This window comes from Hordeum vulgare, chromosome 3H (assembly GCF_904849725.1).
Source record: "Hordeum vulgare subsp. vulgare chromosome 3H, MorexV3_pseudomolecules_assembly, whole genome shotgun sequence".
Taxonomy (NCBI): domain Eukaryota; kingdom Viridiplantae; phylum Streptophyta; class Magnoliopsida; order Poales; family Poaceae; genus Hordeum; species Hordeum vulgare.
The window spans coordinates 511,417,507-511,488,541 of record NC_058520.1 but is presented as its reverse complement, the minus strand read 5'-3'; the positions used below and the strand labels follow the sequence as shown (position 1 = coordinate 511,488,541).

General features: G+C 46.0%; 5 protein-coding genes across 5 annotated transcripts; 3 read left to right on the top strand and 2 right to left on the bottom strand.

Moving 5' to 3' along the window:
- Positions 1-39,894: 39,894 nt before the first annotated feature.
- Positions 39,895-44,641, top strand: LOC123444577 (universal stress protein PHOS32-like). The gene is made up of 2 exons (XM_045121352.1): positions 39,895-40,913; positions 44,223-44,641. Exons 1-2 carry the CDS (start codon positions 40,124-40,126, stop codon positions 44,228-44,230), a joined length of 798 nt encoding a protein of 265 aa, XP_044977287.1. The 5' UTR covers positions 39,895-40,123; the 3' UTR covers positions 44,231-44,641.
- Positions 44,642-47,355: 2,714 nt separating this feature from the next.
- On the top strand, positions 47,356-50,599 carry LOC123444576 (5' exonuclease Apollo). The gene is made up of 4 exons (XM_045121351.1): positions 47,356-47,780; positions 47,871-48,079; positions 48,937-49,044; positions 49,312-50,599. Exons 1-4 carry the CDS (start codon positions 47,483-47,485, stop codon positions 50,194-50,196), a joined length of 1,500 nt encoding a protein of 499 aa, XP_044977286.1. The 5' UTR covers positions 47,356-47,482; the 3' UTR covers positions 50,197-50,599.
- Positions 50,600-50,956: 357 nt separating this feature from the next.
- On the bottom strand, positions 50,957-53,040 carry LOC123444575 (putative B3 domain-containing protein Os03g0621600). The gene has a single exon (XM_045121349.1). It carries the CDS (start codon positions 51,624-51,626, stop codon positions 50,970-50,972), a length of 657 nt encoding a protein of 218 aa, XP_044977284.1. The 5' UTR covers positions 51,627-53,040; the 3' UTR covers positions 50,957-50,969.
- Positions 53,041-54,700: 1,660 nt separating this feature from the next.
- LOC123444574 (diacylglycerol kinase 5-like) lies at positions 54,701-60,989 on the top strand. The gene is made up of 13 exons (XM_045121348.1): positions 54,701-54,980; positions 56,350-56,560; positions 56,745-56,867; positions 56,985-57,113; positions 57,505-57,590; positions 57,678-57,798; positions 58,329-58,377; positions 58,736-58,818; positions 58,920-58,987; positions 59,153-59,227; positions 60,009-60,096; positions 60,186-60,305; positions 60,538-60,989. The coding sequence occupies exons 2-13, from the start codon at positions 56,363-56,365 to the stop codon at positions 60,862-60,864; spliced, it is 1,467 nt and encodes a 488-aa protein (XP_044977283.1). The 5' UTR covers positions 54,701-54,980; positions 56,350-56,362; the 3' UTR covers positions 60,865-60,989.
- Positions 60,990-62,419: 1,430 nt separating this feature from the next.
- Positions 62,420-65,278, bottom strand: LOC123444573 (pentatricopeptide repeat-containing protein At1g09900-like). Its single transcript, XM_045121347.1, has 2 exons — positions 63,030-65,278; positions 62,420-62,668 (listed from the first exon to the last, which is right to left on the bottom strand). Exon 1 carries the CDS (start codon positions 65,229-65,231, stop codon positions 63,222-63,224), a length of 2,010 nt encoding a protein of 669 aa, XP_044977282.1. The 5' UTR covers positions 65,232-65,278; the 3' UTR covers positions 62,420-62,668; positions 63,030-63,221.
- Between the last annotated feature and the right edge of the window lie 5,757 nt (positions 65,279-71,035).

Here is a 71,035-nt window from a genome sequence, read left to right as displayed (position 1 = left end):
ATTATTATGCCTTTTTTCTCTTATTTTGCAAGGTTTACATGAAGAGGGAGAATGCCGGCAACTGGAATTCTGGCCTGAAAGTGGAGCAAAGTTGAGATACCTATTCCGCGCAACTCCAAACACCGTAAAAATCAACGAGGTTTTTTTTCCGGGCTTATAAAAAATACTGGGCCGAAGAAGCGCCAGAGGGGCGCCAAGGGTTGGTCGCGCCGTGCAGGCTTGTGGGCAGCCTACTGGCCCACTTGCCCCCCTCTTCTCCTATATGAAGGGTTTCGTCCAGGAAAAAAAATCAAGGAAGAGCTTTTTCATCGTTTCACCGCCGCCACGAGGCGGAACTTGAGGAGAACCAATCTAGAGCTCCGGCAGGACGATCCTGCCGGGGAAACTTTCCTCCTGGAGGGGGAAATCGTCGCCATCGTCATCACCAACACTCCTCTCATCGGAGGGGAATTGTCACCATCAATATCTTCATCAGCACCATCTCATCTCCAAACCCTAGTTCATCACTTGTAACCAATCTCCGTCTCGCGACTCCGATTGGTACTTGTAAGGTTGCTAGTAGTGTTGATTACTCTTTGTAGTTGATGCTAGTTGGATTATTTGGTGGAAGAGTTTATGTTCAGATCCTTGATGCTACTCATTACCTCTCTGGTCATGAATATGATTATGCTTTGTGAGTAGTTACTTTTGTTCCTGAGGACATGGGATAAGTCATGCTAATAGTAGTCATGTGAATTTGGTATTCGTTCGGTAATTTGATATGTTGTATGTTGTTTTTCCTCTAGTGGTGTTATGTGAACGTCGACTACATAACACTTCACCATTATTTGGGCCTAGAGGAAGGCATTGGAAAGTAGTAAGTAGATGATGGGTTGCTAGAGTGATAGAAGCTTAAACCCTAGTTTATGTGTTACTTCGTAAGGGGCTGATTTGGATCCACTAGTTCAATGCTATGGTTAGACTTTGTCTTAATTCTTCTTTCGTAGTTGCGGATGCTTGTGAGAGGGGTTAATCATAAGTGGGATGCTTGTCCAAGTAAGGGCAGTACCCAAGCGTCAGTCCACCCACATATCAAACTATCAAAGTAAGGAACGTGAATCATATGAACATGATGAAAACTAGTATGATAGAAATTCTCGTGTGTCCTCGGGAGCATTTTTCCTACTATAAGACTTTGTCCAGTCTTGTCCCTTGCTACAAAAGGGATTGGGCCACTTTGCTGCACCGTTGCTACTTTTGTTACTTGTTGCTTGCTACGAATCATCTCACCACACAATCACTTGTTACCGACAATTTCAGTGCGTGCAGATTTTTCCTTGCTGAAAACCACTTGTCAGATCCTTCTGCTCCTCGTTGGGTTCGACAGTCTTACTTATCGAAAGGACTACGATTGATCCCCTATACTTGTGGGTCATCAATACTTGACACGCAAAAAACAATAGCAATAAAATGACATGATCACATGCTACGTTCATAGTTTGGGTCTAGTCCATCACATGATTCTCCTAATGATGTGATCCAGTTATCAAGCGACAACACTTGCATATGGTCAGAAAACCTTGACCATCCTTGATCAACTGGCTAGCCAACTAGAGGCTTGCTAGAGACATTGTTTTGTCTATGTATCCACACATGTATCTATATTTTCATTCAATACAATTATAGCATGGATAATAAACGATTATCTTGAAACAAGAAATATAATAAAAACTATTTTATCATTGCCTCTAGGGCATATTTCCAACACATATCCGTCTCCAACGCCCGGGCAGACCGCCCGGTCACAAAAACCTACCCAATCGGAGCTCTCAAACCGTGGACTAACGCGTGGGCTGACTGACACCCCTCATATCCAGCCTAAATATAGGACGGATATGAGGCGGCACGGGCACGCCCGGCCGCATTTGCCACGTCAGCCCGACCCATCGCTCGCCCACCTCGACTCCGTAAAAACCCCCTTCCGAAGAAAACCCTAGCTCATTCCACTCCGCTCCACTCACCGACTTCCCTCCTTCCCCCTTCCCCAATCCTTCCAATCTGTAGCATCGGCGAGCATGTCCAACACCGATAGCTACTCCAATAATAGCTTCGGAGACGAGGAGGAGTTGTCGCTTTGTATCGCGCTCGAGCGTTCGCAACGCGATATGGGCGGCAGCTCCCAGTCCGGCATTCAGCAATCCAGGCGGGAGGCGGAAGAGGCGACAAGGGTGGCCAAGCTCAAGTGCAAGAAAGACTGCATCATCCGACGCTTGCAAGACTACATCTCATCTCTGATTCCTCCTCGTCCGACGGGGCTGACTCCAACGTAGACTCACCTCCTTCTGCGGACGCCTACAATATCGCTCGCGATAGGAAGGAAAAGGCCCTACGAAGAAGTGGTGAAGCTCTCCCTCTCCTCCTACATAATCTAGTATTAGTATGTAGTTAGAATGTGTCGGGTCATTGAAATGTGTGAGTTATGCCCTTTTGGTGTTGTTTGTCTGAATTATGCCCGTTTGGTATTGGTTTATATGTCTATTTTCTGTCGATTTTGATCGTTTGATGATCTACGTATTATGTTGCATGAATTTATATGGATATAGGGTGTTGGATATAAGATACATGGTGTGGAGTGATGGATTTAAAGAATACTCGGTTAATGTCTACGGACGCGTGTGCACACGTCCACTGATGTTTGAGGGGTTTGATTTAAGGCCAACTCCAACGCTAGACCCCATTCTGTACGCAGACATCTGTTTGGGGTAAAAGTAAACCCAACAGGAAGACCCAAACGGACATCTTAGTCCGTTGGTGTCCCTTTTTGTCCCGCCTGACTCCAAACCTCGCCCAAATTTGAGCCACAAATGCTCCCGCGCGTACAGAAAATAGACGCTCTCGTTGCCCGTTTCGACCACGCTTGTCCGCCGTGGACCCACAAAAATGCAACACAAGATGATGCCTTCGCGACCATGTGACCACGAGGCCATCGATGCAGGGCTCCGATGGGGGCGCCGGCGCAAGACGTCGCCGTGTGCTCCGTCATGGCCACCGACGTAAGTCTTCGCTAGGTGGGGTGACAAGGGCAGCACGAGGTGGACGAGCACTACACGACGGGGCCAAGCAGGGCAGTGCGTGCGGCGGCCGGGCGAGCAAAGGTGGTGGTGGGTGATAACCCACAAGTATATGAGATCGTGATAGTTTTCGAGGGTAGAGTATTCAAGCCAAATTTATAGATTCGACACAAGGGAAGTCAGAGAATATTTGCACGTATTAGCAGTTGAGTTGTGAATTCGACCATACTTGGAGATTTAGTATATGTAGCACAGTAATATGATAGTTTTGATAATAGTGGTAAGAGTAGCAGTAGTAGCAGTAACAATAGCAGCAGTAACAGTAACAATGATGCAATTTTGCAGCAGTTGTAACAGTAGTAGCAACAATACTAACTTGGTGATACGTCCATTTTGCATCATGCTTTTATATCAATATTTATTGCATTATGGGCTGTTAATACACACTATGGTACGATATTTATGCCTTATATCTCTTATTTTACAAGGTTTACATGAAGAGGGAGAATGCTTGCAGCTGGAATTCTGGACCGAAAAAGGAGAAAATCTGAGAAACCTATTTTGCACAGCTCCAAAAGTCCTGAAAAGTTACAGAGAATTGCTTTGGAATATACAAAAAATATTGGGCGAAAGAAATACAGAGGGGACCCACCAGGAGGTCACAAGCCAGGGGGCGCGACCTACCCCCATGGTCGCGCCCTACAGGCTTGTTGGCCCCCTGGCAGGCCTCCAGTGCCCATCTTCTGCTATATGAAGGATTTTGACCTGGAAAAAATCATATCACAGCTTTCGGGACGAAGTGTCGCCGTCTCGAGGTGGAACTTCGACAGAACCAATCTAGAGCTCCGGCGGATCTATTCCGCCTCGAAAACTTCCCTCCCGGAGGGGCAAATCGAAGCCATCGTCATCACCAATGATCCTCTCATCGATAGGGGGTCAGTATCCATCAACATCTTCATCAGCACCATCTTCTCTCCAAACCCTACTTCATCTCTTGTATCTGATCTTTGTCTCAAAACCTCAGATTGGTACCTCTCGGTTGCTAGTAATGTTGATTACTCCTTATAGTTGATGCTAGTTGGTTTATTTGGTGGAAGATTATATGTTCGGATCCTTAATGATTATTAATACTCCTTTGATTATGAACAAGAATATGCTTTGTGAGTAGTTACATTTTTTCCTGAGGGCATGGGATAAGTCTTGTTATAAGTAATCATGTGAATTTGGTATTCGTTCGATATTTCGATAAGATGTATGTTGTATCTCCTCTAGTGGTGTCATGTGAACATCGACTACATGAAACTTCACCATTATTTGGTCCTAGGGGAAGGCATTGGGAAGTAATAAGTAGATGATGGGTTGCTAGAGTGACAGAAGCTTAAACCCTAGTTTATGCGTTGCTTCGTAAGGGGCTGATTTGGATCCATATGTTTCATGCTATGGTTAGATTTATCTTAATTATTCTTTCGTAATTGCGGATGCTTGCGAGAGAGGTTAATCATAAGTGGGATGTTTGTCCAAGTAAGGGCAGCACCCAAGCACCGGTCCACCCTGCTGCTGGCTACGCCTATAGGGATTTCCTTGGCAAATATGCAAAGGATTCCCCCGCGGCCTTGGAGCCTTGCGTTGGTGTTCCCTTGAAGAGGAAAGGGTGATGTAGCACAGCGGCGGTAAGTATTTCCCTCAGTTTGAGAACCAAGGTATCAATCCAGTAGGAGGATCGCGTCAAGTCACAAGTACCTGCACAATCACAAAGAGCTTGCACCCAACGCTATGAAGGGGTTGTCAATCCCTTATAGATTGTTTGCAAAGTGAGAATTTAAAGCAAAAAAGCAAAGCAAAGTAAAAGTAAAAGTTGAGATGATAGTTGTGAATAGACCCGGGGGCCGTAGTGTTCACTAGTGGCTTCTCTCATGAAAGCAAGTAGACGGTGGGTGAACGAATTACTATCGAGCAATTGATAGAACCGCGCAAAGTCATGACGTTATCTATGGCAATGATCATACATATAGGCATCACGTCCAAAACAAGTAGACCGATACTTTCTGCATCTACTACTATTACTCCACACGTCGACCGCTATCCAGCATGCATCTAGTGTATTGAGTTCATAAGAATAGAGTAACGCCTTAAGCAAGATGACATGATGTAGATGGACAATCTCAAATCTATGATGAAAGCCCATCTTGTTACCCTTGATGGCAACAACACGATGCGTGCCTTGCTGCCCCTTCTGTCACTGGGAAAGGTCACCGCATGGTATGAACCCAAAACTAAGCACTTCTCCCATTCCAAGAATCATAGATCTAGTTGGACAAACAAAACCCAAGACTCGGAGAGACTTACAAGGATATCAAATCATGCATATAAGAAATCAGCAAAGACTCAAATATAATTCATAGATAATCTGATCACAAATCCACAATTCATCGGATCTCGACAAACACACCGCCAAAGAGAATTACATCGGATAGATCGCCATGAAGATCATGGAGAACTTTGTACTGAAGATCCAAGAGAGAGAGAAGAAGTCATCTAGCTACTAACTACGGACTCGTAGGTCTGAAGTAGACTACTCACGAGTCATTGGAGAGGCAATGACGTTGATGTAGAAGCTCTCCAGCTCCAAAGTCCCCTCCGGCAGGGCACCGGAAGGGTATCCAAATGAGATCTCTCGGAAACGGAAACTTGCGGCGGTGGAACAATGGTTTCGTGGACGCCCCTATTTTTTCTGGGATTTTAGGGAATATATATGCCAAAGAGCTAGGGCAGGGGAGCTCCAGGGGGGCCACAAGCCTGGTAGCCGCGGGCCCCCCTGGTCACGGCTACAGGGCTTGTGGGCCCCCTGTGGGCCTCCTGCCTTGGCCCTCAAGTCCCCCGATCTTCTTCTATTCTGGAAAAATTCATTCTGGGGATTTTATTCCGTTTGGACTCCGTTCCAAAATTTGATCTGAAAAGAGTCAAAAACACAGAAAAAACAGGAACTCGCACTTGGCACTGAATTAATAAGTTAGTCCCAAAAAAGATACAAAAGGTATATAAAACATCCAAAGTTGACAAGATAACAACATGAAACCATAAAAAATTATAGATACGTTTGAGACGTATCACACCCACATATCAAATTATCAAAGTAACGAACGCGGAACATATGAGCATGATGAAAACTAGCTTGACATAAATTCCCATGTGTCCTCGGGAGCGTTTTTCTTTATATAAGAGTTTCTTCAGGCTTGCCCTTTGCTACAAAAAGGATTGGAGCGTTTTGCTGCACCATTGTTACATTTGTTACTTGCTACCTGTTACGAATTACCTTATCAAAAAACTATTTGTTACCGATAATTTCACTGCTTGCACAGAATACCTTACTGAAAACCGCTTGGCATTTCCTTCTGCTCCTTGTTGGGTTTGACACTCTTACTTATCAAAAGGACTACGATAGATCCCCTATACTTGTGGGTCATAAAGACTCTTTTCTGGTGCCATTGCCGGGGAGTGAAGCGCCTTTGGTGAGTGCAACTTGGTAAGGAAAAAATTATATATTGTGCTGAAATTTAGTGTCACTTGTCACTATGGAAAATAATCCTTTGAGGGGCTTGTTCAGGGTATCTTCACCCTGACCGGAAGCACAAAGATATTCTCCTCAACCTTATGCACCTACTTAAAATATTTATTAAGAAATTCCTTTGGGTATGATAGAAAACTGCTAGCTAATCCTTATGCATGAGATGGAACACTACATCCCGATTTGCATCTAATCTATGTGGATGAAGTTTGTGGATTATTTCAGCTTGCAGGTCTCCCCGAGGATGATGTCAAGAAGAAGGTATTTCCTTTATCTTTGAAGGAAAAGGTGTTGACATGGTATAGGCTATGTGATGATATTGGATCATGGAATTACAACCGATTGAAATTGGAATTTCATCAGAAGTTTATCCTATGCATCTGGTTCATCATGATCGGAATTCTATTTATAATTTTTGGCCTCGTGAAGGATAAAGAATCACTCAAGCTTGCGGGAGGCTTAAGTCAATGTTGTATTCATGCCCCAATCATGAGCTCCCAAGAGAAATTATTATTCAAAAAATTTATGCTCGACTCTCTCATAATGATCAATCCATGCTCGACACTTCTTGTGTGATTCCTTTATGAAGAAAGATACTGAATTCAAATGGTACTTATTGGAAAGAATTAAATGCAACTCTGAAGATTGGAAACTCGACAAAGTTAATGAGTCAGGTATAAGCCTTAAGTTTGATTGTGTTAAATCCTTTATAGACACCGATGCTTTTCGTGATTTTAGCACTAAATATAGACTTGACTCTGAGGTAGAAGCTTCATTCTGTGAATCTTTTGCTACTCATGTTGATCTCCCCAAGGAAAAGTGGTTTAAATATCATCCTCCCGTTGAAGTTAAGTGGTTGAACCTATTAAATTTGAAGAAGAAACTATTATTTATAATGCTGATCCTGTTATTCCTACTGCTTATATTGGGAAAGCACCCTTTCCTTTTCGGATAAAGGAACATGCTAAAGCTTCAACTATGGTTCGTAAGAATTGTACTAGAACACCTATACCTCCTAAAAAAATTAAAGTTGAACCTAATATTGCTATGATTAAAGATCTCTTGGTTGATAATATTGATGGGCTTGTCATTCATTTCTGTGATGAAGCTGCTAGAATTGCTAGACCTGATACTAAAGGTAAACATAGACCTATTGTTGGCTTGCATGTTGTTTCTGTTAAAACAGGAGATCATTGTTATCATGGTTTATGTGATGTGGGTGCTAGTGTGAGTGCAATTCCCTTTAACTTATACCAAGAAATTATGAATGATATTGCACCAGCCGAATTAGAGGAAATTGATGTTACCATTAAGCTTGCTAATAGAGATACTATTGCACCAATTGGGATTGTTAGAGATGTAGAAGTGTTGTGTGGGAAAATAAAGTATCCTACTGATTTTCTTGTTCTTGGTTCCCCACAAGACGATTTTTGTCCCATTATATTCGGTAGACCCTTCTTGAATACAGTTAATGCTAAGATTGATTGTGGAAAAGAAACGGTAACTCTAAGTTTTGGGGATGCATCTCATGAGTTCAATTTCTCTAAATTTTGTAGACAACCCGATGACAAAGAATTGCCTAGTAAAGATGAAATTATTGGTCTCGCTTCTATCGCCGTGCCTCCTACCAATCCCTACCAGATTGAGTTTCAGCATGAGAGGTGGAGATATCAATAGGTGAATCCTCACTACCAGATTGAGTTTCAGCATGAGAGGTGGAGATATCGTTAGCATTATCATAAGGTTTCTCTACTTCAGGTTCACTAGAAGTATGCAAGGTCCTATCATTTTTATTTTTATTTTTATTCCTAGAAGGACTAGGTGCATCAATATTAATTCTTTATAAATCTTGTTCAGATCTTTTACGATTACCTTCTAGATATAGTGGATCTTGAGTCATAGTTCCTCCTCTAGTCATTACTCTAACAACATGACCATTCATATGATTAGTCATCTCATGAAGTAACTTACTTTGAGATTTAGCAACTTGTTCTAAATTGGGTTTGAACCATAGAAGCATGTTTTCCTACACCTCTTACATCATTGGTGATTGTAAATAACAAGTCACTTAAGCGAGCAATCATATTAGAGTTTTGTTTCATGACATAGGAATTGAATTGATCTTGCTTCATAATATAATTATCAAACTCATATAAGCATTTACTAGGAGGTTTATTTTAAGGTATGTAACATCATCAAACTTTAAATAAGAATTTACCTCCACCACCTGTGGTGGTGTTTGGAGACCATGGATTTCTTCGATACGTGGTAAATTCTTGACATCTTCACCTTTAATGCTTGTTTCCTTCATACATTTCTTTGGCTCTTGTATAGTTTTAGGACTAAGGAATAAGATACCTCTCTTCTTTAGAGTAGTCTTAGGTGGTGGTTCAGCAAGTATCCATTCATCATAATTCTTCAATATATTAGTCAATAATTCCTCAGCTTGTTCGACAATTCGTTCCCTGAAAACACAACTAGCACAACTATCTAGGTGGTCCCTAGAACCATGAGTTAGTCCATTATGAAATATATAAAGTATCTCATTTTTCTTAAGAGGATGATAAGGCAAAGCATTAAGTAACCGAAGAAGACTCCCCGAAGCTTGCCGAAGACTCTCTTCTTCAATTTGCATAAAGTTAAACATTTCCTATAAGCCAGCTTGTTTCTTATGAGCATGAAAATATTTTCAGAGAAGTGGTAAATCATATCTTGGGGACTACGCACACTACAAGGAGCAAGAGTATTGTACCAAATCTTAGCATACCCTTTAATGAGAATGGAAAAAATTTGAGGATATAGTAGTAGCAAATTTTCTCATCATTAGTAAATAGGGTGGCTATATTATTTAGCTTAGTGAAATGTGCCACAACAATTTCATTTTCATAGCCTTGAAAAGGATAAGATTCAACCAAAGTAATTATCTCTGGGTCGACAAAGAAATCATAATCCTTAGTGGTAACAAATATAGGTGAAGTAGCAAACTTAGGATCATATTTCATTCTAGCATTCAACGATTTTTCTTTCAACTTGCATAGTACTTTCTTAAGATCTTCTCTATCCTCACAAGAAAGAAAGTCTCTAGCAATTTCTTCATCCATAAAATAACATTCAGGTATTTTAGGCATTTCAGTTCTAGGATAATCATGGCTAAAAGGTACTTCAATATTTTCAGTAGCAAGGACTTCATGAGTTTTAGTAGTATCATCAATTTCACCATGCTCACTTTCTTTAGCTCTAGCAAGTTGTTCATCAAGAAATTCACCTAGTGGCACAATATCATCAAGCAAAGTACTAGCATCTCATAAGCATAATTCATAGCAGAGGTAGCATCATTAGTTACTTACAACATATTTGGATTAATAGCATGTCGTGGTGGTGTTGCAAGTCTATTCAACACAGAGGGTAAATCAAGCGCAGAGCTAGATAACAATTCCTTACCTCCATATACGTCTCCAACGTATCTATAATTTTTTATGGTTCCATGTTATTATCTTGTCAAACTTTGGATGTTTTGTATGCCTTTTATATCTTTTTTGGGACTAACTTATTAACGCAGTGCCAAGTGCCAGTTCCTGTTTTTTCCATGTTTTTGACCCTTTTCAGAGGAGAATATTAAACGGAGTCCAAATGGAATAAAACCTCCAAAAAGATTTTTTTCCGGAACAGAAGATACGCAGGAAGCTTGAGAACCAAGGCAGAGGGCACCGGGGGAGTCCACAAGCGCCCTAGGCGCGGCCAGGGGGGCCGCGCCTAGCAGGCTTGTGGGCCCCCTGGGGCTCTCTGCCCTACTTCTTCTGCCTATAAATCCCCAAAAAATCCAAAACCATGGGAGAGATCCACGAAAATACTTTTCCTCCACCGCAAGCTTCTGTCTCTGGAAGATCCCATCTGGGGCACGTTCTGGTGCCCTGTCGGAGGGGGGATTCAGATACGGAGGGCTTCTTAATCAACACCATGACCTCTCCGATGATGCATGAGTAGTTCACCATAGACCTTCGGGTCCATAGCTAGTAGCTAGATGGCTTCTTCTCACTCTTGGATCTTCAATACAAAGTTCTCTGTGATCTTCATGGAGATCTATCCGATGTAATCTTCTTTTGCGGTGTGTTTGTCGAGATCCAATGAATTGTGGATTTATGATCAGATTATCTATGAATCTTATTTGAGTTTCTTCGGATCTCTTATATGCATGATTTCATATCCTTCTAATTATCTTCGAGTTGTGGGTTTTGTTTGGCCAACTTGATCTATGATTCTTGCAATAGGAGAAGTGCTTGGTTTTGGGTTCATACCGTGCGGTGACCTCACCCAGTGACAGAAGGGGTAGCGAGGCACGCATCGTGTTATTGCCATCAAGGGTAAAAAGATGGGGTTCATATCTATTGCATGAATTTATCCCTCTACCTCATGTCATCTTGCTTAAGGCGTTACTCTGTTTGTCATGAACTCAATACACTAGATGCATGTTGGATAGCGCTTGCTGTGTGGAGTAATAGTAGTAGATGCAGAAAGTATCGGTCTACTTGTCTCGGACGTGATGCCTATATGTATGATCATTGCCTTAGATATCGTCATGACTTTGCGCGGTTCTATCAATTGCTCGACGGTAATTCGTTCACCCACTGTAATATTTGCTATCTTGAGAGAAGCCTCTAGTGAACACTATGGCCCCCGGGTCTACTTCACATCATATTTGCAGCCTTACACTTTTACTTTGTTGCACTTTCCGCCTTGAGATCTCACCTTGCAATCAATTGTGAAGGGATTGACAACCCCTTTGTAGCGTTGGGTGCAAGTTCGCTATTTTTGCGCAGGTACATTGGCGCTTCGTCTTGATACTCCTACTGGATTGATACCTTGGTTCTCAAACTGATGGAAATACTTACTGCTACTGTGCTGCATCACCCTTTCCTCTTCAAGGGAAAAAACCAACGCAAGCTCAAGAGGTAGCAAGAAGAATTTATGGCGCCGTTGCCGGGGAGTATTCAAGTCAAGATACTTTCCCGTCAACGTGCCAATTTCTGGCGCCGTTGCCAGGGAGCATCAAGTGAAGTTTATCCAAGTAAGTGTCGCAAAGTCATCTCTTGCATTTACTTTTTGCCTCTCGTTTTCCTCTATCCCACTTCTGAAAAACTAAAATTTACAAAAATATTTGCCTTTTTCGTTCGCCCTTTTCTTTCGCTTGCTTTCTGTTCGCTTGTGTGCTTGTCTGCTTGCTGAAGTCACCATGACTGAAAACACCAAACTTTGTGACTTCTCGAGTACTAATAATAATGATTTTCTTAATACTCCGATTGCTCCCGCCACTAGTGCGGAATCATATGAAATCAATGCTGTTTTGCTAAATCTTGTTATGAAAGAGCAATTCTCCGGCCTTCCTAGTGAAGATGTCGCATCCCATCTTAATACCTTCATTGAGTTATGCGATATGCAAAAGAATAAAGATGTGGATAATGATGTGATTAAATTGAAGCTATTACCGTTCTCACTGTGAGATCGAGCAAAAACTTGGTTTTCATCTTTGCCCAAAAATAGTATTGATTCTTGGAACAAGTGCAAAGATGCTTATATATCCAAGTATTTTCTGCCGGCTAAGATTATCTCTCTCCATAATGATATCATGAATTTTAAGCAACTTGATCATGAATATGTTGCACAATCTTGGGAGAGAATGAAATTGATGATTAGAAATTGTCCCGCTCATGGCTTGAGTCTTTGGATGATTATACAAATCTTCTACGCTGGTTTGAATTTTTCTTCGAGAAATATCTTGGACTCCGCCTCCGGTGGAACTTTCATGGAAATCACATTAGGAGAAGCCACAAAACTCCTAGAAAATATCATGACTAACTATTCTCAGTGGCACACTGAAAGGTCACCTACTAGTAAGAAGGTACACGCCATAGAAGAAATTAACTCGTTGAGTGCTAAGATGGATGAGTTAATGAAATTGTTTGCTAGTAAAGGTGCTCCTTTAGATCCAAATGATATGCCCTTGTCTTCCTTGATTGAGAGTAGCAATGAAAGCTTGGACGTTAATTTTGTTGGTAGGAATAATTTTGGTAACAACCATGCTTTTAGAGGAAACTATATTCCTAGGCCTTTTCCTAGTAATCCCTCTAATAACTTTGGCAACTCCTACAACAATACTCATGGAAATTACAATAAATTACCCTCTGATCTAGAGAGTAATATTAAAGAGTTTATCAACTCGCAAAAGATTTTCAATGCGTCCATAGAGGAAAAACTACTCAAAATTGATGACTTGGCTAGGAGCGTTGATAGAATGTCTCTTGATATTGATGCTTTGAAAGTTAGATGTGCTCCTCCCAAGATCAATATGGATGAAACTTTGAAAGCTATGCGTGTTTCCATGAATGAGAGTAAAGAAAGAACCGCCCAAATTTGTGCTAGACATGAATGGCTTAAAAAGGCGTGTTCTCGTGATGAGAATCATGAAGATCTTAAAGTGCTTGGTGTGACTCCCATTGAATCCTTGTTTTCTAGTGTCAAATCTAATGATGATGGGGTTGGATATGAATCCACCTTGGTTGAAAAACGCCCCAATGATTCAGAGTCTATCTATCTTGATGCTAAAAGCATTGAAAGTGGAGTAGAGGATATCAAAACTTTGAGTAGTAATGAAACTACTACTTTGGATTTCAAGGAATTCAATTATGATAGTTGCTCTTTGATTGAATGTATTTCCTTGATGCAATCCATGTTAAACTCTCCACACGCTTATAGCCAAAACAAAGCCTTTACCGATCATATCGTCGATGCTATGATGAAATCTCATGAAGAGAAACTTGAATTGGAAGTTTCTATTCCTAGAAAACTTCATGATGAGTGCGAACCTACTATCAAAATCAAGATCAAAAACTATGAATGCAATGCTCTGTGTGATTTGGGTGCTAGTGTTTCCGCGATTCCAAAGTCTTTATGTGATGTTCTAGGCTTTAATGAGATTGATGAGTGCTCTCTTAATTTGCATCTTGCGGATTCTACTGTTAAGAAACCTATGGGAAGGATCAATGATGTTCTTATTATTACAAATAGGAACTATGTACCCGTAGATTTCATTATGCTTGATATTGATTGCAATCCTACATGTCCTGTCATTCTTGGTAGACCTTTCCTTAGGACTATTGGTGTTGTCATCGATATGAAGGAAGGGAATATTAGATTTCAATTTCCTTTAAAGAAGGGCATGGAACATTTTCCTAGAAAGAAAATAAGATTGCCTTATGAATCCATGATGAGGGCTACTTATGGTTTGAGTACCAAAGACGATGATACATGATTCTATCGCCTTATGCCTAGCTAAGGGCGTTAAACAATAGCGCTTGTTGGGAGGCAACCCAATGAATTTATCTTTGCTTTTTGCTTTCTGTTTTATTGCATCCACACCATCATAATTCTGTTATGATTGTGTCTTTTGTGTTTCTTTTTGTGTTTGAGCCAAGTAAAACCTTTATGACTAGTTTGGTGATGGTTGTTTGATCTTGCTGGAAAAAGACAAAAACTTTTCACTCACGACATTATTTTTCATTTTTATCCAGAAAGAGCTTTTGAGTTGATTCTTTTTGCTGCTGGTTGATATGCCAATTTACCAAACTGTCGTAAGTTTTCAGAATTTTTGAGATAACACAAGTATACGAAGTATACAGATTGCTACAGACTGGTCTATTTTTGACAGATTCTGTTTTTGTTGTGTTGATTGCTTATTTTGATAAAAATATGGATAGTATCGGGGGTACTAGCCATGGAAAATTGAGAATACAGTAATCTAAAACCAATATAAATATAAATCAAGTTTTCTATAGTACTTTAAGAGGTGGTAGTTTGTTTTCTTGTGCTAATGATATCACGAGCTTCTGTTTAAGTTTTGTGTTGTGAAGTTTTCAAGTTTTGGATGATGTTCTCATGGACAAATGGATAAAGAGTGGAAAGAGCTCAAGCTTGGGGATGCCCAAGGCATCCCAAGCCAAATTCAAGGACACCAAAAAGCCTAAGCTTTGGGATGCACCGGGAAGGCATCCCCTCTTTCGTCTTCAATCCATCGGTAACATTACTTGGAGATGTATTTGTATTCACCACATGATATGTGTTTTGCTTGGAGCGTCATGTATTATAGGAGTATTTTCTTTTTTTTGTGTCACAATCATCCTTGTTGCACACCTTTTGAGATAGACATGCACTCATCGTGAATTTGCTAGAATACTAGTTGAGCTTCGCTTATATCTTTTGAGTTAGGCAATTTAGCTCACATGTGCTTCACTTCTATCTTTTGAGCTAGATATCTTTGCTCTGTGTGCTTCACTTAGATATTTAAGAGCACAACGGTGTCATATTTTGGAGAAATAAGAACTCTCGATCTTCACTTATATCATTTTGAGAGTGCTCTCTCTGAGTAACTTGGTAGTTGGCTTGTGCTATGAAAGTAGTCCCAAAGATGATAGGCGCCCAAAGAGGATGCAATAAAACTTCCATATTCTTGTGCATTGATTAGAAAGAGAAGTTTGATTCCTCTCAATTAGTTTTGAGACATGGCTTTGGTAATATTAAGAGTTATGTTAGTAGGGTGTTGTGAATCTAGAAATACTTGTGTTGAAGTTAGTGATTCCCGTAACATGCAGGTATGGTGAACTGCTATGTTAGGAAGTCGGAGCATAATTGATTTATTGATTGTCATCCTTTGTGTTGCGGTCGGGATCGCGCAATGGTTAACACCTACCAACCCTTCCCCTAGGACTATGCGTTTAGCACTTTGTTTTGATTACTAATAAAAACTCTCGCAATAAGTATGTGAGTTCTTCATGACTAATGTGAGTCCATGGTATAGATGCACTTTCACCTTCCACCATTGCTAGCCTCTCTAGTGCCGCACAACTTTCGTCGGTACACAAAACCACCATAGATCTTCCTCAAAACAGCCACCATACCTACCTATCATGGCCTTTTCATAGCCATTCCGACATATATTGCCATGCAACTCCGACCATTCCGTCTCATGACTTGTGCCATCACTTTCATGCCGGAGGCATTTCCTATAGAGTCATCATTGTTCTAAGCATTGAGTTGTGAGTAAATAATGTTGGAATTATGCCCTAGAGGCAATAATAAATATAGTTATTATTATAATTCCTGTATCAAGATAATCGTTTATTATCCATGCTATAATTGTATTGAATGAAGACTCATTTACATGTGTGGATACATAGACAAAAAACTGTCCCTAGCAAGCCTCTAGTTGGCTAGCCAGTTGATCAAAGATAGTCAGTGTCTTCTGATTATGAACAAGGTGTTGTTGCTTGATAACTGTATCACGTCATTAGGAGAATCACGTGATGGACTAGACCCAAACTAATAGACGTAGCATGTTGATCGTGTCATTTTGTTGCTATTGTTTTCTGCGTGTCAAGTATTTGTTCCTATGACCATGAGATCATATAACTCACTAACACCGGAGGAATACTTTGTGTGTATCAAACGTCGCAACATAACTGGGTGACTATAAAGATGCTCTACAGGTATCTCCAAAGGTGTTCGTTGAGTTAGTATGGATCGAGAGTGGGATTTGTCACTCCGTGTGACGGAGAGGTATCTCGGGGCCCACTCGGTAATACAACATCACACACAAGCCTTGCAAGCAATGTGACTTAGTGTAAGTTGCGGGATCTTGTATTACAGAATGAGTAAAGAGACTTGCCGGTAAACGAGATTGAAATAGGTATACAGATACTGACAATCGAATCTCGGGCAAGTAACATACCGAAGGACAAAGGGAATGACATACGGGATTATATGAATCCTTGGCACTGAGGTTCAAACGATAAGATCTTCGTAGAATATGTAGGATCCAATATGGGCATCCAGGTCCCGCTATTGGATATTGACCGAGGAGTCTCTCGGGTCATGTCTACATAGTTCTCGAGCCCGCAGGGTCTGCACACTTAAGGTTCGACGTTGTTTTATGCGTATTTGAGTTATATGGTTGGTTACCGAATGTTGTTTGGAGTCCTAGATGAGATCACGGACATCAAGAAGGTTTCCGGAATGATCCGGAAACGAAGATTGATATATAGGATGACCTCATTTGATTACCGGAAGGTTTTCAGAGTTACCGGGAATGACGAATGGGTTTCGGGAGTTCACCGGGGGGGAAACCCACCCCGGGGAAGCCCATAGGCATTGGGGATGGCGCACCAGCCCTTAGTGGACTGGTGGGACAGCCCAAAAGAGCCCTATGCGCCATAGGAAGAAAAAATCAAAGAGAAAAAAAAGAGGAGGTGGGAAAAGGAGGAAGGACTCCTCCTTCCAAACCTAGTTGGACTCGGTTTGGAAGGGGAGAGCTACCCCCCTTGGCTTGGCTGAAACCCTTAGGGGTCCTTGGACCCCAAGGCAAGGCTCCCCCTCTTCCCCTTATATATACGGAGGTTTTAGGGCTGATTTGAGATAACTTTGCCACGGCAGCCCGACCACATATCTCCACGGTTTTACCTCTAGATCGCGTTTCTGCAGAGCTCGGGCGGAGCCCTACTGAGACGAGATCATCACCAACCTCCGGAGCGCCGTCACGCTACCGGAGAACTCTTCTACCTCTCCGTCTCTCTTGCTGGATCAAGAAGGCCGAGATCATCGTCGAGCTGTACGTGTGTTGAACGCGGAGGTGCCGTCCGTTCGGCACTAGATCGTGGGACTGATCGCGGGACGGTTCGCGGGGCGGATCGAGGGACGTGAAGATGTTCCACTACATCAACCGCGTTCACTAACGCTTCTGCTGTACGGTCTACAAGGGTACGTAGATCACACATCCCCTCTCGTAGATGGACATCACCATGATAGGTCTTCGTGCGCGTAGGAAATTTTTTGTTTCCCATGCGACGTTCCCCAACAAATAAAAGTGTGATGATCATCATTATTAGAGCATTGTCCCATGTGAGGAAATAAAAAAAAAGGAAAGAGGCCAAAGTTTCCCAAAAAATATGGAAAGAGGCCAAAGAGCCCAAACAAAAAAAAGAGAGAAAAAGAGAGAAGGGACAATGCTACTATCTTTTTCACACTTGTGCTTCATAATAGCACCATGTACTTCATGATTGAGAGTCTCTTGTTTTGTCACCACCATATGCTAGTGGGAATCTTCATTATATAACTTGGCTTGTATATTCCAATGATGGGCTTCCTCAAAATTGCCCTAGGTCTTCGTGAGCAAGTAGGTTCGATGCACACCCACTAGTTCTCCTTTTGAGCTTTCACATACTTATAGCTATAAGTGCATCCATTGCATGGTAATCCTAATTTCACATTGATATCCATTGATGGGCATCTCCATAGCCCTTTGACACGCCGAGTCGATGTGACCATCTCCTCCTTTTTGTCTCACATCCTCCACCACACTCTATTCCACCTATAGTGCTATATCCATGGCTCACGCTCATGTATTACATGAGAGTTGAAAAAGGTTTGAGAAAGTAAGAGTGTGAAAACAATTACTTGGCCAATACCGGGGTTGTGCATGATTTAAATTAGTTGTGTGGGGATCATGGAGCATAGCCAGACTATATGATTTTGTAGGGATAATTTTCTTTGGCCTTGTTATTTCGAAAGTTCATGATTACCTTGCTAGTTTGCTTGAAGTATTATTGTTTTCATGTCAATAGCAAACTATTGTTTTGAATCTTACGGATCTGAACATTCATGTCACATGAAAGAAGTTACAAAGGACAACTATGCTAGGTAGCATTCCACATCAAAAATTCAGTCTTTATCACTTCCCTACTCGAGGACGAGCAGGAGTTAAGCTTGGGGATGCTTGATACGTCTCCAACGTATCTATAATTGTTTATGGTTCCATGCTATTATCTTGTCAAAATTTGGATGTTTTGTATGCCTTTTATATCTTTTTTGGGACTAATTTATTAACTCAGTGCCAAGTGTCAGTTCCTGTTTTTTTCGTGTTTTTGACCCTTTTCAGAGAAGAATATTAAACGGAGGCCAAACGGAATAAAACCTCCGAAAAGATTTTTTCCGGAACAGAAGATACGCAGGAAGCTTGAGAACCAAGGCAGAGGGCACCAGGGGAGGTCACAAGCCCCCTAGGCGCGGCCAGGGGGGCCGCGCCTAGCAGGCTTGTGGGCCCCCTTGGGCTCCTCTGCCCTACTTCTTCTGCCTATAAATCCTCGAAAAATCCAAAACCACGGGAGAGATCCACGAAAATACTTTTCCGCCGCCGCAAGCTTTTGTCTCCGCAAGATCCCATCTGGGGCACGTTCTGGTGCCCTGCCGGAGGGGGATTCGGATACGGAGGGCTTCTTCATCAACACCATTGCCTCTCTAATGATGCGTGAGTAGTTCACCATAGACCTTCGGGTCCATAGCTAGTAGCTAGATGGCTTCTTCTCTCTCTTGGATCTTCAATACAAAGTTCTCCATGATCTTCATGGAGATCTATCCGATGTAATCTTCTTTTGCGGTGTGTTTGTCGAGATCCGATGAATTGTGGATTTATGATCAGATTATCTATGAAACTTATTTGAGTTTCTTCTAATCTCTTATATGCATGATTTCATATCCTTGTAATTCTCTTCAAGTTGTGAGTTTTGTTTGGCCAACTTGATCTATGATTCTTGCAATGGAGAAGTGCTTGGTTTTGGGTTCATACCGTGCGGTGACCTCACCGAGTGACAGAAGGGGTAGCGAGGCAAGCATCGTGTTGTTGCCATCAAGGGTAAAAAGATGGGGTTTATATCTATTGCATGAATTTATCCCTCTACATCATGTCATCTTGCTTAAGGCGTTACTCTGTTTGTCATGAACTCAATACACTAGATGCATGCTGGATAGCGGTCGATGTGTGGAGTAATAGTAGTAGATGCAGAAAGTATCGGTCTACTTGTCTTGGACGTGATGCCTATATGTATGATCATTGCCTTAGATATCGTCATGACTTTGCGCGGTTCTATCAATTGCTAGATAGTAATTCATTCACCCACCGTAATATTTGCTATCTTCAGAGAAGCCTCTAGTGAACACTATGGCCCCCGGGTCTACTTCACATCATATTTTCAGCCTTACACTTTTACTTTATTGCACTTTCCGCCTTCAGATCTCACTTTGAAATCAATCGTGAAGGGATTGACAACCCCTTTGTAGCGTTGGGTGCAAGTTCGCTGTTTTTGCGCAGGTACATTGGCGCTTCGTCTTGATACTCCTACTGGATTGATGCCTTGGTTCTCAAACTGAGGGAAATACTTACTGCTACTGTGCTGCATCACCCTTTCCTCTTCAAGGGAAAAAACCAACGCAAGCTCAAGAGGTAACACCTCCCCTCGTCGTAAAGGGAACAATGTTGGTTCTTGGATCTTTCAAATTCTTCATAGTGATCAATAAATAGATATCCCAAGTGACTCAGCAAATATAGCTATGCTCCCCTGCAACGACGCTAGAAAACGTTCTTGATAACCCACAAGTATATGGGATCGCGATAGTTTTCGAGGGTAGAGTAATGAACCCAAAATTATTGATTCGGCACAAGGGGAGCCAAACAATATTTGCAGGTATTAGAAGTTGAGTTGTGAATTCAACCACACTTGGAGATTTAGTATGTGTAGCACAGTAATATGATAGTTTTGATAGTAGTGATAACAGTAGCAGCAGCAACGGTAACAGTAGCAGAAGTAACAGTAACAGTGATAGCAATTTTGTAGCAGTTGTAACAGTAGTAGCAAAAGTAGTAACTTAGCAAGCACAATATGTGGAAAACTCGTAGGCACTGGATCGGTGATATTGTTGGATAATATTCATCATATATCAGTCACGAGATAGGGCAACACAGAACTAGCTCCCGTTCATCGATATAATGTAGGCATGTATTCCGTAAATAGTCATACGTGCTTACGAAAAAGAACTTGCATGACATCTTTTTCCTACCCTCCCGTGGCAGCGGAGTCCATAAGGAAACTAAGCGATATTAAGACTTCCTTTTAATACAGAACCAGAACAAAGCATTAACACATAGTGAATACATGAACTCCTCAAACTAAGGTAATCACCATAAAGAATCCCAATTATTGTCACTTTGGGGTATGTGGATCCTAACACGTAGCGGGTGCATATAACTTGCAGGATCGGATCAGGAACGTAGATATAATAGTGAAAACATAAACGGTTCAGATGTGAAATCAGGGCACTTGTGCCCTAGTGACAAGCATTAAGCATAGCAAAGTCATAGCAACATCTATCTCTGAACATAGTGGATACTAGGGATCAAGCCCTAACAAAACTAACTCGATTACATGATGAATCTCATCCAACTGTTCATCGACCAGCAAGCATACGAAGGGATCACTCACTCCCGGTGGAGAGCATCATGGAATTGGCGATGGAGGAGGATTGGTGATGACGAAGACCGAAGATTCCCCTGTGTGGAGCGCCAAACGGACTCCACATTAGGCCTCCCGATGAACAATAGGAGGTGGTGGCGGCTCCGTATCATGAAACATGATGAAACTTCCTCTCTTATTTTTTTTCTCCAAAAATAGGAATTTATAGCACTGGAATTAGGGTCAGTGGAGCCATGTGGGCCCCACTACACTCCAGGCCATGCGAGGGGGCCTGACGCGCCCTGATGTCTAGTGGGTTGTTGTGGCACCCCTCTGGTGGATCTTGGTTCCAATATTTTTTACATATTCCAGAAAAAATCTCCAAAAAGTTTCGTTCCATTCCTAGAACTTTTATTTCTCCACAAAACAACACCATGGTAGTTGTGCTAAAAACAAGGCCAGTTTGGGTTAGTTTCATTCAAATCATGCAAAGTAGAGTCCAAAACAAGAGCAAAAGTGTTAGAAAAGTAGATACGTCGGAGACGTATCAGTGGGTGAGGACCATGGCGGTCGGGTGACCAGCCCGGGTGGGCGCGGGCTCGACGAGCGGCGGGTGATCAATGCAACGCGGGGTGGGCGGGCAGAGCAACATGCATGGCGCAAGCGAGCAGGACAGGGTGGCACGGCGCGGGCGAGCTGGGCAACGCACGCGGGGCGGGCGAGCAGGGCAGAGGATGGTGGGTGCAACAAGCTGCGGGCGAGCGCCGGCCGAGGCGAGGCGAGATCAGCGTGGCGGCAGGCGAGCTGCGGGCCGGGGCGGCCTGGGATCGGCATGGCGTGAGGCGAGCTGCGAGCGTGGCCGGGGCGGCGCGAGATCGGCATGGTGGCAGGTGAGCTGCGGGCGTGGTCGGGCGGCGCGGGATCGGTGTGGCGGCACGCGAACTACGGGCATGGCAGAGGCACGGAGGGCGGGTGCAGTAGAGCGCAGCGCGGTAGCGAGCTCGGGCGGGCAGGTCGCGACGCGGTGGCGAGCTTGGGCAGGCAGCGCTTGGCGCACGCACGGGCAGAGCACGGGCAAGGGCAGGGTGACGTTGTGGCGGGGCGAGGCAATCTGTCGCGCGGGCGGGCATAGTTGCACGGCGAGACGGGACTGCTGCTATGGCGAGGTGACACTGGGTGGGCGGACGGGACGGGTGCTACGGCGAGGCGAGGCAAGCTGGGCGGACCGTTTGGGGTCACGGTTGCTCGAGCCGTTGAAGCGCAGATGCGTTAAACGTTTGTCTGCCACTCGAACGATCGTCTAAATCGACCCCAAACGGACAAAAGCGGGCGTTCATTTGGGGTCACGCGTTGGAGTTGGCCTAAAAGATTCGGTTGTAGATGCTCTTAGAGCAACTCCAACGGGGCGACCCATTTCGTGTGCCGCCGTCCGTTTGGATCCGTGCGGACAAAAGTAATGGCCCAACGCGCGGACCAATTGCCAAAACGCGTCCCCGCCGACCCATTTCCGGCCAATATTTGGGACTGAAATGCATCGGCGTGGACGCGAAGCGGACGCATGCGCCCTCTCGGTGTCCGCCCCATCCACATCCGCCGGTCGTCCAACTACCCGCGGTCAACTTAATTAATGACGGCCACCCTCCACGGGTCCACGCATCAGCAACCACGGTCGGCCTTTTTTAATCCGAACGTGCGGAGGGGTTCGACTTCATGTACTTTCACACCCCCGTCCACATCACGACACCTCGTTGGCGACCAAACCCTAGCCAGCAACCATGGTCGGCTCCGCCCAAAACAACGGCAAGTCCGTCGTCGTCTATCCCCGCGCGTTGCGTCCGGAGGAGGTGGCTTACCTCCAGCATAGGAGGGCGCTGCACCAGGCGGAGGAGCGCGCCCGTCCTGCGCTACCAGCAGCCATGGTCGGCTTCACCCAAAACAACGGGAAGCCCCCGGTCGTCTAGGCCCACGCGCTGCGCACGAAGGAGGTCGCCTACCTCCAGCATAGGAGGGCCCTTTGCCTGGCGGAGGAGCGCGCACGTGCCGCGCCACCAGCACTGCTCACGCCGGCACAGCGCGACCTTACCGGCCCCGACGCCACGGACGAGGACGCCTAGGATAGCGCACAATTTACTTTTTTTTAAATGCAATTATAATATAATGGGACTCGTGGAATCTCGTCGGCCCCGGTTTTAATGTTTAATTTATGTTTTTCTTTTAAAAATGTCTATTATATTATTTTACGCGTCGTCATAAAATGGATCGAACCAATGTTGGATGCATGCGCCAATTCAAACACCGAAATAGACGTTGGTGTCCGACCGACCGACCAAACGGACAAATGTGTCGTCCTTTTGTGTCGATCGGTTGGAGTTGCTCTTACCTGCTATTCAAAGAATATCCCGTTGAACCTTCGGAGGAAGTTGCTTGGAACCAACAGCACGACCGGCGAAGCCAGCAGAGGCACCAAATACCGTTCACGTCGGTTCTCGTAAAGCGCACAGCTCGCGCAACGCAACAAACGGCGGGCAACCGACGGTGATGTGATGTTTCAGATCAGAGACCCCGGTAGCTATCTTGTGCGGAGAGGTGGCAGTCAACGGCCCCATCCAGTGCTATCCCGTTCAGCGAACGCGTACACGGGATGTATGCAGGTAGGTTCATGAACTGGCAGCAACCAGAAATGAGGGGAAACGGTCAGTGCGCTCTGCGTTCCTTGACCAAAATCGCCGTATACTCGGTCGGACTGACATCCCACTAACTCTGCGGCCACGATCATGCACATAAGCTGTAAATAATTATATTTTATTAGAAGCTGTAATCCGCTAGTATGGTCCACATTTTTCCTTTGCGGGGATGTCCTCTTGTAGTACTAAGGGCATGTTATATTGTCATGATTTTGTTAATTTTAATATGCGATGTCAGTCCGATATCTGCGTACGTTTATGAGGGTATATGCATGCATCTGGACATGGAGTTTTTCTCTCTAGCTTAAATGCTTTCTTATAAACAGTACAAATTTAAAAATAACAAAAATTCAAAATTTTCAGATTTTTTCACGATAAACTTTGATAAATGTTTTGTATACTTGTAAAATTCAGTACGAAATAACATTCGTAAAAGTTATGGTAAAAAGAACAAAATCGATGCTTCAAAAATGCTAGTTATGAAAACATCTTGGATTGCTGGTTTTGTTTGTTCGGCACGACTTTCACGAATGTTATTTTGTGCTGAATTTTTGTAAATGGATAAAACAATTGTCAAAGTTTACCATAAAAAGGTTTTATACTTCCTTTGTCTTGATTCATAAGTCATATTACAAAAACCAAATAATCCCAAAACACTTAGGCGCGATGCATTAACTTTCATCTCGTTTCTTGTTTTTTTGACATGAATAAAGGAATCAACCAATAAGAGACGTGGGGTGTGTATGTTTTTTAATGACTTGAGACTTAGTAGCACGACATGCGGTGATCAACTCATTGCACACAATGGTATTAATTAGCAAATTAACATTTATTTTTCTCATTTTTCTTTCTGTCTTGATCGTGGTGCACAACCTAAGGCATGTGTCAATGCATCGCCTCTTAGCACGTAATCATATGCGTAATAAAAACATAAGAAACAACTACTTCCTCCGTTCCGGTGAATAAGAGCAAGTACAATAAGGTACAGTCAGCAGGCTGTAAGATTTAAAATACTACATTTTTGTTGAGTTGGATGAGAGAGAAGGGAAGCGGGCTCTTCGTGAAGAGCCAGCTCTAACACGTGCTCCTAGGTGCTTTGTGAGAATGAAAGGTGGGTCATATATGATAAAAGTATTACTCTTTTATAGATAACTATTGTACAAGCTAGCTATAAGATGAGCTATAAGATGTCTTATAGCCAACAGTTGGCTATACTATTAACCATGCTCTAAGTCACCTTAGGAGTAGCAGTGCGACCTACGTGGAAAACGATTGGGCGAGGAGAAGCACCGCGAGCAGCTGAACTTCCAATCACAGCCTGTTACAAACTATAGTAGCATTTAATCCCTAGTTACTCCATGCGGACCCACGTATTTGATGACATGCAAAACTGGCTTTTTAGCTTTCCATGCGGACCACGTATTCGATTGCATGCAAAACTGGCTTCATTCTCTTGCCTAATCAACGCCCACCCGCTGATACATGCAGTGGTTGTTCTCATGCGGACGTCTCCTCTTCCTCCCCGTGCGTCTTCTTCCTCCCCGTGCTGTCTTTGGACCAATTTTTTCAGCCAAATCTTCCTCGTGTGTATCTTCTTCCTCTTCGCGCCTCCTCTAGCTCCATTTTTTGTTTTGGATCAGCGGCGCGAAATTGTGACATACATCTATAAATAGGCTACCTAATGGTTGGGTTGTTGCATCTTCTCGCATTCATCTTCCTCCTCCTATCAATGGCGATGTTTGATCTCAACGACCAACCACCAGTAGAGGAAACAGTGGAGGATGGAGCAGGCCGTGGTGGAGAGGAAGCAGGCAGCCATGGTGGAGAGGGTGGAGGAACCAGGCCGCTGCCACGAGATGCGCTCGTCGTTGGTGCTCGAGCTTGAGGTACAACAAACACTTCTCGTATAGTGCAAGAATCATGGAAGATACATCACATGGATGTAAAAATCCACGTTTTTTAACGAAGGAGATGTGTATGTGAATCAACCATCGATTTTCATCAAAGAGGGAGAAGGACATGAGGTATTGAAGCTACACAAAGTCTTGTATGGGCGACGGCAAGCCCTTCGGGCGTGGAACATCAAACTTGATCAGACTATGATTTCTCTTGGATTTGAGAAAGCCCCACTCGAGCATGCAATGTACAAGAGAGGTGAAGGAAGGGATCGTCTACTAGTTGGCATCTACGACGATGATCTATTGATTACTGGAGCAGATGAAGAGGTGATTGCAAAGTTCAAGCTACAAATGAAGGAGCTTATCAAGATGGATGATCTAGGTCTTTTGAGTTGCTACCTCGGGCCAGAGGTACATCAAAATCCGGAAGGGATCACACTATGCGAGGAGGCATACACAAGGAAAGTACTTGAAAGCTGCGGCATGAAAGATTGCAATCCAATCAATGCTTCGATGGAACCTCGTCTTAAGTTGAGCAAGAAGGAGATGGTGAAACTACTCGGCTACAGTGGTAGTGATAAGGAAGGAATTGTTGACGACCATAAGAGTACCTCGGACGTGGCATATTTCCTTGGTGGAAGCATAGTAAGCTGGCTATCACGAAAGCAGAAAGTGATGACATCGACTTCAACTGAAGCAGAGTGTCAAGATGTGTGGCTAAGGCTACACGGTGATCTCATGGATCGAGATCCGGAACAAGTGGTGCTCAAAGTTGACAGCGCTATGTTTTTTCTACGTGAGGATCCACTGCGGCGTGACAGGAGCAAGCACATTTATATGATGTATCACTACATGAAGGACGACGTGAAAAAGGTAAAATGAAGGTCAACTACATCTGCACCGAAGATCAGCTGGCGGACTTGCTGACCCAGGCTTTGGATCGAGAGAAGTTCTTCGAGATGCGAAGGAGGATCGATGTCGGAGCTGTGACGTAACGGCATCGTGTTTAGGGGGTGATTGTTGGAGTTAAACACGACGGCGTGTCCGTATACTCAGCAATCAACGTAGCAGACTAGGATTGGAATACGTTACCGAATAGGATTAGTATTGACTATGTTAATCGGTCCGGTACTACTAGCCTAGCTGTTATATGTACTTCTAAGACCCCCTGTAAACAATCAATTGAAAGCAATACAAAGATATTGACGGGAGCGACACGCTCCCGTGGCGATCAACTCGGCGTGTCTTCATGCAATTCTCGGGTGTGTTGTTCCGACGAATCGGATCGATCAAATAAGTGGTTGTTGTACGTCCATGTTCGCTAGTACGTAGAAGCTAGCTTTCCAGGATCCATCCACCAGCTTGTGTGCCTACCTGTGTTCAAGTACGTGTGCATCCAGATCAACTTTATGTGGTGCGGTGCAGCTCGGCTTAAAGTATCTCAACGAGATTGCATCGGCAGGGAGTGGTTCAAGTCAGCGTTGTTTTGCTTCGTCGTCGTTCATTGTCGGTCGTCGCGTGTCGTGGGAAAGTACTCCGCGACAGGGTCTGGGCCAACAATGTCGTCGTCCTAGGTGTTCGTCGACTGCGACTCTAGGAATGGCAGGTCGTCTGCGTGGCGGCTTCTTCTGTACCAACGGTGAGACATCACAGGGGCTCCCACCGCTGGGCCTGGTTCGTCGTCCTTGGGCCATCTACACTTCAAGTATCGGCGATGCAGCATCGGACACGCTGCCATCCGACCTCCTTGGAAGAACCATGCCTAGTTTGACGATAGGCACGACAAGAAGTGACCCAGTTGTCCCCGTGTGCCGCGTTGGACTATCCCGACGGTCTCGCGGCGGCGGTATGAGTGAGGCGGGATACAGTCGTGGCGGCGCGAGCAATCGCGCACGAGGTGCAGCCTGTGTTGGGCGTCCTCGCGGTGCATGTAGTGGGCCAGATATTGGCAGCAGCACTGCAGGACCTTCCGTCCAAGGTCTGGAGCAGCAGCCCGTCCACGACGGTGGTACGTGATGTGGCAGCATGATCAATCGGGGACGAGGTGCAGCCCGTCCTCGGCGGGGTCGAGGTTCAGGAAAAGGTAATCCATGTGTGCAAGAAAATGGCGAGGGTATTGGATACGTCGGTGGCTTCAATAGAAATTGCACGAGCACTAAACAGAAAACTTTTGTGTACAACTTTGGCAACTTTCAATCCACTCATGATGCTGGTGTCTTTGAGCACATCGATGCTTGCCCACCTCTACCAGAATTTCTGCTAGCCCCAAAGAAGATACTCGCCCTAAGTAAGTCATGCATCATTTGAAATGCATCATGTGAAATGTAACATGTGTAATGCAGATTGTCTTCTTGACTAGATTTACTTGTCAACAAGAAGAATATGAAATACCATGACATCGACCAAAGGACACACATCTATGGCATGCTCTTGGCCAGGAGTCGTCTTGGTAGAAGGAAGAGGGGAGTAAGTAAAGAGGTTGCCCGTCTATGTGAATGTCAAGTGAGGGTTGTGCAAAGGATATGGAAGCAAGGGAGAGAAGGTGGTTCTGTTAACGCCGTCATGGATATGAGAAAGGTAAAGTGTGGTAGGTCAAAAGCTAAGCTCAACGCCGATGCCATTGAAGCTATACCACATGAAGAACGTACAACATTACGGTGCCTAGTTGTTGCACTTAACATGAAGAGGAGCATTGTGCATCATAGGCTTAAAGAAAAAGAATTTCGTCGTCATACTAGTGACTTGAAGCCCTCTTTGAATGTAGACAATATGAAGGCTCGTGTGTTGTACTTTCTTATGCACCTTGATCATCAAGCTTGCCACATAAGCCTACTTTCAAGGTTGGGTACAATGTTGTCCATATAGATGAGAAGTGGTTTTATCGGACGAGGAAGAACCAAAAACTTTATTTGAGCATCAAGGAACCAAACCCTCAAAGGTAAACAAAGAACAAAGGGCACATAGAAAAAATAATGTTCCTTGCTTCCATGGCTAGGCCTAGGTACAATAGTGCAGGTGAGTCACATTCGACGACAAGATAAGGGTATGGCCTTATGTGGAATGGGTACCAACAAATAAGGAGAGAAAAAATAGGAAAAGGGGAACCATGGAACTGAAGCCATGCACAAGTGTTGGTAAGATATTTTCATTCTATTATTGTGATGTCTTGAAAGAATACAAGATGGGAGTATGTTAATGTTTCCATCATTTTTTTGCTCGGTGTGTAGGCGAGGAAAAGAGCGGTGAATACCTAATTAAGTATGTTTTGCCGGCGATCAAGGAGAAGTGGTGAGAAGAAGACCGTTGGAATACATTTTTTATTCAACAAGATAATGCGAAGACACATGTTGATGTGAATGACCCCGATGTTCTTCATGAAGCGAGAAGAGGTGGTTGGGACATTAGGATGATTTTTCTATTGGGGAACCTCGCGTGGGAAACAAAAAATTTCCTACACGCACGAAGACATATCATGGTGATGTCCATCTACGAGAGGGGATGAGTGATCTATGTACCCTTGTAGACCGTACAGCAGAAGCGTTAGTGAACGCGGTTGATGTAGTGGAACGTCCTCACGTCCCTCGATCCGCCCCGCGAACAATCCCGCGATCAGTCCCACGATCTAGTACCGAACGGACGGCACCTCCGCGTTCAGCACACGTACAGCTCGACGATGATCTCGGCCTTCTTGATCCAGCAAGAGAGACGGAGAGGTAGAAGAGTTCTCCGGCAGCGTGACGGCGCTCCGGAGGTTGGTGATGATCTCGTCTCAGCAGGGCTCCGCCCGAGCTCCGCAGAAACACGATCTAGAGGAAAAACCGTGGAGGTATGTGGTCGGGCTGCCGTGGAAAAGTCGTCTCAAATCAGCCCTAAAACCTCCGTATATATAGGTGGGAGAGGGGGGGCCTTGCCTTGGGGCTCAAGGAGCCCCAAGGGGGTCGGCCGAGCCAAGGGGGGAAGGTCTCCCCCCCAAACCGAGTTGGACTTGGTTTGGTGGGTGGGAGTCCTTCCTTCCCTTCCCACCTCCTTTTTTTTCTTTCTCTTTGATTTTTCTTCCAATGCGCATAGGGCCCTTTTGGGCTGTCCCACCAGCCCACTAAGGGCTTGTGCGCCACCCTCAACGCCTATGGGCTTCCCCGGGGTGGGTCCCCCCCCCCCCCCCCCGGTGAACTCTCGGAACCCATTCGTCATTCCCGATACATTCCCGGTAACTCCGAAAACCTTCCGGTAATCAAATGAGGTCATCCTATATATCAATCTTCGTTTCCGGACCATTCCGGAAACCCTCGTGACGTCCGTGATCTCATCCGGGACTCCGAACAACATTCGGTAACCAACCATATAACTCAAATACGCATAAAACAACGTCGAACCTTAAGTGTGCAGACCCTGCGGGTTCGAGAACTATGTAGACATGACCCGAGAGACTTCTCGGTCAATATCCAATAGCGGGACCTGGATGCCCATATTGGATCCTACATATTCTACGAAGATCTTATCGTTTGAACCTCAGTGCCAAGGATTCATATAATCCCGTATGTCATTCCCTTTGTCCTTCGGTATGTTACTTGCCCGAGATTCGATCGTCAGTATCCACATACCTATTTCAATCTCGTTTACCGGCAAGTCTCTTTACTCGTTCCGTAATACAAGATCCCGCAACTTACACTAAGTCACATTGCTTGCAAGGCTTGTGTGTGATGTTGTATTACCGAGTGGGCCCCGAGATACCTCTCCGTCACACGGAGTGAAAAATGCCAGTCTTGATCCATACTAACTCAACTAACACCTTCGGAGATACCCGTAGAGCATCTTTATAGTCACCCAGTTACGTTGCGACGTTTGATACACACAAAGTATTCCTCCGGTGTCAGTGAGTTATATGATCTCATGGTCATAGGAACAAATACTTGACACGCAGAAAACAGTAGCAACAAAATGACACGATCAACATGCTACGTCTATTAGTTTGGGTCTAGTCCATCACGTGATTCTCCTAATGACATGATCCAGTTATAACGCAACAACACCTTGTTCATAATCAGAAGACACTGACTATCTTTGATCAACTGGCTAGCCAACTAGAGGCTTGCTAGGGACAGTGTTTTGTCTATGTATCCACACATGTAAATGAGTCTTCATTCAATACAATTATAGCATGGATAATAAACGATTATCTTGATACAGGAATTATAATAATAACTATATTTATTATTGCCTCTAGGGCATAATTCCAACAGTCTCCCACTTGCACTAGAGTCAATAATCTTGCCCTCACATCATCATGCGAATTACATTGTAATAAATCTAACACCCATACAGTTCTGGTGTTGATCATGCTTTGGCCGTGGAAGAGGTTTAGTCAGCGGGTCTGCTACATTCAGATCCGTGTGCACTTTGCATATATTTACGTCCTCCCCTTCGACGTAGTCGCGGATGAGGTTGAAGCGTCGTTTGATGTGTCTGGACTTCTTGTGAAACTCTGGTTCCTTTACTAAGGCAATGGCACCCGTGTTGTCACAGAACAAGGTTATTGGATTCAGTGCGCTTGGCACCACTCCAAGATCCGTCATGAACTGCTTCATCCAGGCACCCTCCTTAGCCGCCTTCGAGGCAGCCATGTACTCCGTTTCACATGTAGAATCTGCTACGACGCTTTGCTTGGAACTGCACCAGCTTACCGCACCCCCATTAAGAATAAATATGTATCCGGTTTGCGACTTAGAGTCGTCCGGATCTGTGTCAAAGCTTGCATCGACGTAACCTTTTACGGCGAGCTCTTCGTCACCTCCATACACGAGAAGCATCTCCTTAGTCCTTTTTAGGTACTTCAGGATATTCTTGACCGTTGTCCAGTGATCCACTCCTGGATTACTCTGGAACCTACCTGCCATACTTATGGCCAGGCTAACGTCCGGTCTAGTGCACACCATTGCATACATGATAGAGCCTATGGCTGAAGCATAGGGGACGGAGCGCATATGCTCTCTATCCTCATCAGTTGCTGGGCACTGAGTCTTACTCAATCTCGTACCTTGTAAAACTGGCAAGAACCCCTTCTTTGACTGTTCCATTTTGGACCTCTTCAAAAACTTTATCAAGGTATGTGCTTTGTGAAAGTCCTATCAGGCGTTTTGATCTATCCCTATAGATCTTAATGCCTAGAATGTAAGTAGCTTCTCCTAGGTCCTTCATAGAGAAACTTTTATTCAAGTAATCATTTATGCTCTCCAAAAACTCCACGTTGTTTCCAATCAGCAATATGTCATCCACATATAATATTAGAAACGCCACAGAGGTCCCACTCACTTTCTTGTAAATACAAGATTCTCCAACCACTTGTATAAACCCAAATGCTTTGATCACCTCATCAAAGCGTTTGTTCCAACTCCGAGATGCTTGCACCAGTCCATAAATGGATCGCTGGAGCTTGCACACCTTGTTAGCATTCTTAGGATCAACAAAACCTTCAGGTTGCATCATATACAATTCTTCCTTAAGGAAACCGTTAAGGAACGCCGTTTTGACATCCATCTGCCAGATTTCATAATCGAAAAATGCAGCTATTGCTAACATGATTCTGACGGACTTAAGCATCGCTACGGGTGAGAATGTCTCGTCGTAGTCAACTCCTTGAACTTGTGAAAAACCCTTTGCCACAAGTCGAGCTTTATAAACGGTCACATTGCCGTCAGCGTCCGTCTTCCTCTTAAAGATCCATTTGTTCTGAATAGCCTTGCGGCCCTCAGGCAGTACCTCCAAAGTCCACACTTTGTTCTCATACATGGATCCTATCTCGGACTTCATGGCTTCTAGCCATTTGTTGGAATCTGGGCCCACCATTGCTTCTTCATAATTTGCAGGTTCATTGTTGTCCAACAACATGATTGATAAGACGGGATTACCGTACCACTCTGGAGCAGCACGTGGTCTCGACGACCTGCGTGGTTCGACAGAAACTTGAACCGGAGTTTCATGATCATCATCATTAACTTCCTCCTCTACCGGCATCGCAACGACAGAGGTTTCCCCTTGCCCTGCGCCACCATCCAGAGGGATGAGAGGTTCGACAACCTCGTCAAGTTCTATCTTCCTCCCACTCAATTCTCTCGAGAGAAACTCCTTCTCGAGAAAAGCTCCGATTTTAGCAACAAACATTTTGCCCTCGGATTTGAGATAGAAGGTGTACCCAACTGTCTCTTTTGGGTAACCTATGAAGACGCACTTTTCCGCTTTGGGTTCCAGCTTTTCAGGCTGAAGCTTTTTGACATAAGCATCACATCCCCAAACTTTAAGAAACGACAACTTTGGCCTTTTGCCATACCACAGTTCGTATGGTGTCATCTCAACGGATTTTGATGGTGCCCTATTTAAAGTGAATGCAGCTGTTTCTAATGCATAACCCCAAAACGATAACGACAAATTGGTAAGAGATATCATAGATCGCACCATCTCTAATAAAGTACGATTACGACGTTCGGACACACCATTACGCTATGGTGTTCCAGGCGGTGTCAACTGTGAAACAATTCCACATTGTCTTAAGTGAGCACCAAACTCGAAACTCAGATATTCACCCCCACGACCAGACCGTAGGAACTTGATCTTCTTGTTCCGATGATTTTCAACTTCACTCTGAAATTGCTTGAACTTTTCAAATGTTTCAGACTTGTGCTTCATCAAGTAGACATAACCATATCTACTCAAATCGTCAGTGAAGGTGAGAAAATAACGATATCCGCCGCGTGCCTCCACGCTCATCGGACCACACACATCGGTATGTATGATTTCCAACAAGTCACTTGCACGCTCCATTGTTCCGGAGAACGGAGTCTTAGTCATCTTGCCCATGAGGCATGGTTCGCCCGTGTCAAGTGAATCAAAGTCAAGTGACTCCAAAAGTCCATCAGCATGGAGTTTCTTCATGCGCTTTACACCAATATGACCTAAGCGGCAGTGCCACAAAAATATGGCGCTATCATTGTTAACTCTAACTCTTTTGGTCTCAATGTTATGTATGTGTGTATCGCTATCAAGATTCAATATGAACAATCCTCTCACATTGGGTGCATGACCATAAAAGATGTTACTCATAGAAATAGAACAACCATTATTCTCTGACTTAAAAGAGTAACCGTCTCGCAATAAACAAGATCCAGATATAATGTTCATGCTCAACGCAGGCACTAAATAACAATGATTTAAGTTCATAACTAATCCTGATGGTAACTGAAGTGAAACTGTGCCGACGGCGATTGCATCAACCTTGGAACCATTTCCAACGCGCATCGTCACTTCATCTTTCGCCAGCCTTCGTCTATTCCGCAGTTCCTGTTTCGAGTTGCAAATATGAGCAACAGAACCGGTATCGAATACCCAGGCACTACTACGAGAGCCGGTCAAGTACACATCAATAACATGTATATCAAATATACCTGATTTTTCTTTGGTCGCCTTCTTATCTGCCAGATACTTGGGGCAATTGCGCTTCCAGTGACCCATACCCTTGCAATAGTAACACTCCGTTTCAGGCTTAGGTCCAGCTTTGGGTTTCTTCGTCGGATTGGCAACAGGCTTGCCGCTCTTCTTTGAATTACCCTTCTTGCCTTTGTCGTTTCTCTTGAAACTAGTGGTCTTATTCACCATCAACACTTGATGCTCTTTACGGAGTTCAGACTCTGCGACTTTCAGCATCGCAAACAACTCGCCGGGAGACTTGTTCATCCCTTGCATGTTGTAGTTCAACACAAAGCCTTTATAGCTTGGCGGCAGTGATTGAAGGATTCTGTCAGTGATAGCCTCTTGCGGGAGTTCAATCCCCAGCTCAGCTAGACGGTTTGAGTACCCAGACATTTTGAGCACATGTTCACTGACAGACGAGTTTTCCTTCATCTTGCAAGCATAGAATTTATCGGAGGTCTCATACCTCTCGATCCGGGCGTTCTTCTGAAAGATAAACTTCAACTCCTAGAACATCTCAAATGCTCCATGACACTCAAAGCGACGTTGAAGTCCCGGTTCTAAGCCATACAAGACTGCACATTGAACTACTGAGTAGTCCTCCTTACGTGCTAACCTAGCGTTCTTAACATCCTGATCTGCCATAGCGGGTGGTTCATCTCCTAGCGTAGCATTAAGGACATAATCCTTCTTCCCATCTTGTAAGATTAGCTTAAGATTACGAGCCCAGTCTACAAAGTTGCTCCCATCATCTTTCAACTTAGCTTTCTCTAGGAACGTATTAAAATTCAGGATGACTGTCGCGTGAGCCATGATCTACAACACAAATATATTCAAAGTGGACTTAGACTATGTTCAAGATAATTAGAGTTTAACTTAATCAAATTATTCGCTAAACTCCCACTCAAAAAGTACATCTCTCTAGTCATTTGAGTGGTTCATGATCCACTTACACTAGCTCAAGTCCGATCATCACGTGAGTTGAGTATAGTTTCAGTGGTAAGCATCCCTATGCTAATCATATCATCTATATGATTCATGATCGACCTTTCGGTCTCATGTGTTCCGAGGCCATGTCTGCACATGCTAGGCTCGTCAAGCTTAACCCGAGTGTTCCGCGTGCGCAACTGTTTTGCACCCGTTGTATGTGAACGTTGAGTCTATCACACCCGATCATCACATGGTGTCTCAAAACGACGAACTGTAGCAACGGTGCACAGTCGGGGAGAACACAATTTCGTCTTGAAATTTTAGTGAGAGATCACCTCATAATGCTACCATCGTTCTAAGCAAAATAAGGTGCATAAAAGGATTAACATCACATGCAATTCATAAGTGACATGATATGGCCATCATCACGTGCTTCTTGATCTCCATCACCAAAGCACCGTCACGATCTTCTTGTCACCGGTGCCACACCATGATCTCCATCAACGTGTCGCCATCGGGGTTGTCGTGCTACTCATGCTATTACTACTAAAGCTACATCCTAGCAAAATAGTAAACGCATCTGCAAGCATAAATGTTAGTATAAAGACAACCCTATGGCTCCTGCCGATTGCCGTACCATCGACGTGCAAGTCGATATTATCTATTACAACATGATCATCTCATACATCCAATATATCACATCACATCGTTGGCCATATCACATCACAAGCATACCCTGCAAAAACAAGTTAGACGTCCTCTAATTTTGTTGTTGCATGTTTTACGTGGTGACCATGGGTATCTAGTAGGATCGCATCTTACTTACGCAAACACCACAACAGAGATATATGAGTTGCTATTTAACCTCATCCAAGGACCTCCTCGGTCAAATCCGATTCAACTAAAGTTGGAGAAACCGACACTTGCCGGTCATCTTTGAGCAACGGGGTTACTCGTAGCGATGAAACCAGTCTCTCGTAAGTGTACGAGTAATGTCGGTCCAAGCCGCTTCAATCCAACAATACCGCGGAATCAAGAAAAGACTAAGGAGGGCAGCAAAACGCACATCACCGCCCACAAAAACTTTTGTGTTCTACTCGAGAAGACATCTACGCATGAACCTAGCTCATGATGCCACTGTTGGGGAACCTCGCATGGGAAACAAAAAATTTCCTACGCGCACGAAGACCTATCATGGTGATGTCCATCTACGAGAGGGGATGAGTGATCTACGCACCCTTGTAGACCATACAGCAGAAGCGTTAGTGAACGCGGTTGATGTAGTGGAACGTCCTCACGTCCCTCGATCCGCCCCGCGAACAATCCCGCGATCAGTCCCACGATCTAGTACCGAACGGACGGCACCTCCGCGTTCAGCACACGTACAGCTCGACGATGATCTCGGCCTTCTTGATCCAGCAAGAGAGACGGAGAGGTAGAAGAGTTCTCCGGCAGCGTGACGGCGCTCCAGAGGTTGGTGATGATCTCGTCTCAGCAGGGCTCCGCCCGAGCTCCGCAGAAACGCGATCTAGAGGAAAAACCGTGGAGGTATGTGGTCGGGCTGCCGTGGAAAAGTCGTCTCAAATCAGCCCTAAAACCTCCGTATATATAGGTGGGAGAGGGGGGCCTTGCCTTGGGGCTCAAGGAGCCCCAAGGGGGTCGGCCGAGCCAAGGGGGGAAGGTCTCCCCCCCCAAACCGAGTTGGACTTGGTTTGGTGGGTGGGAGTCCTTCCTTCCCTTCCCACCTCCTTTTTTTTTCTTTCTCTTTGATTTTTCTTCCAATGCGCATAGGGCCCTTTTGGGCTGTCCCACTAGCCCACTAAGGGCTAGTGCACCACCCTCAAGGCCTATGGGCTTCCCCGGGGTGGGTTGCCCCCCCCGGTGAACTCTCGGAACCCATTCGTCATTCCCGGTAACTCCGAAAACCTTTCGGTAATCAAATGAGGTCATCCTATATATCAATCTTCATTTCCGGACCATTCCGGAAACCCTCGTGACGTCCGTGATCTCATCCGGGACTCCGAACAACATTCGGTAACCAACCATATAACTCAAATACGCATAAAACAACGTCGAACCTTAAGTGTGCAGACCCTGCGGGTTCGAGAACTATGTAGACATGACCCGAGAGACTTCTCGGTCAATATCCAATAGCGGGACCTGGATGCCCATATTGGATCCTACATATTCTACGAAGATCTTATCGTTTGAACCTCAGTGCCAAGGATTCATATAATCCCGTATGTCATTCCCTTTGTCCTTCGGTATGTTACTTGCCCGAGATTCGATCGTCAGTATCCACATACCTATTTCAATCTCGTTTACCGGCAAGTCTCTTTACTCGTTCCGTAATACAAGATCCCGCAACTTACACTAAGTCACATTACTTGCAAGGCTTGTGTGTGACGTTGTATTACCGAGTGGGCCCCGAGATACCTCTCCGTCACACGGAGTGACAAATCCCAGTCTTGATCCATACTAACTCAACTAACACCTTCGGAGATACCTGTAGAGCATCTTTATAGTCACCCAGTTACGTTGCGACGTTTGATACACACAAAGTATTCCTCCGGTGTTAGTGAGTTATATGATCTCATGGTCATAGGAACAAATACTTGACACGCAGAAAACAGTAGCAACAAAATGACACGATCAACATGCTATGTCTATTAGTTTGGGTCTAGTCCATCACGTGATTCTCCTAATGACGTGATCCAGTTATCAAGCAACAACACCTTGTTCATAATCAGAAGACACTGACTATCTTTGATCAACTGGCTAGCCAACTAGAGGCTTGCTAGGGACAGTGTTTTGTCTATGTATCCACACATGTAAATGAGTCTTCATTCAATACAATTATAGCATGGATAATAAACGATTATCTTGATACAGGAATTATAATAATAACTATATTTATTATTGCCTCTAGGGCATAATTCCAACATTTTCAACCGCCTAATTCGCCCTACACCAATGGTTTGGATCTTGGTTGGTTTAACTCTATTCAAGCCATATTTCAATGAAAAATGTCGAAGGATCTCCCTGATATTGTGAAGAAAGTGGAAGAATCTCTTGTAGAATATCCACATCAACGTCTAAATAGAATTTTCCTAAGCCATCAAGCTTGTATGAGAGAGATCGTCAAGCATAAAGGGTCCATTCACTATGTGTTGCCCTATTTGAAGAAGCACACACTCGAGGCGACAGGAAGCCTTCCAATCAGATTGGAAATCGATCCGGAGTACGTGGAAGTTGCGAGACAGTTCTTGGACACTCCATGAAATATTTATGTGATTGTAATGCATCATGTGAGGACTTGCTTCTCCACATAAAGTCTGATTTTCATTCATGTCATTTTTCCTTCTCCACATAAAATGATAACTTAGAACCATCCTTTTAACGCAAATTCATACACTAGAAAACACAAGCGAGACAAATAATCTTCCTTCTTTACATACTCATTCTATGAAGTCATTCTTGAGCGCCTTGATCAAACTATCCATGTTAAAATATTCAGAGCTATGCAAGTGAAGCATCTTCCCAGTGATTGGGTTTTTCTTTGGATAATCAATGTCATCCCACTTGTTCTTCTTGGCGTCCAACACGTCCTCCGCTCTCACCGCCGGATGCTTTGGTACGTGCACGTCTTCACCACCAACCCGCACCCCAACGTTGATTGCGCGAATTTTCTTCTTCCATGTTACAGAGAGGACCAAGTCATGTGTTGCTTCCCTCCATTTGATCTCCCTCTCCACACAACCAGAGCTCCACGTCAAAGATTCTTCCGTCATAGCGAACAGATCTTGTGTCTCCACATCCCGGTGCACAAGAGAGACATCATCCGGCACAATCTCCATAGAGAACGCAACGTCCAACTCATGTACGAGGACATACTCATGCTGGACGAGCTCCTCCCCCATGGCGCAGATCCGCTGCTGGACAACCTTCTCCATGGCGCCCTTCTTGTCCTCCTTCACAAACTGCTTCTCCATGGCGCCCTTCTTGTCCTCCTTCACGAACTGCTTCTCCATGGCGCCATTCTTGTCCTCCTTCACGAACCGCTTCTCCATGGCGCACATCTCGTCCTCCTTCACGAACTGCTTCCCCATGGCGCCCATCTCCTCCTCCCTCATCTCCGTGGAACCGATATGGACACCTCCCTCCATGGCAATTCTTCTCACCTTCCCCCATCATTCTTCTGCCATGGCTTATAAAGGACAGATGAACATGAAGGATGGCATACAGACTCGTTTCACATTTGAGAAAAGGAAAAGATGGAGGGCAAAGGTTTCCATGGGGTGCATGCAGATATTGTTTCACACTTTAGAAAGGAAAAGGCGGAGAACGATGCACGAGCGCATGCAAACGAGTTTGGGTGGGGATCGAGGAAGCAATTTACTGTTCCATGCCTTACGTTTTGGGAATATCTGGCTTTTGTAAAGTGACTTATTCACCGGGACGAAGGAAGTATGATACAACCTCACTATCTCTCTTCATTAAATACAGTGTCACATAAACAAAATATCTATGAAACCTGCTAAGAGACTTGCATTGTCACAAGTCTAAGATGACTTATAAACCTAGACGGGTGAGTACTTTTTATTTATTTTATTTTACTGTTTACTAAAGAGCATTTGAGTTCGGTAGGAAAATACTCCCTCCATTCCTAAATATAAGTCTTTTAAGCGATTTCACTAAGGGTCTACATACGGAGCAAAATAATTGATAGGGACTAGGGACTTTTAAGTTGAGACTAAAAAAAAGTCCTGGTACTTCTTAAACAAACAGGGCCTTATATTTAGGAACGGAGGGAGCAGGACTTTAGCATGTACGAGTATATCAGTATATGCGTGTTTGTGTTGAATAAAAGTTGAAGATTAGGGAAAGCTCGAGAAAGATTAAAGAAAAGGAAAAGAAAGAAGCGACAACATCGGGCAGCGCTGCGTGTACGAGAAGGCAAGGCAAGGCAAATCCAGCCCCCTTCCCCAAATCACACAGCTCGGTTGCAAGCACAAGGGGCAGCACGACCATTCCTTCCTTCCTTCCATCCACCAGCCTACTCTCTCGATCCCTCCATTTCAAACCAAAACCTCCAATCAGCATCACCCCACCCCACCCCACCCCGGATCAAATCCGCCACCGAGAAATCCCGGAATAAACTCGGCGAGAAGAGTCAGCGCAAAAACCCTAGCCAGCTGCCCAGCTCCCCATGGCGGCCAACTCCAACCCCTCCCCGTCGGCCGGCGGCGACGTGCCGACCCCGGCGCTGCCGCCGGTGCGCCTCGCGGCGGGGCAGGCGGCGACGATCCAGCCCTCCTCGCCGCGCTACTTCTTCTCCTCGCTGGCCGGCAAGGACGCCTCCTCCCACCACCGCCGCATCGCCATCGCCGTCGACCTCTCCGACGAGTCCGCCTTCGCCGTGCGCTGGGCCGTGCAGAACTACCTGCGCCCCGGCGACGCCGTCGTGCTCCTCCACGTGCGCCCCACCTCCGTCCTCTACGGCGCCGACTGGGGCTCCATCCCCGTCTCCGTCGCCGACGACGACGCGGAGGACGCCGCCGCCGCCGAGGGCTCCGACTCCGCATCCGCCTCCGCGGAGGAGCTGCAGAAGAAGCGGGAGGAGGACTTCGACGCCTTCACGTCCACCAAGTCGCAGGACCTGGCGCAGCCGCTGGTCGCCGCGCAGATCCCCTTTAAGATCCACGTCGTCAAGGACCACGACATGAAGGAGCGCCTCTGCCTCGAGGCCGAGCGCCTTGGCCTGTCCGCCATGATCATGGGAAGCCGCGGATTTGGGGCCTCGCGCAAGGGCGGGAAGGGGAGGCTCGGGAGTGTTAGTGATTACTGTGTGCATCACTGCGTCTGCCCGGTTGTGGTTGTTCGCTACCCAGATGACGCTGCAGGTATCCCCGGGGAAGCAGCAGCAGCAGCAACAGACGAGCTGCACACTGTGCCGGAGGATGAGCCCGTGTATCATGATGCGCCTGATGCACACAAAGGTCTGCCCTCCTGCTTTCCTAAACTCCATGATTTTTTATTGTTTGTGCTGATTGATTAGTTATTCATGAGGTATTGGATGAAATGATTTACTACACTAGTCTAGTTTGGAACAAAACTAGTATAGACATGCCTTGGAGTAGTTCAGTAGTACTCCCTCCGTCCTAAAATAAGTGTCTCAACTTTGTACTAGCTCTAGTACAAATTTATATTAAGCTTGAGACAGTTATTTTGGGACGGATGGAGTAAGATATTTCAGTCACTCAGCAAACAAAACTGTCGATCTTTTGTTGAAAATTCTAATGGTGCTGACAAGTTTGATGGCATAATCTTAACTTGCATAATACTGCCATGGACTGGACTGTTGGAGGAAATGGTAATACTATGACATTATCTTCTCATGAAAGGTTTCCTGGTGCTCTTAAAAATCATGGATGAAAATTAAACTCTATTGAGATTTGATAAAGGCACATAGTAGGTATACAAAAATATTGAACCGTGAATCAAATTCTTGAGCTGTCAAAAGATAAATGAAAATGAATCAAATTCTCTGCTGTTGCACACTGCATCAATTGTTGTTGATGTAATTTGTAGTTGTTTCTTTCTACCTCCTTGTCAAAATACATGTTATTTAGGATCTGATCTAGTACAAAAAAAATAGGTTTAATTATCAATGTTGAAATAAGTACTGAAATTGGCAACATCAAATTGAGGGTACTAGATCGAACTATCATTTAAAACAACATATTTTCAAAGAAACAGATGGTCAAAATGTCATATTAGAAACCGTTTCAATGTCCATAATGACATGTGTTTTTGACAGAGGCAGCACAATGTCAGTTGTTATGCTTGTGTAGGCAATTGTACAAGGAGAGTATTTCTTGATGTTTTACTCGGTGAAGAAACATTAGGGTAATGAAAGAACTACTAGCTCAAATTGGCATCGGTAGTTGTCTAGAGTTAGTATATGAGATAAATAGTCAATTTACAGCAATCTGCTGGCTATTAAGGAAAAAAGGATGCAATTAAAAAGTGGTAATGCCGATAATTATAATTTTATATGAGACACTTCCTATTATGGATCATCTTGTCCGCTGGTTATATGTTTCTACCATGTAGCCGAATTGAAACAATTATCGATGTATATGTAATGAATTTTTAGTAGTATCTCTTGTGCAACCGTAATAGTTTTACTACCTGATTACTTAATATCCAGGAGAATCACATCTTTGGCCATTTGTAGCTTCCTATATTGTTTATCCGTGGTTAACACGAAGGTACTTTACAGTTTAACTAAAGTAATGCAAATAATGTGTGTAACATTAATATCTCTTTTGAAAGGTTTAATCCGTCTCACATTAAAATTTTGTTGTCGGCTTATCAGCTCCTTGGAATGCGTTTTTCATATATGATTTCTCATAGGACAACAATAGTTAGAATCAACTCAACGCTTTGCAATTCTGAAGGGTGATTTCCCCATGTAAATATCTCTAGAATTTCTCCTGCGCTGATTGTTTCCATTTCCGATGCCATGTTTAGCTGAGTTATTTATTTCATAGTACTCCACTCGTTTCAAAGTATAATACACAACTTTGAGTGGAATTAAGAAGTTCATACAGTCAAGAGAATGGCAAGATAAAATGACCATACTGTATCTATCCTTGGCCATTTTCTCTTGCCCTTCTCTTGACTGTATAGTTAGTGATTGTGTTACTTGTAAATGAAATATAAATAAAGGTAAACAAGGAAAATTATCAAGAATTTCACATGCATGACTTACATGTTGTAAAGCAATATTGATAACTATACACCTTTATAAGATGCAACAGCGGGAATATTTGTGCAGTTCTCTCTCCTTTTCCCTTATGTCACGAATGGATAGGATCACCCTTTCTTTGATCGCCTTTAGCCTTTAGTCATCTGTGGCTTTTGCCCATATCTCATTTTACTTTCCCCTTGCTGCATTGCATATTAATTTTCTCTAGTAACTGTTCTTTCTCTTTTTTTGCTTTAGACTACACTTCATCATCTGTAGATTTTTTATTGGGCCATTGTAGTTGAATACTGTTATACCTCATTTTTAGTTGTCTAGGGAATCCTTATAATTAGCCATGTATCCAGTTCATAGCCTTGTACACGTGCCAGTTTTCTATGTACGCACTCGGTTGCTGGAACAAATGACATGGTACCAAGGGTCTCATTAGTTCAGGACCACACTTTTTGGAAATTACAGTTTGCAGCAGTTGCCAAAACTTTCCACTTGCCTCATTAGTTCAGGACCACACTTTCTGGTAATTATAGTTTGCAGCAGTTGCTAAAAATTTCCACTTATTGTTGTGGGATGGCAAGTGGGACAAGCTGTGACATCAGCTACGGGTGTGTAGCATCTAGGATGCCATAAATGGTTGCAGCAAAAAAAATCTAGTCTAGTAAACAAGTGAGGTCATTTATCAGAATTCTCCCTATAATCAGCAAAATTTGTAGGATGTGCTAAGGTCGGAAGTTCAGTGTTTCCAACATACTTGGGAGGGTAAAGGTTTGACATTCTGAAGATGACTGGTTCTGTTATTTGTATGCCACTCCCTCTAAAGAAATATAAAAGTGTTTATAGATGACTAAAGTAGTGATCTAAACGATCTTAAAAGTAGTTATCTAAATGATCTTACATTTCTGTACGGAGGGAGTACATGCTAGTTTAGTAAACCAATAGTGAACGTGCTGTTAGCGCTGTGGTGAGACCTCCAGGAGTGGAGCTACTGACAAGGGCCCTAACCCAGTTACTTACAAAAAGAGGGTCCGTTGCTGTGTATTGTTCCCAATGCCTGTCGGGGTCGCCAATTGCGCCGAGCTGTCCCACATGTCAGCCACACTAAGTTAGGTGACTTAAGTTAGAGGATCTATACTTCAACTCGAATCTGCCTAAGGTCTTCACAAGTTCAGAGTGTTGGCAACATACTTGGGAGTGCAATTGTTTCACATTCAGAAGATGATCTGGTCCTTATGAACATTAGCATGTTATTCATATGTTATACACAATTATCTACTTGAACAAACCAATCTTAGTCGTTTTCCTTGTGGCAGTAGTTCACAATGGTGCCTTTAATAAGGTCCTTTGAATATGTTTTCTTGGCATTTCTTATGGTTTGACGCTCGTATTCAAGAGAGCTGAACTCCCTTGCATGCCAAGCGCACCTGTTTATTTCAGTTGCTGCCTGATCCTGTTTCATTTGAAACTCGTACTTTTGACATGAATGCTAAGTTGGCTTGCGAGCGCGTGTTGATCTTACACCTCGTCCGTTCCTTCACTGCAGAAAACTGAGGCAATGGCATCCAACTGGAGCGCAAGGGAACCATGAGGCTTGTGTACCCAGGCGATCCCTACGTATCTGAGCGAAGCAACTCTATCCAGCATCCATCCACCGCACAAGCACGCTCGTATCATGAACTGTCTTTGTCGGCAGGCTTTAGCGCCGGGCTCTCAGGTGCCGGGGGTCTTTGTTGGTTTGCGTCGTGTGATGTTTTATGTTGTCGACTGCATATGCGCTGTGTGCGTGAGCTGTATTTTTATGAACCCCTCTTGTTTTGTAAGGCCAGGCTTTCCCATGTATGTGTACCTGTTGTATTCTTCCCTAGTTTTCTGCATTGGATACTTGGGTAATGAACGCTGTCTAGTTTTCTGTATGTACATGTTTGTGTCCAATAAATGCAGTGTTGGCATGTTTCTTTCTGACATTCACCGCATGCTATATGCTGTTAGCGTTTTCATTTTGATTAGCCAGAGCAAAAGGAGTACTAATCTTTCGTGAGGAAAGGAAAAAAGGAAGAGAAAATATCACTAATCTAATATCCAGCCCCATTACATGAGTTATTAGAACGTTGATTGTTGCTGACATAAAAGCAACTCCAACGCGTTGATCCATTTCCCAACGCGTCGATTCAAACGGACACACGTCTGTTTTTTGTCCGTCTGTTGACCCATTCACGGCCCGTCTTTTAGCCTGATTTGCGTCGGCGCGAACACGAGATGGACGCGCACTGTGCGCCAACTACTCCCCCTGGCTCTCCAGTCGGTGACGAAGCCTCCACCATTTTCTTTCACTTTTCCAAAACCCTCCCGCCGGCGCATGCTCCCCGGTCGCTCGCCATGGACGACGACCTCACCTCCCTCGCCTCGTCCAACATAACGATCGCCCCCTCGCGCAAAGGTAAGCCTCGCGTCCCCCGCAAGACCGCCACCGCACCCAGGAAGAAGAAAGAGCTGGCGTCCGAGGAGCGGGCTAGGGAGTCGACAAAGAGAAAGGGCCGAAGGCACGCGACGGACGCAAGGGACGAAGCAGCGTCCGTCGCGTCGATAGACGCAGCAGCGCAGCCGGGGGATAATGCTGCAACCGTTGCATGCGTCACGACGGTAACAAGGGACACACTTTCGTACCTAGGGTTAAACCCTGGCCAGCACGGGCTCGTCAACGCCGTTGTGGCCGCGGCCAGCACATGCTCGTCTGCGTTCCCTCGGATGGCGTTATCAGAGTTGCCCCGTGCGTCGATGACTCAACCGATCCCCGGCTTCCACATCTACCCGCAAGCCTCCCGGCTCACCGAAGAATGCTTACCCGAGGTGAGCATGATGGCGCCATCCGCGCCCGCGCCCGCGCCCGCGCCCATCGACCTCAACACCACATCGGTAGTCAGGTGGCTCGTCATCCGGTGGGATGAGGAAACGTGCGCGGGAGATGCCAACCGACATGCTCTCCTGCGCCCGCAACCTGTTTGACGGAGTGCCGGTGGCCGTCCACGACAAGAGGGTTATCCGCTTCATGTAGAGCATCTTCTTCGAGGGTACTCCGGCGGCTTCACGTGGTGTCGTCGCGGCTGCGGCTGGCTACAATCTCGAAGGGACCCAAAGCTAGGACGGTTGAGGCGGGCCGTTCACGCTGTCGACCTATGACCAAGCTGGCATGCAACCCGCCTTCGTGCAAGATCAGGTCGGCCTCGACCTAGACGACTTCCCGCTTGACCACGTGTTTTCGGATGACTACGGCCTCGAGGACGAGGATGAGGTGGACATCGAAGGGGAGCCTTTGTTCGAGGATGAGCTTGCCACCCAAGGCGCTTGGGTGCAACCCAAGCGAAAGAGTAGACGGGCGAAAGGCATACACGGAGGCAGAGGAGAAGGTCCTTTGTGAGTGTTGGAGGGACATTGGGCAAGACACCAAGGTCGGCGCCGAACAAAAGGCATCAACCTTTTGGGTTCATGTCCATCGTGAGTTTCATGAATGCAAGAAGTTTTCGCCGTACCAAATGCAAAGCACGCGCGCGTGGGTGTCCATTTCGAAGCGGTGGAAGGTGATCCAACAAGAATGCAACAAGTTTTATGCCACTTATGAGAGCATCAAGGCACGTCCCGTGAGCAGTATTGGCATGCAAGACATGGTATGCAAGCATACATCCTTCTTTGTTTCCATGTTCACTTGCTAATATGCTTGCGTTTAATTCATTTGTGGGCTTTCCAAGCTTTGGAGTCATTTAAGGTCCAACACGAAGGTAAGTCTTTCAACCTTTCTCATTACTGGAGTATCATTAGAGATGAGGAGAAGTTCAAGCTCCAATATGTCGCCCTCACAACGCATGGGGGGGGAGGAAGCCGTGGAGGAGGTTGGGGAGGGTGAGAAGCCACGGTCGGGGGGAAAGACCAACTCCAAGAAGGAGGACAAAGCGGGATGCAGTGCCGATCGCCTTGATCGCAACCGTGGAGTATATGATGAGCAAGAAGGATACAAGGCAGGGGAAGTGCCGACAAGACAAAAAAAAGCAAATGAACGCCTTCATGGAGATACAAAGGAGGAGGCTTGAGATGGAGACGGAGAAGCAAGTCACAATGCTTTAGATGGAGGCGGAGAAGCAATGCAATATGCTAGAGATTGAGGCCGCCAATGCCAAGACCAAGGCGAAGAAGTGTCTCTCGCTAGCATGATGACGGGGGTGAAGATCATAAAGGTGGATCTCAACACTGTGTCATCAAGGAAGATGCCATGGTTCGAGAAGATGCAGGCCGACATGATCAAGTTCAACGACGAATGATCTATGACGTCTAGCGCCGTCATTTTTTGTATGCTGGCAAGTGTGCTGGCACGACCACGACCGCGATGGCGTGGTCGAACTCCCGTTCCTTTTTGTGTGCTGGCATGTGTGCCGACCGCTAGCAAGTGCGTCGGCATGAACTATTTTCTGAAGCTGGCATTGTATGTCGATCGCTAACATGATGCCGCCATGAACTTTGGACGACGGCATGGTCGCTGTCTAAAGCAGCTCCAGCCCTCTTTTTTTTTTTGGCCTAAAAATCTGAGACCTGTCCGATGGTGGTTTCGAAAATGTTGACATGCCTCTCTCTCTCAAAAAAGAAGAAAATTTTGACATGCTTCTCTGTGACAATTACCACGCGCGGTGCGGTTAGCGTTTTCATTTTGGCGCGCGTCTGGTCTCGTCTCTCCCATCCCCTTCCCTCTCCCCAGAAAGACCAAAACACCCCCCAAAATCCGCGGGCGGCGCACTGGCGGCAAGTTGAGCGGCGGCCATGGACGAGGGGCTGGTGTCCGTGGACAAGTTCAGCGGCGGCAGCCAGGTCTACTTCCTCACGCACCTCCACCTGGACCACACGCGGGGCCTCGGCGCGTCGGGCGGCTGGCGCCACGGCCCGCTCTACTGCTCCCCGGCCACGGCGCGCCTCCTCCCCATCCGCTTCCCGGGGGTCGACGCCTCCCTCCTCCGCCCCGTCGCCGCCGGCGCCTCCGCCTCGCTCTCCCTCTCCTCCCCCAACTCCGGGCGCCCCGTCTCCATCCACGTCACCGCCCTCCCCGCCCTCCACTGCCCCGGTACGCCTCCCTCCCCAAACCCTCACCTCCGAATGTGCTCGCCGCCGCTTGGTAAGCCGTCTGATCCGTGGCCGCGTGCCTTGTGCGCAGGCTCGCTCATGTTCCTCTTCCGCAGCGATATCGGATGCATGCTGTACACCGGGGATTTCAGGTGGGAGTTGGGGTGCGACAAGGCGCGGTCCGCGAAGAAGGCGCTACTCGACGCGCTCGCCGGGGATACCGTCGACGTGCTCTACCTGGACAACACCTACTGCCACCCGTCGCTGAACTTCCCTCCGCGCCACGTCGTCGCTCAGCAGGTCAGATTTGATTCGATCCACTGCGCCAATTTCTGCCCCGTGTATGAAACGTTGTCACTTCAGCCGGCCGTAGTCCATGCTAGTCTGAAATTATCTTCAGAGAAGTGCACTTACCTTCTCTGATGATTTAAATCACCAGGAAGATTATACGTTGTGGGTCCCTACGGAAAACAATTTTTAGAATGCCTTGGAGGCCTGATCCCATTCTGGCAGTGAAGTCTCCAGAATGAGCAGATGCGCTTTGATATGCAATTTCCGGTGTCCATCCTTAGGTGTCAGTTGCAAGTTGCAATTGTCAGTTACAACCTAGTTCATGTACACAGTGTGCTGCTTATACATCAATACTTCTGGCATTTCACATGGAGCTCATAGAATTTCAGCACTCCCTCCCATCCGATTAATTGACGCAGCCTCTATACAATGTAAAATTTGGACATTGTATAGAGGCTGTGTCAATTAATTCGGATCACAGGGAGTAAGAAATTTGGTATAGCCTGTTGATGCCACTCAAGCCAAATGTCTGTCAAAGGTGAAAACCAGTGGCATATTGTTTTCCAGAGCTGCATCTTCAAGGGGGCAGAGACTATCTGAGCATGGATTTGGTTGGAAAGCTGTTGTACTTCCTCATGTTCAGCATTAGCTGTCCCGCATCCTATTTTACTAATGGGGTGGATGCTCTGATAGAGGCTAGAATTCTAGTGCTAATTAATCTACCTGCAATAAGATGTCATTCCCAACTTGTAAGTAAGTTGCCCACACATAAGTTTCTGCCCTGAGCGCAATGTATGTGACCATTAAGTTGTCCATCATGCTATGTTGGATGTTCTATACTAATATTTTCTTAGTGTTGGGTGCAGATAGTTGACATTATTCGTGCTCATCCTGATCATGAATTTATTCTTGGCATTGACACTCTTGGCAAAGAAGACCTCTTGCTTTATATAGCCAGAGCACTACAAACGAAGGTGCTAAGCCTCTTCTCCTTGACATACTCAATTTTCTACTCCTGGGCATAATCTGATATGTTCCTTAATTTCCTATTTCCATTCTTTTATTCAGCATAAATGTGCTTCAGTATTGATGTTAAGCTCTCACCGCTGCTCAGTCATCTAGTCTAAAATTCTGTGTAGCCCTCAGAACTTTGATACACACGGTGCTATCGTATTTGCTTTATAAACGCTACACATTGATCTTCTGAAGGCTAAATATTCTTTTCTCTCTTTCCTTGTCAGATATGGGTCTGGCCCCAGCGCCTACTGACAATACACCTTCTAGGCATTGATAACAATGAAGAGATCTTCACCACCCAGACCAGCTTGACCAGGATCCGGGCTGTACCAAGATACGCCCTGAGCATTGAGAGTCTTGAAGCTTTGAACACAGTATGTCCAACTATAGGAATCATGCCTTCAGGCAGCCCTTGGCTATGGAGAAACAGTGAGGGAAAGGCTAAGTTCAGTGATAAAGCACCAGCAAAGTCTAGCAGATGCAAAGGGCGAGGGCGGGGCGCTGGCGCAATAGAGATGAACTATGATCCCTTGTCACCACCAAAGCTATTTGAGAAGGACTCCTACACTCTGCCATACTCCGACCATGCTTGTTTTTTGGAGCTAGAGGATTTTATGCAGACAGTGCGCCCGTCAGCAGTCGTAGGGATCGTCCGCACGTCATACTGTTACGTGAATCCTCGTGGTCACTTCGGCCATCTCTGTGCAGACGAAGACGAAGCGTGCACTGACAATACGCCCGTGAAGAATGACAGGCATGCTGGAAACTCGACGCCCTTGAAGAACAGCAGGCATGCTGGAAACTCGACTCCGGTGAAGAACGGCAGGCATGCTGGGAACTCGACTCCAGTGAAGAACGGCAGGCATGCTGGGGACTCGACTCCGGTGAAGAACGGCAGGCATGCTGGGAACTCGACTCCGGTGAAGAACGGCAGGCATGCTGGAAACTCGCCGCCTAAGAGAAGACCAAGTGCTTTGAAGACCCCGAGGAGAAGGATGGTCAAGATCTCCAGTCCAACGCTGTACAGAAGCAGAGCTATAATGATGAAAAGGAGGCATTCCTGTGGTGCAAAGATTGAAGAACCCGAAGAAACCATCCCTTTCTCTTGAGTTATCTCCCCTCCCAAGTAGATTTTATCTTAGTCCTGCAAAATGATCGACAGCAGCTGGATGTAGAACCTATGATCGTCCCTCGAGTTATCTCCCCTCCCCGAGTAAATTCTATCTCGCTCCTGCAAAAAGATCGACAGCAGCTGGATGAAGAACCTGTCATCGTCCCTCGAGTTATTTCTCCAAGTAAATTTTATTCTGCTCCTGTAAAGTTTAACAACTGGATAGGAAGAGCCTGTGTGCGACCTACCTCCCTTTGAGTTATTTTCACAAGTAAAATTTGTTTAGCTCGTGTAATAATTAACAGATGGACTGTGGAAGCAAGTGGGCTAGGAAGTGTTCTGATACTCTTTAACCAGCTTTCCTGGCCTGGGTGCCCACCGGTGCTGTCTGGTTCTTTTAACCCCGTTTTGTCAGCAAGATGCATTTCAGTCTATTATGGCGTGTTTGGTTCTTTAGTCTACAGTAGCTGCATTGCATAACCTTCTCAACCCAGCCTGGTTGAGCAAAAACAGCCTCAAATGCACCATCTGTAAGTTGTTTGGTTGCTTGCATGCCCTCTTGGTTGCATGGGCTGAACCACACTGTCTGGTGTTTGGTTGCCTACATGTTAGTGGATAAATCCAAGACATGGTGTTTGATTGTATGCAACGCCTGATGTGTGGTAATCTCTTTAGTTGGAGAGGTTACCGGCACATTTCGACACAACCATGTACCACACATCATAAACAGAGCAGAGCATAAACAAAGATCCAACTACTTAACAATATAGTTCACAACGATAGTTCAAACAGTTCAATGCATAAATCATAGTTCAAGCAGACTCGATAGTACTTAGGAAGGAGGTGCCCCAGCCCTAGTCCCTGGCGGTGAAGGCTTTTGTCATGCTTCCCGCACTTGTTGATCACCTCAATGCCATCGTCGTCGAAGATGATGACCTTGAGGGTGTCGGGAGTCAGGAGCTTGAACGTCACCATGTAGCCGATATTGATCTGATGAACGGCGGCGAAGGTGGCCCAACCCTGATCCAGGGTCACCCTGCCGTTCATCAGCTTGGCCGTCACCTTCCAGGAGCACCCGGTGTTGTTCTTCAGCTTGAACTCCGTCGACACCGCGACGAAGTGCTTGGTGAAGTCCAGGGGCATGGGGATGCACTCAAGCTTCGGTGCAAGGATGACCTTGCACAAGTGAGTTGGGCCACCCTCCTCATGGTAGTGGCCGTAGTTGCGGCGCTTGCTGCTGGGGGGATCCTCCATGCGCTCGTCGTCGCCAACCATTGGCGTCTTCGGTTGTTCCTCGGCGGTGGGCGGCAGCACCACCTCGGGTATTGTATGAACCGCCTCATTGCCCTTCTCGTCAACGCCTGGGAGCACCTCCGTGACCATCTCATTGCTCTCCTCGATCTGCACACAATTCATGGAGTCAGACATATACAGAGTTCATGGCTCATTGAAGAGCATGTAGTTAAAACGGCATGACTGTCACTCTTCCTTCTCTCCATCACGCCTATAGTTACTCAACCTGACCACAAGTACTTACCCACCCCCTCTCTTCTCTCACTATCAACCTTCCTCCGACATCATTCGCTGAGCCATGAATCAGGCCGTCTCCGACAACGCTAAACAGAGGAAGAGGTGGTCCAAGTACAAAAACTACTAGGCTCCTAATGACCGTCGTGCCGCAGTGTACTGGGAGACGGCAATCGTGCCGCCGGCGGTCATCGGTGGGGAGCCTAAGGAGGAGAAAGAACCGGTGCAGATGCCAGTGAGGGCTCCGGAGGCAGACCGTCGTAGCTGGCAGATTGACCTCGACTCCGCCGATGACGACGACGACTCGCTGCCCCGCACGACGATGGACAATAAGATGAAGGCCAGCCACTCGACCCGCCGCTTTGTACGCCTCAACGACGAGTTTAGCCAGTGTCTGTTCTGTACCTCCAATCCCCCAGTCCCCCTTCTACTCCATCCGCATCTACCTATATTTCGATCTTGCATGAACTAGTATGAACTCGTATGAACTAATATGAACTAGTATGAAGTGCCATGCTTATCTACCTCTATTCCCCATTTCCCTCTCCGCCGTGGATCGAATCTACCGCCGGATCGAACGCGAAAAAGTAGTGCATGACAAACAGAAGAGTGCTTATCGCCATTGCCGCGGGCCAGGTGATGATCCGCTCGCCAGTGATGGAGTCCGGTGTTCTTCTTGTTCTCCTTCGATCCGCCGTCGCCGTTGAGAGTTGGGAGAGTGGGGGAGAGGGAGCGGTGAGGGGCGGTGACGCTAATAACTGCCGGCGCTTCGGGAAGCGGAGCGGCTTCTCGAGAGTGGCCGCGAGCGTGCAGCCGCCGCCGCCCACGTGCACTGCTCGGGCCTGGCTTTGGAGAAACTACCGATTCAAGCGTTCCTAGAGAGCGAGGCGCAGAAGTGCTTTAAACATCGTGCCATGCAGGCTCAACAGCGTATGCAGCCAACCAAACAGCCCGTTTTCTTTCCGCGCGGGCCTGGTTGGCCTCATGCAAGCAACCAAACGCGCCCTTACCGTCTTCCCTATGCAGTTTATTACTACTTTGCAACATAGAAAGCCCTGCACTTTTTCGAGCGCACGTTGGATGCAACAAAAGCAGGCAACTTTCAGGCAGCACAGTAGGTAGTACATCCGAGGAGAAAACTCGAAGCGGACGCCTCCAAAAAATTCGGGCAGACGGAGCAAAGTTGGTTGGGTTCGGGTCGCATCCGTGCGCAGGAGAAGAAAGAAGATCTCCCCCCTGCTTTGAACGCCCAACCGCCGCACGGACGTGGCTGCCGTTGGGGCAGGCAGACGCACCGGGGCGGGGCGGGGCGGGGCCGGGCCGGAAGGCGATGCGGCGATGGGGCGATGGCGCCACACACAGTGTCGGCATGAGAGCTTTCGGCACCGACTTGCAGCTAACATGGCGGATGCTTTGGACATTCCGAAAGATATAAAGCCCCCTTTGCACTTGCGCTTGCCCCACCCAGGTCAGCAGGGGCGGAGCCGGAGGCGAAAAAGGGTGGAGACATTTCCGTCGCGGCGGGGAGGGAATCCCGCCTTGCTTGCGATGCGATGCGACACGGATCGAAATTCCGTGGTGGTGTGGTGTCTGGTGTGATTGATGCGCAGATGCAACTGCCCGACGTCGAAAGCGCCCAAAGTTTGCCCCCGGGATTAGACGCCGGTCGCTCGCCGGCGCTCAGGTCCCTTTTCCTGACCGAAGCGTCGTCACGTCGTTGCATGTTCCGTCAGGTTTCTGTCCAAACTGATGCGGTGCTCCCGATTTCATTTCACATGAAAACCGATGGCATAGCAGCCTGCGTGCGTGGTGACAGTTTCCTAATGCTTACCTTTTGCAGGTTTGGCATTCGTCGGTTGGTGCTGCCAGGGAACGGAGGCTTCTGGAATCCGGACCGGGGTTTTTCAGCGTGCAAGTTTGGTACGGTGCACAAGGCGTGGGGAAACCGAGAGCGCACACTTGGAATGTTGGGACGTTGAAGAATACCCGCCATATATACACAACCATAAAGCAAGGGGACATGTTGAATTCCAAGCCCAAAAAAAAGAGGGGAAGAAGCAAAGAATGTTGAACGTCGACCACAGACCCGCACCTCACCTCACCCTGGTCACGTGGCGGAATGGAGCCACCGGCGGCGTATGTGGAGAGAATATAGGGGTGATCCTGGTCACGTGGAGCTGGAGCTGCCGGCAAAGACCTGCTGCTGCCTGCTAGGCTGCCATGCCAAGATTCTGATGCCCTCGGGCGAGGCGGGCATGCGCCATGCCGAGGCGACATCGCCCCGCTGCTCTGACCTGGCCCGATCAACGACGCACCCACCACGCCGCCGCCGCCGCCGCCGCCTCCCGCTCGCAGAGAAATGCATGAGAAAAGCACACGGCCGCGCGTGCGTGCCCGTGCCGGACCGCAGTCCCTCCCCTCAACTCAAGAATCGGAGCGGCCGCGCGAGACCGCTGCCCGCGCGCCGCGGGACGGGAGCGGGATTCTCCCTTTCCTCCCCCCACACGGGAACGGGATTCCTTCCAGCTCCAGCCACGGCTTCCCCGAGAAGGAGACGCCATGGCCATGGGCTCTGTTCAAAACAAGAAAAGAAAAGAAGGCGCCATGGGCACCATCGGACATCAGAGGCAGAGCTTGCTCGGACAAACCAATCCACCAGATAAGATGAGATGGGCAGGCAGAGAAAGAGAAAGAGAGATTCGACGAATCCCCCACCCCCACCCCCGACGAAAGAAAGAAATGGTAGCCAACCCCCATTGGGCCAGGCACGCACATACGCGTGCGACCGAGCGTGTTGTGTCACCGTGTGAGTGAGCCTCTGAGGCCGGGGCTACCGACTAGCCTGAGGCCCCACCGTGGCACCCCCGCCCGCGGCGGGGGTCCCGTAAATAGAAGCCACGCGTCGGGGGCCGCACATGGGGCCCCACGAATGCCGCTTTATAACACGCGGCCAGCCCCCCGCGGAATCCCAATTTCAACCAAATCAATTCCCCCCCACCCCTCTTCCTCCCTCCCTCCTCCGGGCCGGGAGCTCGCCGCACCGCCGCTCCTCCTCGCTGCCGGGAGCGGAGGCGAGGGCAGGGGAGGGGAGGAATCATATCCCTCCTGCCGGGCCGCCGACGCCCGTCGTGGCTCGCTCGCTCGCTCGCTCGCTCCGACGCTCGTTGCGTGCGCACTGCCACGCCACGGCCCAGCGCCTTCTTCCTTTCGGCGCCGTCCACCGCGACTCCTTCAAGCGATTCGCCTTCCCCGCAGGTGAGAGAGGGATGGAGGGAGGGAGGGAGGGGATCCTCATCAGGTTATTAATTGATCTCGCGTCGCCGTCTTCATCTCCCTCGGCTGGCTAGCTTGGTTTTGGTTTTGGATTCCTGAGGCTGCTCCTACTGATACTCCCGTTCCATTACGGGCGGCCTGGCTACCGAGCGGGAATTTCGGGGCTCCTAGGATTCGGCCGAGTAAACGCGCTCGTCCTTTTTTCTTCTTCTGGAATTGCCTTTAATGGCAACATTTCCATCCAGAATCGAAATGCAGCCCGGTTTCTTCATCCGCATGCATTCTGTTGCCTGCACGCGATTTACCTCAGTGTTTCTTGTTTACCAGTGAACTCGATTTGCAGCTAGAGCGTGTCAGCGGTGCTTCCAGTGTTGCCTATTCATGTTTCTTCTTTTCTCCCCCTATCGAATTAAGGGGCGCACCGTTCCCCCCAAATACCCCCCCCCCCCCTATATACAGTTTCTTTGTTTCCTGAAAGGACGGGGATTGAATCATAGCGTATGCATGCCTGTGATTCTGCATACTTCGTTTGAATATGGTGTTCTAACTTGTCAGGACGAGCGCATAGAATTCGTGACTCTAACTCGAGATTTTTGCAGTTTTAACAGATCTTTTATTTTGTTTTTACTGTCCAAATTTACTGCTCCCTCCGTCCCAAAATAAGCGACGGTGTACAAACACTTATTTTGGGACGGAGGGAGTATTACCTGCCACCACTCTGTTTTTTTAACTTCAATTAAAATCTTTGCGCGAAACTTGCGTCAGCTATACAGTTTTTCATGTAGGCATTGTACGAATGATGATTTGGGACCATTGATGGCTCGTTTGCTTCGATTATTCCAGATCGTCAATTTGTAGGGGTCACATTAATTGATACGTAATTAACACTGCAATGATTCGTTTCGAGGACAACAGTGACCCCTCATCTATCTCCTTTATTTACTAGAAGGGATATGTCCTTGTCATATACAGAAACTCAAGTGCTTACCTGATATAAGCGACATCCAAGCAGCTGAAAGTACACAAGTTTTGCCGAATCTCTGTAATCATACAGTAGTTATATGATATCATCACCTTCAAACCGTTTATTTATTTTAATACAATGGGTACGTGGATGACCTTACCAAGACAGAATTGCACCCATGATTTTTAAAGTTGATTTTTAGGTCTGCCGAGCAAATTAATGCAGTGTGGTAGCTGTTTCAGGAAAATATATGCCCAATGTAAATCTGAAAGTCAGTTATCAAATTTGACCCACAGAACCACAAATGGTGCGGGGGGCTATATTACATTTGCCATGCAAATGATGTGTTGTCCTATATACCGTCGTAATGATAAGTTAACATTGCAGGTAGCAAGCTCAAATGGATAACAGTTTCGAGAAAAATGACATGCTGAAAGAATTCTACATTCCGACCTATATTTTCATGCCGGAGTCCTCAGTGGAGCAAGTTTCTCACATACCCAGCTGTCCAGTGATTGTTTTTATCAACACCCGAAGTGGCGGGCAACTTGGAAGTAATTTACTTGTCACATACCGCAAGCTTCTCAATCATGCTCAGGTATATATTTTCATGTTTACAAGATGTATTTGTTCAGTACTCCCTCCATCCCAAAATAATTGACTCAACTTTGTACTTACAAAGTTGAGTCACTTATTTCGGGATGGGGGGAGTATTACAGTACCCATGCATTTTTACTGCCAGAGAAAGAAAATATAGCTAGTTCTAAATTTCTGAATTGCAGGTGTTTGATCTACTTGATGAAACTCCAGACAAAGTCTTGCACAAACTCTACAGCAACGTCGAAAGGCTCAAGCTTGATGGAGATATTCTTGCTTCTGAAATCCATAGGAGATTGAGGCTAATAGTGAGTGCAGATAGGCATTGCTCTCCAAATAGCGTGCCATGTTTTGACCATCATATTTCCGTGTTCGTTATTTGAACAGGCTTAACTTACATATTATTATCATGGAAATTTGATTAGGTTGCTGGAGGCGATGGAACTGCAGGTTGGTTGCTTGGAGTTGTATCTGATCTCAAGCTAGCCCATCCACCTCCCGTTGCTACAGTTCCCCTGGGAACTGGAAATAACTTGCCATATTCTTTTGGATGGGTATGTACTTTGGAAGTAGCTAATCAAAACAATTTTGTTCCTGCTAGTTCTTCTTATACTAGCGCAGCGTGTTATACTTGCATGAGCCGTTTCTGTTAGACCTGCTTTTACTCAACAGTATGACTTAAAACGTTTGATCCAAATATTTATCCTTTTTGCTGTGCATAAACGAAATTTACTATCATGGGTAAAAAGAATTCCGTGTTGTTATCTTCAAGTTAAGTACTAGTGATTTTGGTGCCATAGATCCATGGCATTCTTCTGATGGGGATTACTGCAATTCTTCGTTAACTTGCCTTTTGTGATCTATCTATATGTGTTAGTCGCTATCCGGTACAATACTTTATATGATGTGCTGTGAATTCAATAGTAACGCGAAATTGATATGCAGGGTAAGAGAAATCCTGGCACAGATCGTGAGTCTGTCATATCATTCCTAAAGTTGGTAAAAGAAGCAAGAGAGATAAACATTGATAGGTCGGTTTCTTTTCTACAGTTTCACGATATCTGTGTGTGATCTTCATATGGATGTTATCTAACATTGTTATTACTACATTGTTTCAGCTGGCATACTGTCATGAGAATGAAATGCCCAAAACGTTCTCCTTGCGATCCGATTGCTCCTGATTTGCCGCATTCTCTGCATGCATTTCACCGTGTGCCAAAGACAGATCCAGAAGATATGGTAACCACTGTTGATGTGGATTAGTTTTATGTATGACTCACGTATTCATATTTTTGTGTTAACTTAGTTGTTGTGTTTTTATTTTTAAACGCTTTTGTTTTCTGGGAGGTTGTTATGTATTTTTGGAAAAAACACTATCATGATCTTCGTTATACATATTTGTCGTGTGGACAGGAGTTCAGACAAATATCTGAATAGTTGTTATCTAAAAAAGATAGTTAATCTATATCATGCATTGAGGACTAAAGCGTTCCCGCTGAAAGTAAAACTTCTTGCTTGCAGTCCCATACTTTTCTATACTTAGTCGCTAGGTTTTCAAAATAATCTATACATTTTAAATTCATAAATGTGACATAGTTATATTGTTCTTGCGCCAATGTTAAAAACCTCAGCTTACTTGATATGCACTGTATGCTTCCCCATCTGTAAATTGAATCAGGAACGCCAATTATTGAAGAAGAGGAAATGAACCTTTTAAATCATGTGAGTCCCATAGTATGCGTATAACCTTAGTTTTTCATTTGTTCCAGGAGTATTCTTACACATATCGTGGAGGGTTTTGGAATTATTTCAGTATGGGTGAGTTCTTTCTTCTAAGTGTACTTTATATGTTGGTGATTCATTTTTTAATTGATTCTTGCTCTTGCAAAATTGGGCAGAATAAAAATAATAATAGTGTTTAGCTAAATAGCCAAAGGTGCTGATGTTTAGTTGCTGTTTGCTGTAGACCCTTTAGGGATCATGCTTTTGGCTTTTTTTTACGTTCATGTACTGTAATAAGTATCATCAAAGTTGAACTGCTTTTGCCTTTTTCTATTTGCTTAATTCCTGTAAGAATCTTGTTCTGTGCCGGTTTCTTTAAAGGAAATCGACGAGGAGGATCGTTCTTTTTTTAGAAGATGGCCAAAAGCTGAAAGAAACTTTCATACTGTCACAGGAATGGATGCCCAAGTGTCTTATGCATTTCATTCTCAGAGGAAATTGCATCCAGAGAAATTCAAGAATCAGTTGTCTAATCAGGTTAACTAAGCATCTGTGCATTTCTATCATTTTACTTTTACATCCAATTCATGCTTTTAGTTTCTCGCTTGAAACCAACCTCTTTTGGATCTGTTGTGCAGAAAACATATTTGAAGCTGGCATGCACACAAGGGTGGTTCTGTGCCTCTTTAAGCCATCCAATGTCACGGTAAGTACTTGTTTGCCACTAACTAGGGTATGGGACTGCTTCAAAACAAATAATGTTCGTCACAAACTCAATATTAATTTTTTACATTTGAAAAAATAGTCAAGGTTTCCTAATAACATTGCATTCGACTGACATCATTCTTGGATGCCTTTCACTGGATAACAGGAATATCGCTCACCTTGCAAAGGTAAAGATAATGAAGAAATCTGGAAAATGGGAAACCTTGGAAATTCCACAGAGGTAATTCCAATGTGCTTCCCCTTTTCGGTATTGAAACTGCATGCCCATGCCAGTGTTTAGGAGAGTATGTTCTCATCTTTGAGCATGGATAGAGATTTGAGCATGTATTGAAACTGTGTGCCCATGCCAGTGTTTAGGAGAGTATGTTCTCATCTTTGAGCATGGATAGAACTTTGAAGTTTCAGCTATAGCATTATTGTCTCTGTCAAAAGTGGTAGCATAAACGAGGCCACGTCTCTGCTACTTGCAGAAGTTGTGGATACTGTTGATCTAAACCATCACACCTCTCGTCAACAGCTCACAATGTACTTGGATGTTTCGAGTTACATAACTATACACTTAGGGTATAGTTAATTCCTAATCAACCTCATTAATTATTTCTTGATTACAAGTTTTCTGGGTCGTGATTTAGCTACGCTCAATCCATTTTTCTTTGAAGTAGTTCACGAGAAAAGAAAGGAAACATTTATATTTTATATATTCTTATTATGTTTTTATTAATATATATTGCTAGAAACACGCATTGCGTACACATACAAACACTATCAAGCTTAATAGGCTGGACGATTTCACTAATAAGGTCGACACATCATACTTGGATCCAACTTATAACTCTTGTAGAATCTTCCCCTTATTTATTACGATGTTCTAAATACAAGTCTCGTTTGACTTTGAACAGTCAAACCTAGAAAACTTTGACAAATGGTATTTTTCCAAGTATTTACTTTGATTATGTGGGACTACTTCGTAATGTTCTGAACAAGTTTTTATGCAAATGCAGTATCCGGTCCATTGTCTGTCTCAATTTACCCAGCTTCTCTGGTGGACTGAACCCCTGGGGAACACCAAGTAAGAGGAAGCAAAGAAAAGTAAGTATAGCAACAGCTTGTGGTACTCTTGTACTTTAATTTTTTTCTCTTAAAGATGCCTAAAATCTTAATAAATTATACTATTGTAGAGAGACTTGGTACTGCCTCCACTTGTGGATGATGGCCTTCTGGAGATTGTGGGATTCAAAGATGCTTGGCATGGCCTTGTTTTGTTATCTCCGAAAGGCCATGGCACCCGTCTTGCTCAGGTAAATAAAATATGCAGGTTGTATTATTTCTTGGCTACATAGTATTTACTATATACCCCCGTCATAAAATGTAAGATATGGAGTTGGCATCAGTTGAATGTTTACACATTTGAATGGCATAAGTAGCAAAACTGAATTAGTGAAGCTTTATTAAAAAAAACAGCTTCAACATATTTCGTGTTCAGTTTAAATTAAACCACTTGATGGATACTGAAATCCTATTGCTTCCCAGGCCCATCGTGTCCGATTCAAATTTCACAGGGGTGCAACTGACCATGCCTACATGAGAATCGACGGTGAGCCCTGGAAGCAGCCTCTTCCACAGGAGGATGACGGCAAGGTCGTCGTGGAGATATCCCATGCTGGGCAGGTCAAGATGCTCGCGACCAAAGACTGTATAGCTAAAGGCATCAGCGACTCCCCGGCCATGTCAACAGCTTGCACAGATTCCAGCTCCAGCGATGACTCAGACGATGACTTCACAGAGGAGCGGAGGAACTTCGGCGCTGCCTTGTCGTTCCGCTACATGAATGATGTGAAAAAAACAGTAGAAGCTTGAATCTCTAACTGGGTCCTGTACAGTTTGTCCTGCGTAGGAGATAGATCGTTGCACTGATTTTGTGGAACAGTGGACGTTGCCCCTGTAAGATCCCTTTGCTGGCAAGGTTGTTTGTGTACGACAAAGATGTGTACGGTGCAGTGGGTTTACTTACTGGCAGTCATCATAAGCACTAACCAACTCAATTTCTCTCCGCAATCTCCAGTAAGGCGGCAACACTGAGATTAAGAAACAACAGCCATAAAGGTATTTAACCTTGTTTAAACCGTAATTTGTCATGCTAGCAAGTCAACAAGGTTGATCATCGCTTTGCCAGCATACGCAAGATTCTAAAACTGCAGTATTAGGACGTCATGGCTCCCTGAATCCTACAATATTTACATAAATGGCCTTTCGGATGCTATACATGGATCTGAAGAGAACACAAAGCAAGAAATCTAACCTCCTGCTATGGTTCCTAAAGGATTGGGTTTGTAAAAGAACACAAAGCAAGATTGATCCATAGGAATTTTGGTGGCATCATTCATTTGATCGAAAGAAAATAAAATCTAAACAGAAATAATACAGAATTCTGTAAAGGTCTTCAATCCAAAGATGCCTGATTATCATGTGGAAGAACTGCTTGTTTACTGCCTAGAAATACTTATTGTCATTGCCCAGCTCCGAACAGTTGCAAGCAACATAATAATCCTATATTAACTTTGAACCGCGAGGTAGAAGCCCAGCAAAATCTAATTGATGTAAGTCTATCCTGATTCCCTATTACCGTCTTGCTTGCATCCCGGTTTTCCTTCATTTAAGTGGTCTTGTGGAACTATTTTCAAAACAGGAGGCCAGTGAACTTACATATGATGCTTTGAACAGATGAACTAGAACCAATCAATATGCAACAAACTGAACCAAATCTTGTAGGATATATACGATAGTTTAGTCCTTCAATGCACTCAGGTCACCGTAGACAGTAGAGCAGTATAGGTATAACTGGAAAGTGATGAACCGTCATATGACTTACGAGCCATCGAACTGCGGTTCTAACTTCGAAGCCAAAAAAATAACATGAGGTTCATTCTGAACCTTTGCCCTTTGCTGCAGACAACGAAGGGTGTAGGACTGTAGGTGTAGGAACAACAGCCAACCTGCGAATGGTATCTGACGTCATGCCCTGTGGTTTCACCTGCAGGTGTAGAAAACAACATGAGAACCTGACATCAGACCTGAGGATACAGCACGTGATAGATCCTAAATTTCTAATCTCAAAGGATCAAATGAGACGCTATAAATATACATCCAGTGAAAAGAGATAACGTGCTTACCAATATGAAATTCCTTAATGATGAAATTGGAACGTGTGGATAGCCTGTTTATAGATTAAAAATAGATCCAGCTGACGTTATATTTTCCTCACTTGCAGCGTTCTCTCGACATGCGAATATTCAGTCAGGCAAACCTAGGCAGAAACATGATTCATCGAGGACCACTTAGTCCATCATTAAAACTAGACGAAAATAGATATTCAGAATGTATAAGAAAAGCATAGTCAACAAGGCCCTGGAAAGAAAGCAACTATTCACATACCATTGCTCATGGAAGATAAATCAAAATGTTTATAAACACGGAGAAGTATAGTCAAATAATTCAACAATTTAGTCTCAAACTGCTGAAACTGAGAAGTGTTTCTAAGAAACTTTATTTGGCCTGTATCTTTTATTCGGCCGATATGAGTATGAACATTCTTTTATCTCATTTGCTTGTGTTATCCTCCAGCCCGTCCTTTTGATTTCCTTGGTCTTCACGCTTCAAAGACCTGAACAAGATAACTTCTGTTAGTGACATTTCTACAACCTAAGACTATTAAAATGTATGGAGTAACAAAGCATATGATAGTGTAAAGTGGGAAATTTTGATATCAATAATAAATCTACATGCTAACAGGGTAATTTGAAGTTGTACAACTAATTAAGCACAAAACATGCTGGGTTCTTATTTTTGAAAGGCGACTCAAAATATATAACGAGGGAAATAAGGTAACACATCTAGTGAACTAGGAAAGAGAAAGTTTCAAGAACATAGTATATCTCTGTTCTGCAATTTTACGGTTGAAAGTCAAAACTAAGACACCTGGAAGAAAGTTACATCCTCATGATTTCTGTGTTTGTACTTCTCACCTATCCCATCTTTATGGATCATTGTAGCTTGAAATCACACACATTCCACCTTGCTGTAAATGAGGCATATTCTCCGTGGAGACTCAACAGAATTTAATAAGCACCAAAGCCTGATGACTCAAGGCATATGCACAGTCCTGTTTCTCTAACTCTTTTCAGTAATAAGGCATATGCACAATGTAAACCACAACCTTACTGCTGGTCTTCAAGTAAACTCTTGCTCAAGACCCCTTTTGCGTACAACTCACTCAGTACATATCGTGCTTCCTTCAACAGACCCTCATGGGCAAGGCCTTCAATGAGTATAATGTAGGTTGACTCGTTAGGCATGCAACCGTTAGACACCATATAAGCAAAAAAATCAATAGCCTGATCTGTTTCACATCTTTTACAGAGGGCGAACAGTATCTTGTTATACATCCCAACTTTTGGTCTCATCCCCATATCTTGCACAGCATGCAACATCTGAATGGCTTCTTCGGTTCTGTCTTCTCTTGAGAGGACATCAACGACCGAAGAGTAGGTTATTGTGTCTAGGGATACTCCCTTACTGACCAAACCATGCAATAGCTCCAGGGCTTCTTCTGAGTTGCAATCCTTGGTAATCCCATCGAGTAAAGTGTTAAATGTGATCAGATTAGGGGTGCACCCATGCTCCATCATTTGATTCACAAGTTCCATTGCTTCCTCGACAAACCCTTTTTGACAGAAGAAACTCACAAGTACATTGAAAGTCACTGCATTTAGAGGGCAGTCCTTCTGAATCATCTCAGCCAAGAGCTCTGCAGCAGCATCCAAGCGCTCGGCATGGCACAGGCCTGTCAACAACGTAGTGTATGTAATGGTGTTGGGCTCACATGGCAGATTATTAAACAACTCAAGAGCACTATCAACACGCCCTTGCACACAGAAGCCATGGACAAGAGCGTTGTATGTGACGATACCCACTGAACATCCATACTCTGGCATCAGTTCAATAAGCTTGATAGCTTGCTCAATCAATCCTTTCTGGCACAAGATACAGATGAATGTATTGAATGTAACCTCATTTGGGGGACAGTTCTTTCGGACCATCTCTGGCAATAGCTCCTTGGCATGCTCCCATCGGCCGGCGCGACACAAGCCCCTTAGCACAGTAGTATAGCTAATGGTATCAGGATTGCACCCATACATGCCCATGTTGTTCAAGAAGTCATAGGCATCATCCACACGACCCTGTTTACAAATAGCGTTTATGACAATGTTGCACAAGGTAGTGTTGGGTGTGCATCCATGCTGTGACATTTGCTGAAGAACTTGGATTGCCCTCTCCACCATACCTCCACGACAGAAGAATCTGACTAGCATGTCAAAGGTAACCTCATTGGGCACGCACTTCTTGTCCACCATCTCAGCAAAGAGCACCTTGACGTCGTCCCATCGCCTAGCGGCACACAAGCCCTTGAGCACAGTGGTGTAACTGACGATGTCGGGCTGGAACCCATAAGACGAGAGCCGATTCAGGATCTCCTTGGCATCGTCGACGCGACCCTCCCTGCACATGCCGTTGATGATGACGTTGTAGGTGACAATGTTGGGCGTGCAGCCCTTGGCGCGCATCTCGTCGAGGACGTTCATGGCCTCCCCGAAGCCGCTGCTCTTGCACACGGCCTCGAGGAGGACGGTGTAGGTGACGACGCTGGGCTGGCAGCCGCGCTGGAGCATATCGTCGAGCAGGGCGAGCGCGTCGCCGACCCTTCCGCGGTCGCAGAGGCCCCGGATGATGGGCGTGTAGGTGTAGGCGTCGGGCGGGACGGGCATGGAGGCGATGAGGCGGCGCGCGGCGTCGAGGCGGCCGTAGCGGCAGTATCCCGCGACGAGGGTGTTGTAGGCGAAGACGTCGACCGGGGCGCCGGAGGCCTCGGCGGTGCGGAGGACGCGCGCGGCGTCGGAGGTGCGGCCGCGGCGGCAGAGGTTGCGGATGAGTTTGGTGCAGAGGTAGACGTCGGGGGCCTCGCCGCGGGAGGAGGAGGTCTCGACGAGGCGCGCGGCCTCGGCGAGGTCGTCGCGGGCGATGAGGCGGCGGAGGCGGGAGCTGGCGGGGGCCGCGGAGGCGGGGCTGGGGGCCTCGGGCCTGGTGGAGGCGGCGGCGACGTGAGAGTGGTGGTGGAGGTGGTGGGGCTTGGAGAGGGCGTGCGGAAACGAGGGGAGCAGCGTGGCCATGGTTGGGGCAGCGTCGCGGCGTCGCGCTCGCGGACGTGTGGTGTGGGGTGCATCGCCTCGATCGGCTTCAGTTCGGGGGCAGAGGGAGATTGGGCGGGACCGGCATCCGGATGAGACGAGATAGATTAACGGTGGGTTCGTTTGCCCGTCCGGCCAGCCGGTCGCTTGTCAGGATCCAAGCCTGACGAAACTGAATATTTTTCAACACTTCTCCTCTTCATCATCTGATCTGCATCGCAAGGCCTTGATTGCTTCATACCGGTTCGCATCTGCAAGACGCCTCAGCCACAGATCAACCATCCGACGGTTTCCGCAAAGTCCAATGTCACCATTAACTTCTTGATAGTTAGAGCAACTCTAACGGGGCGACCCATTTAATTCGCACCCTTTTTTTGTCCGTGCGGACAAAAAGTTGGCCCAACCCGTCGACCTAAACGGACGCGCGTCCGCTTTTTGTCCGCCCGCCGACCCATTTCCGACCCAATTTTGAGCCTGATTTGCGTCGACGCGGACACGGAACGGACGCGCGCGATGCGCACCTACTAACCTCCCTAGCCCGCCAGTCGACGGCAAAGCGGCCACCTTTTCTCTCCACTTCCCCAAACCCTCCCGCTCGCTCCCGCACCTGCTCCCACCGTCATGGACGACGACATCAAGGCCGCCGCCGGCCTCGCCTCTCTCACCTCGTCCAGCACCGCCTCCGCAGGCAGAGGCAAGCCCCCCTCCCCCCCGCAAGACCGCCGCGCCGCCCAAGAAGAAGGAGTTGACGCCCGAGGAGCGGGCCGTGGAGTCGGCCAAGAGGAAGGGTCGGAGGCACGCGCAGGATGCAAGGGCCGGAGGTGAGAATTATGGCCCCTTCCACGCCCGCGCCGGTGACAATCGACCTCAACTCCATGCCCGTGGCAGGCGGATCATCGTCCGGAGGCACGAGGAAACGCAACGCGAAATGCTAGCCAACATGCTCACCGACATGCAAGACATGCTATGCAAGACATGCCCCGTGAGCGGCCTCGACATGCAAGACATGGTATGCATGCCCTCTCATTCTCTTTTGGTGCCACACATTTTCCCGTTGATTGCATGTCCATTTGCCCACATATGCTTGCTTGTTTTGAATTGCAGGTGTTTCAAGCTTTGGAGGCATTCAAGGTTCAACACGGCGGCAAGGCCTTCCATCTCTCTCATTGTTGGACTATCATCAACGGGGAGGAGAAGTTCAAGGCGCAATATGCCGCCCTCTTGGTGCATGGGGGGAAAGAAGCTGTGGAGGACCATGGTGATGGCGAGAAGGCCCGACCGCGGGGGAAGACCAACTTGAAGAAGGAGGACAAGCGGGATGCAGCGTCGATCACCTTGCTTGAAAAAGTGGAGGGCATGATAAGCAAGAAGAACTTGAGGGAGGAGAAGCACTGGCAAGAAAATGAAGAGCATATGAACGCCTTCATGGAAATCCAAAGGAGGAGGCTCGAGATAGACGCGGAGAAGCAAGCCAAGATGCTTGAGTTGGAGGAGGCAAAGCAAGCCAAGATGCTCGAGATCGAGGCCACCAATGCCAAGACCAAGGCGAAAGAAGTGCCCCTCGCAAGCATGAATACGGGTGTGGAGATCATGAAGGTTGATCTAAACACCCTGTCGTCGAGGAAGAGGCTATGGTTCGAGAAGATGCAGGCCGAAATGCTCAAGTTCGACCAGCCGTGATCTGTGACGGAGAAGATGCAGTCCCTTTTTGTATGCCGGCAAGTGTGCTGGCATGACTACGGGCCGACATGGCGGGGTCGAATTCCCGCCCCTTTTGGTGTGCTGGTATGTGTGTCGGCCGCTGGCAAGTGTGCCAACATGAACTGCATGGTGATTTTCTGTAGGCTGACAATGTATGCCGGTTGCTGGCATGGTGCCGGCATGATCTATGGACGGGGGCCTTTTTAATCTAAATGTGCAGACATTAAATGGGTCGCCCGCATTGGGTGCACAACCGACCCAAAAAGAAAACAGGGCGGACGCAGAGCGGGTGGCCGACCCAAATGGACAAAAAACGGACAAAGTCTTATTTGCTTGGCTATTAAAGCCCCTATTTGGAATCAGGAGATCCATATCTTGTGTAAGGGGTTGTCCCCAAGGCCATTGTGCTCCGGCTGGCTCTAGAACCCTAGCTACAGTCTTGTCAGATCGAGAAATACATTCTCTTGAAGAGGCCATCCTTTTGCAACTTGCGTTTCATTTCTGAATGTTCACGACAAATTCTAGTTAGAGCGTGTCAATTGGTATTAGTAGCCAACGATCTTTGGTGGCGATTGAACAAACATCAAGTGGAGTTGGCTTGGCCGTAAAATCCTACACTTGGGACGGGTTCCGACGGCGGCGTCAATAGTGGCGGTGTTGGTGGCGGTAGATTGTTCGGGTGCAAAAGGGTTTTTGGGCATGATTTTTTGAAGAACTCTTCTTGATTGTGAAATCCCACCCACCCAACCACTCTAGTGCTTCATCCGATGGCGAGCAAAGGCGATGGTATCTGCAGCGGAAAATGAGGTTTCCATGAATATTAGTCAAATCAAGAAACTTGAAAATATTGTTAAGATAAAGAAACTAGCAACAAAAACAACAAGTTGTTTGTGTGCAAATGAAGAAGACATTTGTGAACTATTGGATTGTACTATCTCTTTCACTTGTCCTTTTCCCTTTGTGCCATTTAAAGTTTTAGAAAAAATATTTATACATGTCTTTGTTTTCAGTCATTTGTAAGGAAGTTCATCGATGATTACGTCTCAAGCCACGTGTATGGTCGAGAGGAGAGGAAGGTATTCATACAACACCCACGGTATAATCTTGAAGTCTTCCTCAAGAGGATGAAGGATGAGCGGGCAAGCATCCATAGGCATTGGACTAAAGTTTGCAAGGACCTACAACATCATTAAAGGCTCAATATTCACCTTCGGCTTCAACAGTTTTGGAGACGAGACTCATCTGTCTATTTATTGTCTATGATGCTATTTTCCAAAGGGTTTAGATGTTGCATTTGAAACTTGGTCCTGTTGTGTAATTGGGAAGCTAAGTAGTATATGACTATATGATGTTGTACTCCAATGTAATTCAATTATGAAATCATGGTTGTCGTAATATGAATATGAAGTATATTATGTGCTTGATATGAAATGTCAATTTGGTTACTAAATGGATTGGATATAATAGGGCAATTAGGCCGATTATTGGGGTTTCCTATTGCAGCCGGTTTCTCAGACAACACTGTGGGCACTGACCTCAACAAACCCACACAGTTTCTTGGAAGTTAGGGTGTTGTATCAGTGAACAATCACACATGACTTTTGGCTGAAAATTGTGTGCGTTAGGCCACCCTAGCAAAACATTTTCATATAAAAAGTGTGTGATGGAAAATTCTATCTGAGACATTTTCTTCTAGGAACCGTGCGTGATGTATTGAAGAACGCAATCGATAGAATTATAGCTATCGTGTGTGATGGAGACCCCTATCACAGACGATGATATGAAGAAAATTGTGTGTGATGTATAATACAAATGGAAATGTATCTTTGGGATTAACTGTGTGGGATGCTAAGAACATGACTTCTACAATATGTCTGTTAGTGATGGCCCTCCCAATCGCACAAATTCGATTTTGCCTGGCGTATATGACCAGACGAGGCATCACCGATGATTTATGAGTGTTGTTGTTGGGTAACGTAGCATAAATTCAAAATTTTCCTACGCTTATTCAGATCTTCCTATGGAGAGACCAGCAACGATAGAGGGGTAAGAGCATCTTCATACCTTTGAAGATCGCTAAGCGGAAGCGTTGATAGAACGCGGTTGATGGAGTCGTACTCGTAGCGATTCCGATCTAGTGCCGAACAACGGCACCTCCGCGTTCAACACACGTGCAGCCCGGTGACGTCTCCTGCACCTTGATCCAGCAAGGAGGAGGGAGAGGTTGGGGAAGAACTCTAGCAACACGACGGTGTGGTGTCGATGGAGAGACGAGGTCTCCCGGCAGGGCTTCGCCAAGCACCGGCGGAGAGGAGGAGGAAGAAGAGCAGGGCTGCGCCGAGAGAGAGGGAAAAACCGTGTGTCTCAATGGCCAAAAGTGCCCGATATATATAGGGGGAGGGGATAGGGGGTGCCACCCCTAGGGTTCCCACCCTAGGGGGTGCGGCAGCCCCCCCAGATGGGAGGTGCGGCGGCCAGAGGGGGCAGGAGGGGGTGGCGCACCATCTGGTGGGCCTTAGGCCCACCTGGCCTAGGGTTTGCCCCCCCTTTTCTCTCCCTTGCGCTATGGGCTGAGTGGGGAGGCGCACCAGCCCACCTAGGGGCTGGTTCCCACCCCCACTTGGCCCACCTTATCTCCCGGGGTCGTTGCCCCCCTTCGGTGGTCCCCGGGGCCACCTCCGGTGGTCCCGGTGGTCCCGGTACGTTACCGGTGATGCCCGAAACACTTCCGGTATCCAAAACCATCCGTCCTATATATCAATCTTTACCTCCGGACCATTCCGGAGCTCCTCGTGACATCCGGGATCTCATCCGGGACTCCGAACAACTTTCGGTAACCTCGTATAACAATTCCCTATAACCCTAGCGTCATCGAACCTTAAGTGTGTAGACCCTGCGGGTTCGGGAGACAGGCAGACATGACCGAGACACCTCTCTGGCCAATAACCATCAGCAGGGTCTGGATACCCATGGTGGATCCCACTTGCTCCACGATGATCTCATCGGATGAACCACAATGTCAAGGATTCAATCAATCCCGTATACGATTCCCTTTGTCTGTCGGTATAGAACTTGCCCGAGATTCGATCGTCGGTATACCTATACCTTGTTCAATCTTGTTACCGGTAAGTCCCTTTACTCGTTCCGTAGCACGTCATCATGTGACTAACCCCTTAGTCACATTGAGCTCATGATGATGTTCTACCGAGTGGGCCCAGAGATACCTCTCCGTCACACGGAGTGACAAATCCCGATCTCGATTCGTACCAACCCAACAGACACTTTTGGAGGTACCCATAGTGCACCTTTATAGTCACCCAGTTACGTTGTGACGTTTGATACACCCAAAGCACTCCTACGGTATCCCGGGAGTTGCACAATCTCACGGTCGAAGGAAAATATACTTGACATTAGAAAAGCATTAGCATATGAACAATACGATCTAGTGCTAGGCTTAGGATTGGGTCTTGTCCATCACATCATTCTCCCAATGATGTGATCCCGTTATCAATGACATCTGATGCCCATGATCAGGAAACCATGATCATCTATTGACTAACGAGCTAGCCAACTAGAGGCTTGCTAGGGACACTTTGTGATCTATTTATTCACACATGTATTACTGTTTCCTGTTAATACAATTATAGCATGAACAATAGACGATTATCATGAACAAGGAAATATGATAATAACCATTTTATTATTGCCTCTAGGGCATATTTCCAACAGTCTCCCACTTGCACTAGAGTCAATAATCTAGTTACATTGTGATGTATCGAACACCCATAGCATTATGGTGTTGATCATGTTTTGCTCGTGGAAGAGGTTTAGTCAACGGGTCTGCAATATTCAGATCCGTGTGTACTTTACAAATATCTATCACTCCACTCTGGACATGGTCCTGGATGGAGTTGTTGCGGCGCTTGATGTGCTTCGTCTTCCGGTGAAACCTGGGCTCCTTGGCTATGGCAATGCCTCCAGTGTTATCACAGAAGAGTGTCATAGGACCCGACGCGCTTGGAACCACTCCAAGGTCGGTGATGAGCTCCTTCATCCAAATTCCTTCATGAGCCGCTTCTGAAGCA

What these genes read in the sequence shown, in the direction of transcription:
- LOC123444576 (XM_045121351.1), top strand. Translation starts at nt 47,483, where the DNA reads ATGGACGAGGGGCTGGTGTCCGTGGACAAGTTCAGCGGCGGCAGCCAG. An exon ending in CCCCGCCCTCCACTGCCCCG is followed by an intron (nt 47,781 to 47,870) that starts GTACGCCTCCCT and finishes CCTTGTGCGCAG; the next exon opens with GCTCGCTCATGTTCCTCTTC. An exon ending in CCAGAGCACTACAAACGAAG is followed by an intron (nt 49,045 to 49,311) that starts GTGCTAAGCCTC and finishes TTTCCTTGTCAG; the next exon opens with ATATGGGTCTGGCCCCAGCG.
- LOC123444577 (XM_045121352.1), top strand. Translation starts at nt 40,124, where the DNA reads ATGGCGGCCAACTCCAACCCCTCCCCGTCGGCCGGCGGCGACGTGCCG.
- LOC123444573 (XM_045121347.1), bottom strand. Translation starts at nt 65,231, where the DNA reads ATGGCCACGCTGCTCCCCTCGTTTCCGCACGCCCTCTCCAAGCCCCAC.
- LOC123444575 (XM_045121349.1), bottom strand. Translation starts at nt 51,626, where the DNA reads ATGTCTGACTCCATGAATTGTGTGCAGATCGAGGAGAGCAATGAGATG.
- LOC123444574 (XM_045121348.1), top strand. Translation starts at nt 56,363, where the DNA reads ATGGATAACAGTTTCGAGAAAAATGACATGCTGAAAGAATTCTACATT. An exon ending in AGAGAGATAAACATTGATAG is followed by an intron (nt 57,591 to 57,677) that starts GTCGGTTTCTTT and finishes ACATTGTTTCAG; the next exon opens with CTGGCATACTGTCATGAGAA. An exon ending in AGACAGATCCAGAAGATATG is followed by an intron (nt 57,799 to 58,328) that starts GTAACCACTGTT and finishes CATTTGTTCCAG; the next exon opens with GAGTATTCTTACACATATCG.